At 39.8% G+C, this 72089-nt stretch overlaps 1 protein-coding gene and 1 long non-coding RNA gene across 2 annotated transcripts; one reads left to right on the top strand and one right to left on the bottom strand.

Annotated features, from left to right (window-relative positions):
* Nucleotides 1-33962: 33962 nt before the first annotated feature.
* On the bottom strand, nucleotides 33963-65267 carry LOC141364278 (uncharacterized). The gene is made up of 3 exons (XR_012369960.1): nucleotides 65126-65267; nucleotides 54607-55197; nucleotides 33963-35016 (listed from the first exon to the last, which is right to left on the bottom strand). It is a non-coding gene; the product is annotated as an uncharacterized lncRNA (long non-coding RNA).
* On the top strand, nucleotides 63978-66959 carry LOC129433751 (N-acetylneuraminate-9-phosphate synthase-like). Its single transcript, XM_055192382.2, has 6 exons — nucleotides 63978-64203; nucleotides 65240-65455; nucleotides 65589-65688; nucleotides 65840-65994; nucleotides 66108-66374; nucleotides 66488-66959. The coding sequence occupies exons 1-6, from the start codon at nucleotides 64072-64074 to the stop codon at nucleotides 66671-66673; spliced, it is 1056 nt and encodes a 351-aa protein (XP_055048357.2). The 5' UTR covers nucleotides 63978-64071; the 3' UTR covers nucleotides 66674-66959.
* Nucleotides 66960-72089: the final 5130 nt, after the last annotated feature.

The following is a 72089-nucleotide window of genomic DNA, read 5'->3' as shown; positions in this document are numbered from 1 at the left end:
AGTAGAGTTCGAGTTCATCCGAAACCACAATACTGTGAGAGCGACTCGAAATCATACTTATCCATATGATTTCTGGAATTGCTCTCACGGTACTTTGATGTAATCCACTTGTTGGTTCTTGCAGCGGTGCATGAACTCGAACAAACCTAATAACAGACATGAAAACTTATGGGTATGTATGAGAGACAGGTGCACTAACACCTGATTTTACATGCACGAGAGAGCCGCCAAGATTCAGCGGGTTATATTTTAAACAAAAGGTATAGTTTGCCTCAGCTCGCATGAAACTCATAAAACTGAACAAAAACGTAAGAATTATTACTTTAGTTTATGTTTAGACTTTGGACAGATGCGAGAGCGCGTGCACGTGAGACAGAGAGAAGCGCAGCTGCTTGACGCACCGGTTTTATTTCAGATAATAGGAGTCTAAGACAGGCACATTAAGTCTATCTGCGTGCAAGAAGGAATTCTCTCTCTACAAGCTCTCTCGCGTAAAGTAAAGCCCACAAACCCCCATACGAGGAAAAGCACGCAATGTGCATGTTAATGTGAAACTATAATAATAATAATAAAATAATAAAGGCATATAATTTTTTTCTTAAAAAAATTCATTTAAAAACCGAGAATCTAATTGAATCGTGACATCCGAATCAAAAATTTAATCGAATCGAGGATTTGGAGAATCGTGACACCCCTAATGTTTTGTCAGATAACAGCTGTCCTTGGATACAAACTAGACAATGCCGTCAATGTGATTATATACATTTTAGCTAAGCAATTATGCTCTTTTATTTACTTAAAACAACAGGAAACATGAATAAAAAAATGAATGAATAAAACCATGCAATAAATGAAACATATAGCAGTGAATACCATATGAAATGTCTCAGTTACATATGTAACCCACGTTCCCTGAAGGAAGGGAACGGAGACATCATGTCGTGACTGACAAATTTGGAATTCGCTTAGAGAGACCAATCTGCTTCGTTTACTACTAAAATGCCAATTAACTTGGCATTGCGATATTTGCAAAATGCTGGCGCCACCCCGCCAGGTGCGTATATAAGCAGCAGGTGCAAATAGGGAAATTAGCTTCATTTCGCTGAGAAAGCCAGAAAGTGTGACCGGCCGTAAACAGCAGGGAGCAGCCCTGTGGCGACGGGACGTGACGTCTCCGTTCCCTTCCTTCAGGGAACGTGGGTTGCATAAGTAACCGAGACGTTCCCTTTCAGTCGATCACTACAAGGTCACGTCGTGACCGACGAATTGGGAATCCCTACCAAAACGCCACTGGGGCTGACCTCTTCCAGTGTCTGCATAAAGCCCTCCGGTTCCACTTAAGGAGATGGAGAATAGGATTTAAGGCAGAAGGCTGGGCACTAGATGTTCCTTTAACCCCACAGTAGTGCCAGCGACTGGGAAGCCACCGCCCCGTTAAGGGCTGATGGTGGGCGAAAGTCAACCGTAGTTGAGGTAATAGACAGCTGTGGCTTTTTTAAGCAAAGCGGTGCTCTGCTGAGGGAAACATGGGCTAGTAGGATAAACTCCACGGAAAAATACTCACAAAGGAACCCGGTGGGACACAATGTGGATGCCCGAGCCAAACATATAGGTTTGCGAGGATGCAGCTAGTGAGAGGCTGACAGCGAATGCTCCACAACATCAGGCCACCAGGGCAGCGGAGGAGAGTCAATCAAACCATTATGCATTTTGACTGGATGGCCTTCCGTACTGACAGTTATTGTGTAGTGTCAGTCGGAGGCTGCAAGCCGACATGCGAGACGGTGCTCAGTGATCTCCCAGATGAGGAGAGAACATGAGAGGAGACCGGCTCGACACGAACACTGTAAAATCTAATGAACGTGTTAGGTGTCGCCCAACCAGCAGCTCTGCAGATGTCTGTTAGCGAGGAACCACGAGCGAGTGCCCAAGATGAGGTAACACTTCTAGTGGAGTGAGCTCTCAATTTAAATGGACATGGGGTGCCCTGCAGATTATAAGCAAGGGCAATAGTGTCTACAATCCAATGAGACATCCTCTGCTTAGTGACAGCTTTCCCTCTCTGCTGACCACCGTAACAAACAAAGAGCTGGTCTGAGGTCCTGAGGCTTTGTGTGCGATCCACGTAGAGGTGCAGTGTGCGTACGGGACATAATAAAGCCATGGTTGGGTCTGCCTCCTCTGGGGGCAGTGCTTGCAAGCTCACCACCTGATCCCTGAAGGGAGTGGTGGGAACTTTGGGCACGAAGCCTGGTCTGAGTCTGAGTGTTACGCTCGAGACAGCAGGACCGAACTGAAGGCACGAATCGTTGATGGACAATGCATGGAGGTCCCTTACTCGCCTAATGGAGGCCAATGCGAGAAGGGTCAGAGTTTTCATTGACAAAAACTTCAGACTCACATACTGCAAAGGCTCGAACGGGGGTCCCTGCAGGGCTTTCAGCACCATGGACAGGTCCCAAGGAGGAATAGAGGGAGGGCCGAAGGATGCTGGCCAACCGATCTGCCGTTTATTAAAGAGTGATGTGCAGATATAGCGGCAACATCAACTTTAATGGTGGAGGGTGACAGCCTACCATCTAACCGGTGTTGAAGGTATGTAAGCAAGACATTAATAGGGCATTCTCGGGGGTCTTCGCGTTGCAAAGAGCACCAATCAATGAACAGGTTCCATTTAGGCGCATACACGTGTCTAGTAGATGGCGCTCGCGCTGCGGTGATGATGTTAGATACCGCTTACGATAAATCACCCAAACCTTGCTCGCGCTCAATGACCATGCATGGAGATCCCACATGTCGGGGTGCGGGTGCCATAACGTGCCCCCTCCTTGAGAATGAAGGTCCTTCTTCAGGGGAATTCGCCAGGGAGGGGCTGTCATGAGGAGCATTTGCGCATCCCCGTGGCCAGCTGTGCGCCAGCGCATCCACGTCGAGGCTGCCCTCGGTTAGTGAATGAAACAGGAGACAGTGGGTATTGTCCGCCGAGGCAAACAGATCTATCTGCGCACAACCAAACTGTTTCCAAATTAGCTGAACCGTCTGGGGGTGGAGTCGCCATTCGCCGAGGCGTGCAGCTTGGGAAAGCGTGTCTGCCGCAGTGTTAAGCGAAACCGGAAAGTGAATGGCATGAAGGGACCTCAGATGCTTCTGTCTCCAAAGGAGGAGATGATGGGCGAGATGCGACAGGTGACGAGAGCACAAACCGCCTTGTCGGGGTGCGGGTGCCATAACGTGCCCCCTCCTTGAGAATGAAGGTCCTTCTTCAGGGGAATTCGCCAGGGAGGGGCTGTTGCGAGGAGCATTTGTGCATCCCCCGCGGCCAGGCTGCCCTCGTTTAGTGAATAAAACAGGCGACAATGGGTATTGTCCGCCGAGGCAAACAGATCTGTCTGCGCACGACCGAACTGTTTCCAAATTAGCTGAACCGTCTGGGGGTGGAGTTGCCATTTGCCGGGGCGGTATGGTATGACCATCATACTGCAGCCCTTAAAAAAGTAGCTAGAAAAATGGAAAGAAACTACCAAAGCACAAAGTTAGAGGTATTGCGTTCAGCATGGAAAGAGAGTGTTCAACACTACAGACAGGCTATTAAAACTGCCAGATCTACCTATCTCAGTACGCTTATTAAAGAAAATCATAACAACCCTCGTTTCCTCTTTAGCACAGTTGTGAAACTGACTAGAAACAAAGAACAAACAGAAACCAATAGTAAACTCCAACACAATAGTAATGACTTCATGAACTTCTTTACTAACAAAATTAGGTTTATTAGGGAAAACATAGAAACTACGCAAGCCGCCACCACTCTACCCAATAGTACATTTTCCACTAGATTACAATACGAACATTTTGAGTCATTTAAACCTACTACAATGGAAGAGCTCTCTAAATTAGTAACGTCATCCAAATCATCGTCCTGTATACTAGACCCCGTTCCCACAAAATTACTAAAAGAGGTATCTCATGTAGTGTCAGACACGGTACTAAATATCTTTAAATCATCTCTAGAATTAGGATACGTTCCAACAGCTTTCAAACTAGCAGTTATTAGACTGCTCATTAAAAAAACCAAACCTTGACCAGGGAGATCTTAATAACTTTAGACCAATCTCAAGTCTACCTTTTCTTTCTAAAATATTAGAAAAAGTAGTGGCACGTCAGCTACGCACATTCATAACGAATAATATTACATATGAAAAGTTCCAATCAGGATTCAGGCCCAACCATAGCACAGAGACAACGCTGCTTAGAGTTACAAATGACCTCCTATTAACATCCGATCGTGGTGAAATCTCAATCCTTATATTACTAGACCTTAGTGCAGCCTTTGACTCAATAGACTAGAAAACTATGTTGGCATCAGTGGTCAGGCGTTAGCCTGGTTTAGATCGTATCTAACCAATCGATGTCACTTTGTTTATGTAAATGAGGAAGAGTCATATCACTCCCCCGTTAAATACGGCGTACCTCAGGGATCAGTTCTAGGCCCTATCCTATTCTTGTTGTATATGTTACCTCTAGGAGACATTATCAGGAAACATAACATAAGTTTTCACTTCTATGCGGATGATACCCAGCTTTACATCTCGTCACATCCTAGCGGAACCCACCTGTTTGCTAAGCTAACAGACTGCATTAGTGATATTAGGGACTGGATGGCACATAACTTTCTTATGCTAAACTCCAATAAGACTGAGATACTTATTATTGAACCAAATCAGAGAACACAGAGGATGAGCAGGTGAATGCCCGCTCACAGCTCTCTCGAAACCTCTGGAGACCTGGAAAAGAGATAGGAATGCACTTTTTTGTGGTTTTGTGGGTGCCTGCTGAGAAGCCAGTGGAACAGAAACAAAATGAAACCAAAGATTCTCTGCCCGGCCCTCCTCCGGGGGAAGGAGCGTTGCGTTCACCGTCTCCCAAAGAGTGATCCCATCTAATTCCAGGCCGACTGTCTCAGGGCCGCTTAAATCCCCGTTTGCCACCACAGGAAGAGTGTCGAGCGGGAGGGGCGGGCTGTCAACGTCTGTTCCCCCTCCGTTTCCTGGATGATGTCCTGGGGGGGAAGCAGCCGCCGCAGGGCGCCCTCAGCGAGGAACAGACTGGGCAGCCGGTGCTGGTGGACGAGAGGCAGGCCTCTTGCGCCGGGGCATGATCTGAGTGATCGCTTCAGTCTGCTTCTGAGCAGGCCGGTCTGGGACACTGGAGCGTCCAGGAACTTGTTCTTGTCCGCTTCTGTCATGTCAGCCAGACACAGCCAAGGGTGGCGTTCTTGGACCACAAGTGTGGACATCGCATGACCAATCGCCTGCGCCGTCACTTTCGTAACACGGATAGCCAGATCAGTGGTAGCCCGGAGCTCAGAGAAGACGGGTGAGTCGTGTCCTCCCTTGTGCAGATCCTGCAAGGCCTTCGCTTAGTGGACCTGCAGCAACGCCATTGCGTGCAGAGCCGAAGCCGCCTCTCTGCAAGCCTGGTGGGCAGCGCTCGTTAAACCGGACGACTGTCTGCAAGCACGGGAGGGAAGGGTTGGGCGGTCCTTCCAGGAGGCAGCGGTGGCCGGACTCGCCCCACAGGAGGGATCCGGGTGTAACCCTTAGCCACTCCGTTGGTGAGAGAGGTGAGAGGGAGAGCTGAATCGGCTGTAACCTGGTAGAGTATGGCGACTTCCATGTCCGTGACAGCTCCTCGTGCACCTCAGGGAAGAAATGAACTGGAGGAGAGGGCTGTGAAGCCCGGGCAGCTCCGAAGAACCAGTCATCCAGGCAGGACGGTTCGGGCTGAGTAGGGTTAACCCACTCTAACCCTACGGTCTCCGCAGCTTAAGCGAGCATGGCCACCATCTCCGGGTCAAACTCTGGCATCGCGACCCGACCAGAGGGAGGAAGGACGTTCGAGTCAACTTCGGAGAGAGGGGGCCCACCCTCGGCTGTTGCGGTCAAAGCAAATCCTAAGGGAGGCGTAACGGATTCGTCAGCCAGCGTAGAACACGACGCTGCAGTCTCCATTGGTACCTCTCTCCGACGAATCCCCCAACCGGCTCAGCACAGTTAAGTGCAGATCATCCTTAGAGAGCTTCGCAGCCCACCGTGGCAGCGTTCAGCACTCACCGGACGAGGACGTTGTTCCCGGAGAAACGACAGCCGCCTGCGCAAATCCAAAAGGGACATCTCCTTGCAGTGAAAACATGCACCCCCAGCAAACGCAGCCTCCGCATGCTCGATGCCCAAGCATGAGAGACAGCGCTCATGACCGTCCTTCGGACCCATGTACTTGCCGCACCCAAGATCCCACGGGTGAAAAACCATCCTTAAAAGACGCTGATCTCCGGATATACGAGAGAGTGGCTGTCTTTAACAAGACACAGAGCTCTCTCGTATCACTTTTTTAGGAAATCACTCTTTGATGCTCAGTTGATAATGCGCACAGGGATCAGCAACACACTCACTAAAACTCAAAACAAAAAAAGATGAAGAGTAGTGGAAAAACTGCGGCGTCCGCTGTGGTACTGCTTGTCCAACCAGCTTCAGCAATCGTTTTCCCAAAGAGCAGAAAATAGCTTCTCAGTAGCAGATACTGCCTGCTTTTGAAGCGAAAAAGCTAATTTCCCTATTTGCACCTGCTGCTTATATACGCACCTGGCGGTGCTCAATGCCAAGCTCATTGGCGTTTTAGTAGTAAACGAAGCAGATTGGTCTCTCTAAGCGAGTTTCCAATTTATCGGTCACGACGTGACGTCGTAGTGGCCGACTGAAAGGAAACAAAACTTTATTCAAATGTATTTTTGTAACAAACTATCACATATTTACTGCCATCTCAACACAGCTGACAATTCTGCAGCTTTATTTTGATGAGTCAGCTGAGCACTTTGTGGTATATCCTGGGTCTGTGTGTGAAGTCAGGGTGCCGAGGAACAGCCCTGTGTGTATATCGAAATCATCCGATTGGCTGGTCTCCGGTCGATATGTCAATTGCTTTGCTTTCCCGTGGCATCACTTCACGTGTGAGCCATTTGGTTGCACACATCCATTTAAGTTTTTCTTTCTGGATACTTTCAGGACTCATAAGGATGAGGATGCGAAACTAGACGTTTCCAGCGTACCTCTAAGTTTGTGCCAGGCCTAGGCCTTGTCTTTTCATTTACAAAGGACCATCTGCATCAAGCTGTTTTTTTCTCTCATCAATCCTTTCAGCCAAGATCAACTGAGAAAATGATTATTGGCTGAACTATCCCTTTAAGAAGAATGTACAGGGGAATAAACATTCACACCTCTTCAGACTGGATATAGCCTTCTATTTATATTCTTTTGTTATTACAGCAATTACTGACAATTATCTATTCACAGTGTTTTAATCCCTTTTTGTTGATTAAATGTTTTCACCTTCTTTGACTTTGTTTCAAATGCCTTTGAGGTTTACCATTCAAAATCATTCCTAAAACCTATTTTCATATCTATAACACAATGCTACGTGAGCAGGTGCACATTAGTTTTAGCTAGAATGCTATCTTAGCACACTATTAAAACATGTTTTTGCTACAAACTCACTTTATAACAGAAGTCGAGTTTTTTAAATAACCATATGTGAGCTGATGTGGCTTCGGATCACAAAATTAAACTATAATATAACTTTTCATGGTATTCTTCATAAGGCTATTGAGCGTTGCATTCGACTATACTGCAGGGACGGACTGGGGCTAAAAAACAGCCCTGGACTTTCTCCCAAATAGGCTCATCATCCGGCCATTCGCCCCTAGCCGTGCACAACAGACACTAGAATGTCCTGATACTATGCCACAATACTGTCAGACTATCAGAGAAGGTTATTTAATATTTTGTCAGTGTCATATTACACTTTGACGTATAATAAGGCTGTGAAATAATGAAAATGGCTAGGCCCTATTAATTTTGTCTGTAAAGCTTTTACAAACAACCACCAGGTCTTTGCCAATTCCACAATACTAGACACAAAATATGAAAGACAAGGAAAAACTGGACTCTGATGGAAGACAGACAGAAAGTGCATTTTTTAGTTAAACTAATATTTGGTAAATTATTTAGCCCCCTTTCTTGTATATTAGCAGGGTTAGAGTGGTAGCAATGCATGCCTGATATTTTCCCGTTTAATTCAATACCTTAGTATTCATTGTAGCAGAAAATGAGAGCTCACTACAACCTCTCATATACAATAAAGTCAATGAAAGAAATGAAAATCAATGCAATACGATGAATGTCCACCCACAGACTGTTTTTAAACAGGGTTGGATAAATATTTTTTGCATTGGTGTGTGTGTGATTTTGGTTAGATGACAGTTGTAAGTTAAAGTTCGACAAGAGTTTACAGTTTGACAAAAGCACAATGTTTTGTTTTATTGCGACTGTACACAAATATAAGCAAACACTTTGCAGTTTAAATAATATCCCATATGAACAAAATGACGGAGTAGCCTATGTATTGTTTTTACGTTTCCACTGTTCAATCGCACCTGCGCCTCTCTCTCTCTCTTTCTCTCTCTCTCTTTCTCTCACACACACACACACACACACACACACACACACACACACACACACACACACACACACACACACACACACACACACACACGCACGTACACACACACACATACACACACACACACACACACACACATACACACACACACACACACACACGCAAACACACACGCAAGCGCACACACTCACACTCACATCACGAGTTTTATTTATTTTTATATTGTGTATATTATTTTATAATGTCACATGTCCTGCTACTACTGGCACTTACAGGACCTCTTGCTGATGTGAAGTTAACTCTGTCTGTCCCTCATCATGACCAGGCTATGGATGCTCAGGCTTGCGAATTCAGTCTCGCGATTTCCGGGAATCCGTGGACCAATCACGGCTAGTAGGCTGACACTTCTTCCTAGCTTTTTTTTACATGTAGCAGAATATAATTGATCGTATTAGTGCTAATGCTTTTGGCTGTTCATATTGAGTTATTAGACTTTTTTTGCCGATGGCCGGGGGACTTTTCCAAAACGCACAGATTGCCAATCTGTCTCTGATATACTGTATTGGTTATTAAAATAACGGAAATGACTGGAAAAACACAGATACACCACATACAGTATAATCCCAATCCAGTTTATTGTCTTCTTGTTTTTTTCGTCAAAACATCTTTATTTGCATGCTTTTACCAAAGGCTGTCTGTGCGCTTACAGTGTTGAAACGAATCAATGCTATGTTTGTTTCCCTTAATTGGGATGGTGGAGAATATTTTTAAAATATTAATAATTAATATAATTCATTATTAATTATCAAAAGCCCCTCCTTTAAAATCGCTACAAAGTTATAGAACTTATGGCAGCCTAGTAATTTGTCGTAATTCGGTTGTAAACATTTCAAAAGCTTTGTGTTTGATACGATTTCTCATTTTTGATGCAAAATCTGGGAGGACCCAACTGACTTGGGTTAATGGTCACTAAGGACCCATGTTTCCTGAGTCATTTCTTTGATCAGGTTGTTATGATTTCGGTCTTATTGGCTGCTTTGTCTTTGTTTCACTATGTGTTGTGTTTTTGTTTTGACAGCTCCACACGTGCGCGTCTTCCACCTGGTGATCTCATTACCTCTGACTTCTCTCACCTGCGACCCGCACCTGATTCTCATTATTGTCCAATCCGGTTTGATTTAAATTCCCCTCGTTTCCTTTGTTCTTTGCAAGTTCGTCTTTGTATGTTCCTGCCCGCTAGCTTGTCTAGTTCCAGTCTTGTTGTGTCTAGTATTCTGTTTCTCGTTTTGGATTATTCACCGAGCTCTCTGCTGCCTTGCTTCTAGATTTCCCCGTCAGTCTCTCCCGAGTGGTGTGTCAATCGTCATTCATCTAAAGACACTCTGACTGTGGTTTCTCCGAGCGCTGCTCTACACCTTGCGCTGTCCAGCCGCAGTGCGCTCTCGGGCGCGTAATTCTGCGCTTCACTCGGACCACTACAGTGCGCTGTCCAGCACGGATTCTGCTGATATATTGACCGCCTCTCTCTCTCTCCCATCGGGATTCCCTCTCTGTGCCCTGTGAGGATTTCAGCAAGTGATTGTCAAGTGGATGTCCTACAGTGTTTCCCACTTTGAGACTTTTGCATTTACACATACACATACACACTAATACATGAAGACATTGACTTTTTTGATTATACATACCCACTGATTTTCCTCATTAAAAACCCTCTGCATTGGGATCCTTGAGTTGTGTCGTTCCTAACAGGACGAACTTGCCAGTTATGGATCCCGCGGAGGTTGACGCCCTCCGATCTGCTCTCGCCCAGCAGGGCTCATGGTTAGGCCAACACTCGGCCCGTCTCACCACCACGACACAGGAGGTCGAGGATTTATCCACACGCATGTCAGACCTTTCCTCTCGCCTTGACCAAGTGCGGCAAAACACCTCGCAACCTAGTCAGCAGCATGAGACGGAGCCCCATGCCTCAGCCCCACCACCATATGATGGCGATCCTGCCTCCTGTCGAGCGTTTCTGTCACAATGTTCCTTAATCTTTGCCCTCCAGCCACGCCGTTATGCTTCCGAGCGCACCCGGGTTGCATATGTCATTACCCTGCTGACTGGCAAGGCTCGTGAGTGGGCTACAGCTGTGTGGGATGCCGGCGATCCTTGCTGCCGATCCTTTGATGATTTTCGCGAGGAGATGGAGAAACTTTTTGATCGCTCCGTTCGCGGGGACGCTGCTGCGGCTAGGTTGGCACATTTGGTCCAAGGAAAGCATTCTGTCACCGAGTACGCCATCAAGTTCAAAACCTTAGCGGCTGCCTGCCACTGGAACGAAGCTGCTCTTCGAGCGCAGTTTGTCGAGGGGTTGACAGACGGGCTTCAGGATGAGATCGCTGTTCACGATCTTCCCCCCACTCTGGATGCCATCATTGATCTTGCTCTTCGGATCGAAGCTCGGAGGATGCTTCGCAGTCAGCGCCGTTCTCTGCGACAACGTGTGTTTGTGGATGAGACTTCCATTTCTTCCTCGGCCCCTGTGTCACCCTCAGCCGAGTCGGAACCTATGCAACTGGGGCGCATGCGCCTGTCACAGAGAGAGAGAGAGAGGCGGTTACAGAAGGCCCTCTGTCTCTATTGTGGAAAGCCCGGACATTTTGCCTTGACTTGCCCGTTAAAAGCCGCCGCCCATCAGTGAATACGGGAGTCCTGGTGGGCGCCACTTCTTCTAAACTCTCCCCTGTTTCCAGTACCCAACTCCCCGTCATGTTATCCTTCGCCGGGCGGGATTATCCATCCACTGCCCTTCTCGACTCTGGCGCAGAGGGCAACTTCATTGATGAAGCACTGGTTCGCGCCTGTGGTATCCCGGTTGTCCCTCTCCAATCCCCTTTGGATGTCTGGTCGCTTAAGGGGCAGCAGATGGCGCGAATTACACACTGCACTTCTCCTGTGAGTCTCTCTGTGTCTGGTAATCATCGTGAGGAGATTGTGTTGCATATCCTTCATGCATCTCTATCTCCTATTATTTTAGGGCATGGATGGCTAGCGCAACACAATCCTCACGTTGATTGGCAGCATAGTATTATTTTGTCTTGGTCTCAGTCTTGTCATGTGTCATGTCTTGGTTCTGCTGTTTCTGGTTCTGTTCTTTCTCTTCCTCAGGTTCCGGCAGTCGATTTGACCGGAGTCCCGGCGGAGTATGCGGATATCGCTCAGGTGTTTAGTAAAGCCCGGGCCACCTCCCTTCCTCCTCACCGGCCATATGATTGCGCTATTGATCTCCTCCCCGGCACTTCTCCGCCTAAAGGTAGACTTTACTCTTTGTCGAGTCCTGAGAGAGAGGCTATGGACCAGTATATTAATGATGCCCTGCGTGCCGGTCTCATCCGTCCCTCCACCTCGCCCGCAGGGGCGGGGTTTTTCTTTGTTGAAAAGAAAGACGGCTCCCTGCGTCCTTGTATTGATTATAGAGGATTGAATGACATTACTGTTAAGAATAGGTACCCCCTTCCTTTAATGTCTACTGCGTTTGAGCTTTTGCAGGGAGCGCAGGTCTTTACTAAGCTAGATTTACGCAATGCCTATCATCTGGTGCGTATAAGAGAGGGAGATGAGTGGAAGACAGCATTTAATACCCCTACTGGACACTTTGAGTACTGCGTTTTGCCTTTCGGGCTTTGTAACGCTCCCTCAGTCTTCCAAACTTTGGTCAATGATGTGCTGAGAGACATGATTAACAAGTTTGTCTTTGTGTACATAGATGATATTCTCATCTTTTCCCCCTCTATGCAGGAACACACTCAGCATGTCCGCCGAGTCTTACGCCGGTTGTTAGAGAATAAGTTGTATGTTAAGGTGGAGAAGTGCGAATTCCATCGTAAGTCAGTTTCGTTCTTGGGTTTTGTTGTCGCCCCAGGTGAGATCCGTCCTGATCCAGCCAAGATCAAAGCGGTAGCCGAATGGCCAATCCCCGAGTCTCGTAAGGATTTATTAAGGTTTCTGGGTTTTGCCAATTTTTACCGGCGATTTATCAGAAATTATGGTCAGGTTGCTCAGCCTCTTACTGCTCTCACATCCACTAAGGAGAGGTTTGTCTGGAATTCTAGTGCTCAGGAGGCCTTTGATAATTTAAAGTCCCAGTTTATCTCTGCTCCTGTTCTCTCTATTCCAGATCCGGCTGCTCAATTTATTGTGGAGGTGGATGCTTCGGATGTCGGGGTAGGCGCCGTTTTGTCTCAGCGGTCTGTTAAGGATGGCAAGGTGCATCCCTGTGCCTTTTTCTCCCATCGGTTAAACCCAGCAGAGCGAAATTATGACATAGGTAATCGGGAGCTGCTGGCGGTCAGACTGGCTTTGGGTGAGTGGCGTCACTAGTTGGAAGGGACCTCGGAGCCCTTCCTGGTCTGGACGGATCATAAGAATCTCGAATATATCCGTTCAGCCAGGAGGTTGTCTTCTCGTCAGGCTCGTTGGGCACTCTTCTTTGACAGATTTAACTTCACCCTCTCGTACCGGCCCGGTTCTAAGAATACCAAGCCCGACGCTCTCTCTCGTTTGTTTGAAAGTCCCGGTTCTGATGGGGACGAAACCATCCTCCCTGAGGGGCGGGTGGTGGGTGCCCTGCGCTGGGGAATAGAACAACGGGTGAGACGGGCCGGCCGGGAGGGGGAAGTGCCAGAGGGGTGCCCAGCGGGTCGATTGTGGGTGCCTAATGCGCTTCGCTCCGAGGTCATTCGGTGGGGTCACGAGTCCAAGTTTGTTTGCCATCCGGGGGTTCGGAGAACGCTGGCTACCGTACGTCAGCGTTTTTGGTGGCCCTCTATGGGTCCCGATGTCAGACAGTTTGTGTTAGCCTGTCAGGTTTGTGCCCGCAATAAGGCCTCTCATCAAGCCCCTATTGGTCTGCTTAAACCGTTACCCATCCCCTCTCATCCTTGGTCACATATCGCCATTGATTTTGTAACCAATTTGCCTAGTTCTAAGGGAAACACTGTTGTTTTGACCATTGTGGACCGCTTCTCTAAGGCGGTTCATTTTGTCCCTTTGCCCAAATTACCCACTGCCAAGGAAACTGCCCAGGTAATGATCGAACACGTCTTTCGCTTACATGGTCTGCCCACAGACGTTGTTTCAGATAGGGGTCCTCAGTTTATTTCTCGTTTTTGGCAGGAATTTTGTAGACAAATAGGCTCCACAGCTAGCTTGTCTTCAGGGTATCATCCTCAGACCAACGGGCAATGTGAACGGGCTAACCAAGATTTAGGTAGAGCGCTCCGCTGTCTGACATCGCAATATCCGAGCTCCTGGTGCCAACAGTTACCCTGGGTTGAATACGCCCATAATTCTCTCCCTGTTTCTTCCCTTAACATGTCCCCTTTTGAGGCGTCCATGGGGTTTCAGCCCCCTTTATTCCCGTCACAAGAACCTGATGCGGTGGTTCCGTCTGCACTAGCCTTTGTCCGCCGTTGCAAACGCACCTGGAGAAAGGCTAGATTTACATTACGTCAGGTTTCCAGACGCACCAAAGCCGCGGCCGATCGTCACCGTAGAACCGCGCCCCGCTTTATTTGTGGGCAGAAAGTATGGCTTTCGTCCAAGGATTTACCTCTCCGTGAGCCTTCTTGCAAGCTGGCTCCACGGTTCCTTGGGCCATACAGCATTGTAAAGGTTATTAATCCCGTGACGGTCAAGCTCAGATTGCCCCCAGCACTCGGTCGGGTTCACCCAGTTTTTCATGTGTCTAAACTGAAGCCTGTGTATTTTTCCCACCTTAATCCTGTTCCCTCTGCCCCCACCCCTCCCACCCCTCAGCTTATAGATGGTGCCCCTGTGTATTCAGTTAAATCTTTACTGGATGTGCGTCGCCGGGGTAGGGGATTTCAATATCTCGTTGACTGGGAAGGATATGGTCCGGAGGAGAGGTGTTGGGTACCGGCCCGGGACATTCTGGACCCTGGGCTGATAGAGGATCTCCGCCGGCGACGGGGTGAGCCTCCTCATGGACCGCCCAGTGGCGGTCGTGGGGGGGGAGTCCTGTTATGATTTCGGTCTTATTGGCTGCTTTGTCTTTGTTTCACTATGTGTTGTGTTTTTGTTTTGACAGCTCCACACGTGCGCGTCTTCCACCTGGTGATCTCATTACCTCTGACTTCTCTCACCTGCGACCCGCACCTGATTCTCATTATTGTCCAATCCGGTTTGATTTAAATTCCCCTCGTTTCCTTTGTTCTTTGCAAGTTCGTCTTTGTATGTTCCTGCCCGCTAGCTTGTCTAGTTCCAGTCTTGTTGTGTCTAGTATTCTGTTTCTCGTTTTGGATTATTCACCGAGCTCTCTGCTGCCTTGCTTCTAGATTTCCCCGTCAGTCTCTCCCGAGTGGTGTGTCAATCGTCATTCATCTAAAGACACTCTGACTGTGGTTTCTCCGAGCGCTGCTCTACACCTTGCGCTGTCCAGCCGCAGTGCGCTCTCGGGCGCGTAATTCTGCGCGTAATTCTGCGCTTCACTCGGACCACTACAGTTCCTCATTAAAAACCCTCTGCATTGGGATCCTTGAGTTGTGTCGTTCCTAACACAGGTTAAATTATCAGAGTTTCGAGTGACTCGCTCACCACTAATGAACACCTCCTAGACATTATTTCACTAAATAAGAATCAGTATCTTTTATTATTTTTATTTTAGCTGGGTATGAACTGGATTTCACCTCTTATTGAACCAATATACAGTATACAGTTATCTATTATGACTATTGACATATTCATATTATGTATTGCACTTCCTTATATATACCTTAATAGTAGGGTAGGAAGGGGGGGTTCACCTGCACCCGAAAGGTATATTTTTTTAACCTAGTTTTTTGTAATCCTTAAGGTGTCTAGAAAAGGAATTTTGATGTTCCCCATGCAAATTATTGTCCCATGTGTGATTTTTTGTATCCTCTTTTGTGTCCGTGCTTGATTTTCGGCTGTGAAAAAGGAAAACTTTAAATCAACATAGAATCTGTACAATACATTTTACAGACACAATCCACCCCATTTCCTCTTCGTCTTTGCACAAGGAATTGATAGATATGAGGATTGTCATGATTAGATGATGTATAATGCATAAAAACTCAAAAAAACACAAAAAAATTTAAATAAAATTGTGACATTGGATCACTGGAACTCCTCCCCTATGGACCCTATTGATATATGTCTCCTAACTTTTGTATTTTTACAGTCTGTAAGATGTCTAATAAACAAACGTTGATGATCCACACCTGAAATATTGTCACGTGTATGTCTTTTCTGGCTATATTGGTTGCCTCCCTGGATTTCCAAAAAAAGCAAAAAAGAACATTTACATAATGTCTTTTTCAAACTGGTATTTGTAATGCTTCAGGTGTCTGATAAACATATTCCACATTAAAATATTGTGCCAAGTTTTTTATTTAGATTGAAATCAATTTGAAACTTAGAGCAATAAGTGTGGTCGAAAGTTAATAACTCTGAAGGCCTTCAGAAAGTCCAGACTTAGCAAGCACAAAATACAAAAAATGCTGTTTGGAGTAATCCAGTGCCACACTGTATCAGTGCCGGCCCATCTTCCCAGCTTCTCTTTTTTTGCAATTGATGCATGCTAATCATCCTCAAAAAAGAGAAGAGTGATATCGACGGTGAGTCTGAAAAATATACTCCTCTACCAAGTTTGAAGCTGCCTTGAAGACATTAAGGAAAAATAAAGTCAATACTGTTATACTATAATAGCTAATTGGCTAGTAGGTGATCATTGATAATCATGCCCAAGTCAAAGAAACACAAGGAAGAAAATGATAGTGAGTCTGAAGAGTTTAATCCTGCTACAAAGAAATCCAAGAGAGATGATGGTGTCAAATAATAGGAATAATAATAATTAGTTACATTTATGTAGCGCTTTCCGGCAGCACTCAAGGCAATTTACATATGAAAGGGGGATTCTCCTCAACCACCACCAATGTGCAGCATCCACCTGGATGATGCGATGGCAGCCATATTGCGCCAGAACACCCATCACACACCAGCTTATTATTGGAGAGGAGACAGAGTGATATAGCCAATTAGTATGGGGGGATGATTAGTAGGCCAACGGGCAAGTTTGGCCAGGATGCCGGGGCACACCCCTACTCTTTTTCGAAAGACATCCTGGGATTTTTAATGACCACAGAGAGTCAGGACCTTGGTTTAACGTCTCATCCGAAGGACCACACTGATGGCCATGTGAGAAGGACTATGTGAGATACCTCAGTTGGATTCAACCCAGGAAGAGACTGACAACCGGGTTGTTCTGTACTTGCTGTATGCCGCTCAACTGGGGCACAAGGTGGCTGTGGTGAGAACTGCAGACACAGACATTTTCTTCATCCTCCTACACCACGCCCAATCCGTCCCGCTGACCATCTACGTCGACATTGGGATCGGAAAGCACAGGCAGATCCTAAATGTCAGCCAACTGGCAGAATGTAAGGGGGCAGACTACTGCACAATACTCGGCATCTACATCTTCACAGGGAAAAAGCTTTACAAGTACCTTTAGAGGCAAAGGGAAGGTTGGGTCTCTGAAAAAGCTGCAGAGTAATCCAAGTACCATGCAGCCTTCAAGTAAGTTTTTTCAAGGCAGATATTCTGTAGCATGTAATGGCAATAACAGTTTTTTACAGATGCTAGAATACATTTCTCAATACATAGGTCACTTTTGCAAAACTCTTCAAACAGTTCTCCTAACCAACTTTCAGCTTGGCAAAGCAGTTCATTTCACATTCAAAATCATGCTGAAAAGAATGATTGGAGAGGATGAGACGCTTACCACCAGATCCAAGGTGGATCTGTCTGGGCTCCCGCCCTGCAGAGACAACCTGGTCCCACACATCAACTGTGTCAACCACTGTCTGGCCATCTACAAGAGAGCAGCCACACCGATATTCTGGTGTCCCAAGCCCCATGATCCTGCCCAAGGCTGGGAAAAGACTGAAGAGGGTACTCTGGAACCAGTGTGGTCTTGTGGACCTATCCTCCCCACTTCACTCACTGGCTTGCTGGAGGAAACAATCGAGGAGATGGATGGAGATGGTGAAGACGACGATTAGCAAGAGATCGATTATGAAGATCTGGGCTGTTTCTCAATTCCAAGAACGCAAAGAACGGACTTGCGTCCTTGTAGAGATCGAACTTGCCAGGTGACCTCGGAAGAACAAACTCAGAAGGTCGCGAGAACACAGAACGCACTTATGAGAATTAAGATGTGTGCGATCTTCCTGTTGGTCACCTGACCTCCGCCATTGTTTTGCCGCAATGACTTCTGGGACGTAAAGTGATTTCAGCGCGCAAGTCTGCACTCGATGCATCCTCGATATCAAGAACACATCCGGGTATTTTCATGCGTCCTCTGTACTTGCGTTCTTGAGAATTGGAATGAACTTCGACTGTTAATGATGACGTAGAGCGAGGACACAAGAACGCAAGATCGCTGAAGAACGCATATTGAGAAACAGCCCTGCTGTATGATGAATAGAGTTCATTGCCCTTGACCTTTTGACCTTTGATTAGAATCACTTTTTTCTATTTCAGTTTATTCTAATGGGGATTTGTTATACCCTATATATACACATATTTGACTATATGAGTGGTTTTCTCTTTTGTTTCTATAAATATAATACCAAAATAACGGTTTGAATAGTAACTCCTTATTATGGAAGATGTTCAGTTGGACCAACATGTGACAATATTTTAAGTAGGGATCATCAACATTTGCTTCTTAGACATCCTAAAGACTGTAAAAATACAAAAGTTAGAAAACATATATCAATAGGGTCCATAGGGGAGAAGTTCCACTGATCCAAGGTCACAGATTTTTTTTAAATTATTTGTGTTTATTTGAGTTTTAATGCACCATACATCATCTAATCATGACAATCCTCATATCTATCAATATCTTATGCAAAGATTAAGAGAAAATGGGGTGGATTGTGTCTGTAGGATGTATTGTTCAGATTCTATGTAGATTTAAAGCTTACATTTTTCACAGCCGAATATCAAGCACGGTCACAAAAGATGATACAAAAATATCACACATGGGACAATAATTTGCATGGGGAACATCAAAATTCCTTTTCTAGACACCTTAAGGATTACAAAAAACTAGGTTAAAAAATATACCTTTCGGGTGCAGGTGAACCCCCCCTTCCACTAGACTATAAAGGCCAGTTCACACTGGTCAGACAACTACCAACTCCAACAGACACCAACAGACCCAACAGACACCAACAGACAACCACATTCTAAAGTCTCATTGACTTTGATCCAACAACTGCCAACAGGGGTTTCACACTGGTCAGACAGAGTCCAACAGACGCGTCTGTTGGAGTCTGTTGGAGTCTGTCTGACCAGTGTGTAGTGGCCTTAAATATCATACAAATCAGCTGCCACTGGAAATTAAACAAATAAACTACCAAGCAAAATAATTAAATAGTTGAATAATTTTTCAAATAATATGCATAACAGTTTTCATGTTTTGTAATGAATTTTAGAGGACTTCAAAACATACAGTTTAGGTACTTTATTGACTCCAGATTTGTTTGCTGTTTGACTTTCAATATAAACATTTTTAACTTGACTATTCTGATAGTCTAGTCTAGTCTGCTATCGTGCACATGCATTCAACATATCTTTATAGAGTCAGCAGCACTCACGTTTGATCTGTCCTGAAATGACGTTTATACACAGAACAAGGCCAATTTTTTTTACAATAGTTTCAAAATTTGCATGTTGGTTTCGCTAAGCAGGTTTTGAATATAATTCAGCATAGAGGCTAGGCTTCTTCGGTTTCATGCAACGCAGGAAGGAACAAAAGGCAATTTAAATCATATGGTGTCTGCTTATCAATCATTTTTGCTCTTTTAATGTCATCCAACTGCGGTTCTTGATGTGACACGTGAAGTTGAACTCACCTTATAATTTTGTCTATAGCTGTCAGTAGTAATTGGTGGTGTAGCAGGATTAAGTGGTTATAGAGGCCCCGCCTCCACACTGTAAAAAATAAATTGTTGGCTCAATGAATTATTTTTTGTAACTAGTTCTGTCATGATTCTGCCATCTTGTCCTTTGTTTAATCTAGTCTTGTGGCAGAATTTTTTTAAATTTCATTTATTGTTTTATTTAACAGGGACAATGCATTAAACATTGCTACACTTCCAAGCAGCCGATGCTCTACATATAGGCTTCTAGCCAAAGGCTAATTTGCAGCCCCAGTCCCTGGTTAGGCTTTTTTTAAGAACAATAAAACAATTAATCACACAAAAAAACGAAGTGAAAGTAAAAAAAAAGCTGAGACTGTGCAAGACTATCAGTGTTCACAAATTTGTTTTTGTTTGAACCACTTTTTCAAATTTATTTGAAAAATGTTCAACTTTCTTTGCATTTTCAGTTCAGTTGGCAGGCTGTTCCAAAGCAGTGTACCTTAAACTGAAAATGTGGATTGTGCAAATTTTGTTTTTCTCCTTGGTACTATGCAATTCTGATTATTTATGGCTCTTGTAGTCATCCCCTTACTACTCTGTTTCAATATTAATTTGCATATAATGTCTGGAGCAAGATTATGTACGAGAAAAACTAATAAAATTTTCACAACTAAGCAGACTATGTTTTTGTATAATATTGCAATGATGCCATTTATTTGGTTTCTTGTCCAGAATTTTTAATGTTTGTTTATATAGAGATCTAACAGGTTTAATAGTCAGTTGAGAAACCTGACTCCAGACAGTCACACAATAAGATAAATGCGAAAATATAATTGCATGCATATACAACTTAGCTGTTTTTAGATATACATACTGTACGGTCTATACATGTAAAAACAATTCAAATTTGATCTGATTGTTTTACACAGCCTCTTTACATGCACATCCAATTTTAAAGGGGCCATGGCATGAAAATCTGACTTTTTCCATGTTTAAGTGCTTCTATCAACCTAGAAAATGTGGAAAAGATCAACCTTAGTTTTGGTAAACCATTCTCTTCAAGCACATAAGAAAATAGGTCGTTGAAATTTGGCTTTCCTTATGATGTCATAAGGAGCTCTTATTATAATAATACCGCCCCTTAATCTGCACTCTTCAACCACAGCACTGCCATTTAGTGCAGAGAAAAGCACAAGAATTGAGTTTTAATTGCAACAAACCACCATCATTGTGATCAGTGTTTGAATTTCATCAGCTCATTTTAATTTTAAAGGACACACCCAAAATGGCACATTTTTGCACACACCTACAAAGTGCCAATTTTAACATGCTATTATAAATTATTTATATGGTGTTTAGAGCTAAAACATCACATATGTGCTCTGGGGACACCAAAGATTTATTTGACATCTTAAAAAAGTATTGTGCCATGGCCCCTTTAAATGAGAATCTAAAATAACACCTAAATATTTAAAATTGTTAACTGTCTCTATTGCCTTTTGATTGATCTTAATTATAAATCCACCCATTTCCTTCCGTCTAATTGAAAAACACATTGAGACAGTTTTTGAGCAATTCAAAGTCAAACGGTTGTTTTTCAGCCACTGTGACACATCAGTCATTTCATGTGTTAATATATCTGCAGCTAAGCGTTGAGTCTGTGCCGATACATAAATGACTGTGTCATCTGCATATAACTGACATTTAGTTTGCTTACAACAATATGGTAAATCATTGACATATAAGGAAAACAACAATGGACCCTGAATTGACCTTTGAGGAAGACCCACCTCATTGTTTCGTAATACTGATCTTGAGTTATTTATTTTAACACACTGATCTCAAGATTCTTAATATGATCTAAACCAATTCATAGCCTGGTGAGAGAAGCCAAACAAAGTTAATTTATGTAGGAGAATCGCATGATTCACTGTATCAAATGCCTTTTTGAGATCTAAAAACACAGCGCCTACTTCATTGCCATTATCTAAAGCTCCCTTAATAAATTCTGTGAGATAGCAATTTGCAATTTCTATTGAGTACTTAGGCCTAAAGCCAAACTGTTTAGAGTGAAGTTGATCGTGTTTTTCTAAATGATAAGTTGTTCAGATACCAACTTTTCCAAGATTTTAGAGTTTACAGGAAGTATAGAAATTGGTCTATAATTTTGAACCTCATCAATTGATCCTGACTTAAAAATGGGGATTATAATAGAAGTTTTCCAGTTTGAGGGGAATTTACTTTCTCTAATAGATAAATTTATAAAATTTACCAAGGGCTTTAGCAAACAAGCACTGTATTTTACGAATGCGCTATCTTTCCCAAATATATCCTTAGTTCTTGAATTATTCAAGTGATTAATAATTTGAAGTATCTTACCTTCATCAACCTCCGAGATATAAAAGGATTAGGGTGTGTCAATTATTGCATTTTGAGGTAATTGTACCGGTTCAAAACCTATAGTAAGCTCTTCAGTGCTATCAGTACTAAGTGTTCCATTTATATGTGTCTCCAACAATGGTTTTCTTTGCATGCCTTCTCGTTTAGAAAGTTTGTTAATACACTTCCAAAGATTCTGTAATTAATTGCTCAAAATATACAGTTTTTGCCTTCCTCATTTCACTAACTACTTTATTTCTTAGCGATTTAAAATGTAGGATATATGTCTGTGTTTTTGTAAGCAAAGACTTTTTCAAAGCAAGATCTCTCTTTTTCATTAGTTGATGAATGTCTGAATTTAGCCATTTTAGGGATGCACTATTTTGTCTACATTTTAATGATTGTGTATACTTTTGAATAATTTTTTCAATAGTTTGCATAATAATTTCATAGTTTTTGTCCAGATCACCAGTTTGTAATGCATCATCCCAATTAATATTTTTTATATCATTTTCAAGTCTTATTTTACTTCTAGGGATGTGTACTCCTGGTTTAAAAGTTTGACGAAAATTACTCTGCAAACGTTTCTTTGTTAATTTTCTAACAAACAGGATCATGTTATGGTCGGACAAACCTGTCAGAAGATTATATATTTTTATTGTCCTTTCAGGTTTATTTGTAAATGCCAGATCAATAAGAGTTTTACTTGTTTTTGTTATCCTTGTTGGACATTTTATTAACTGATTAAATTAAAATTTTGATGTAATTGATTTCAGTTTTGCTTAATACGTTTGTCTGACCAATTTGTGTTAAAATCTCCAAGTAAAACAGTTTCAGTACGACAATTTAAAAACTTCAACATTTCCTCTAAATTATAATAAAAAGAAGAATCATGTGAGGGTGGATTATACAGAATCACAACATTGTGAATCATGACAGACCCATGTTTTGTGTGAGTTCACGTGGTCTCAGTATTGGTTTACTGGACCACGTGTTCATTGTGTCTTGTCTCTTTTACCCCGCTCCCTTGTTAGGCCTAGTCCACACGGACACGGGCATATTTGGGTGATTCTCACGAAAACTTGGTTTTAAAAATGTCAAGCATGAAAATGTAAAAATTGCTTAAATTTCCTTTTTTCCCACCAGACATTGAAAAACAAAGTCTGGAGTAAATGGGAACGTTAATTTAAAAACTTTTACTTATCATTTAACACTTTTTGTAACATAATTTGAAAAATAAGTCCTAAAAAATCTCATTACCGCAACAGTCAGAAAACATCAACACTGACATATTTTCAAAATGACATGACAAACCTGAAAGAACATAATTTGGAGATTTTGCACATGCATTTAAAATCAAAGTATTATGCTTCTATTAATTAAATTAACATTTAATAAGCATATGTTGCGGTAATGATAATCGAAATGCCGTGTAAGCATTCTGACAAGACAATATTTCAAATTAACTGTAAAAAAAAGATCTTACCTGGTAGCCATCTTGAAGTAACTGGTCCATGTGCTTGGTCACTCAAAATCAAACTTTATTAAAATTCTGTATGTGTGCTTAAACTGTTCTCAAAAAGTGTTGCGGAGGATGAGAACATCAGGCATGGACACATCATTTTCCTAATTTTTCTTCATTATTATTATACATGAATATTAAGTAAATATTTTTTCTGTCATCTAAAGTAGTCTAGCAAAACATTAATTTATTTTTTCTTAATATTTTTGTGTTATTTTGATTAAATTACAACATAACGCATGTTCAAACACAGCCGGACACATTGCGGTAATGAGAATTTCAGATAATTTCAGAATTTTGAGATAAAATTTCACATTATAAATTCTTATGTTGAAATCACACATTGTGCAAGGTAGAACACAGTATTGTGTTAATTCTGATGTTTTTTAATGTAACAATATTACACATTTTAAAGCTAAAATCATTAGTGCCGTGGTGTTTCAATGGTTTCGTGAGAATCACCCATTTATAACTGGAGTTTTCCCTAAAAAAAAAATCCTGTCCACACATGCTTGGTTTAAATTAAATATCCATCCACACGATAAAGCAAAAGCACGCTATCAAACGCTGTCAAGAGCATGCCACACCGGCAGGCAGGGATATAACCCATCGTGTTCTGCAATATAGTGAGATAACTGAGCATCCATCTGTATACATGTTAGAAGCCCTGTTAGCACAGTTATTATTAGCAAGATACGTCCGCCATTGCACAGAATCATCAACAAAGCCACACAATCTTAACGTCAAACAAAGTGGATAATGGCGCACACTCTGACGTCGCAAGCCAAAACCCCCGGTTTTACTCTCTACACAACACCACTGTAACCGGGGTTTCTTAAAAAGCTCCCCCTGGCCGGGGTTTTCAAATATGCTTGGTTTCAGTGCCCTGATACTGCGGTTTCGTGTGGACGAACGGCCGAACCACGTGAAAAAACTCACGGTTATAAAAATACCCGTGTCCGTGTGGACTAGGCCTTAGCCTCCTCATTATTGTTTGATTCTTATCACCTGCTCCCCTCTTGATTTGTTCCCCTATTTAATCCTCTTAGATTCATTGTCCTGTGCTTGTGCATTTTATCACTACCTGTGAGTATCCTGTGTCTTGTTAAGTGTTATCCAGTTCAGTGTTTTAGTGTAGTTTTGTACCTTATCCAGTTAAGTGTTCTACCCATTTGTTTAGAGTTATCCTGTTTATATTGTTTTGCCCCCTCATGGGTTTAGTTTCTGTTTTGTATAATATCATAGAAGTCTTTAGTTGGTAATTTAAAATTTACTCAGCGCGGTGTAACATCGGGATCCATATCTGGCTCGACCCCCCCGAGCTTGTTTAAGATCGCGAGCCATTGTTTGTTTAATGCAAAACATTCTTGCGAGATTGGCAATGAGGGAAAGCAGCCTGCGTGAGAAGAAAAACAGTACCCATGGCGTATTAACTTTTGCCTCGAGCCTTACAACATGGCTTGTTCGCTGTTGACTCATTGGTGCTGTTCCCCAAATTTTATCTGGAGTTTGTTTGTTTCATAACTTGGCTTTTCTGGCGGGGATCCTGGCCACGCGTAAAGGAGCTTGTAAACCTAGTCTACGGGGCTGACACAAGGAAAAAATGGCCAGAATTTGCAACTATATTAAGTTTGCAAATTTTGTCTGCACACTTGTGATACTTCGGAATAGTCTGAGCCCTGAGAATTGACTGGTCGATCTCGTAACTTTCGAACAGGGATCCTTGCCACGCACAAATGAGTTGCAAACCTTATCCACGGGGCAGACAGCGTGGGAAAATCTCTGCAGTCTGTGACTGTTTGTCCAACAGCTCGGAGTGCAGCACTTGTCTGCACACTTGTGGCACTCCGGAATCAGTTTGAGCCCTGAGGGCTGTTCAAGGGAGTTTTGGTACATGTTTTGAGTTGTTATATGATCTCATTCAGTGGTTTTGAACTACTCGCGAAAATGTGGCGTTTAACTGCTGGATGTATGCTCTTTTTGGGTTCCCTTTTTTGAACACCATTTCAGGGTAATAGCAACTGTGGGTACAGTCCTGGCGATTCACCATTGCCATGTAACTCAGAAGATTTAAAAAGTTGGACATTTATTGGACTTTTTATTAATATGTCTCTCATTGTCTCTCATGAACAATATTACTGGTTGCTTAATCCTCTAAATTTTACGTATCTTGATCTTACAAGTTGTTCTTTAACCAGGGAAGAGAATTATTGTATTGATATGTATAACTGTCGGCCTGTTTTTAAAACTAGAGTGAGTAATTCAGTCAAACAAAGGTGTTTAATAGTTTTAATGTTATTAATGCCTGGGAATGTACTGTCAAACCCAGGCCCTTGAAATGTTTCTAATTTTACCACTCCAACTGATTTAAGATCTAGGTCTGGATTGGGTTTTATTTATTTAAATGTCCGTAGTCTGTTGCCAAAATTAGACATGGTATATATTTGGGCAAGAAATACAAACGCAGATGTCATAGTTATATCCAAATCTTGGTTAAATAAACTATTTCAGACAAAGAAATTAGTATTTCTGGATACAAGGTTTTTAGAGCTGATAGACCAAAAAGAGGCGGGGGGGGGGGGGGTAGCAATCTATGTCAAAGAGCACTTTGAGGTAACAGTGCTACTCTCAACTTTAAAAGCCAAGCAGTTTGAATTATTAGCTCTGAATTTATTTGTTTCTAAGAACGTGCAGCTCACCATAGCTGGTTGTTATAGACCCACGTCAGCAACTAGTTGTTCCTCACATTCAATAATGAATTTGTTGGCTTCTCTGGATTATAAAGAACTGATCTTATTAGGTGATTTCAACTTGAATTGGATGCATTCAATATCCGATCATTTAAAAGTGCTTTGTGATAATTTAAATATTTTCCAATTAGTGGATTCACCCACCAGGCCTAATTCAAAATATGTGGAAAAATCTACTTTAATAGATCTTGTTATTACCAATGTCCCCCAAAAATACTCGCCAGTTTCTGTATTTTCTAATGATGTTAGTGACCACTGTGTTGTGGCAGTGGTTAGAAATATGAAGTTAATTCAGCAAAAGCCTAAAACTATTAAGAGGCGTTTTATGAAATATTTTTAAGAACAAGCATTTTTACAGGATATTTCTCAAATTGATTGGGAAAAATTGTTTTAATACCGGACGTTGACTGCGCATGGGATTATTTGTTAGCCTGACGTTGTCATACTCAATTCTAGTCAGAATTTGAGTCTGATACCGCTCCATTGAGCTAAAATTATGAGGCGTGTCTCAACCGAAAAATGCCTCTGCACTCAATCGGATAGACATACGACCAATCAGAGCAACGGAGTGTGTGACTTATGTTGAAATGGCGTCTTTAGCAGCCTGACCGAACTGCTAGTAATTTCGCTACAATGATACTAACATCATTGTAATTATACTAAGTCTGAGTTAGCGAAGGTACATCAACACCTACTATGTTTACAACATTGCATTTTTATCACAACATTAAGTATTTACTAAGTCATACAGTAAGACTATCTCTTACCATTTGTACGTTAGGTGAACTTCATCCACAACGATAGCTACCCATTACGTTGGCTTGAAAAATATCGGAGCCTAGCATGTCCCTCCACTTATTCAGCAGTCACGATTCCAGGCTTCCGAAAAGAAGCTGGCAACGACCGCTAATTATATCCATCTCGTCGTGCACGCCAAGTTGCATCGCCGTGATACCCATTTCAGTTGCTTCTTTAACTTTGTCCTCCATAGGAAGGACAGCGAAAACATAAACAAATGCCTTGATCGCGTTTCTCTGTTCCGCTTTTTAAATCAATGCTCTGTCAATATCTTTTAGAACAGACTCAATGTCAGAATCCACACATCTGAATTCACCAGCGGCAGCCATTTAATTGTAATCAGATTGAACACACGCGCTCTTTGGTGACGCGGTTGATACGTTACTGTTGATCATCTGTCCATCATCGTATAAAGCCCGCCCTCACAATTTGATTCGTCTGCCGTTTTGGTATTCGCATAGTAGCTCCTCAACGGTGAATCCCCAGACCGATCTTCCCCAATTTTCAAATAGTGGTGGGCGGGGCTAAGATCGGCTGGCACCCAGGCTAATTATTTGTATGAAAATGTTATGCTAATTATTAATAAGCATGCACCCATGAAAAAAATTAGAGTTTAAAACCGTGATAATCCGTGGTTTTCCACTGCCTTTGCTGCATGGGCTAAGGCTAGACAAACAAATTCAAGTTGTGATAGGCTGCACTTTCGACAGCTTCGAAATAAATGCACAGTGGCAATTAGAAAGGCAAAATCAGATCTTTTCCTCGATAAAACTACAAAACATGCAACAAACCCTAGGGAGTTTTTGAGAAATATACAATTTGTAACTGGCAACAAAACCACTGAATTTCCTTCCAGTATAACTAAAGATTCTGTTAAACTTGTAGATAAAAAGCAAATGGTTAATAGTTTTAATAAACATTTTATAGTATCAGGGTCTTCGTATCAAATCAATAGTTCACGCCCAAATTCAGATTTTATTGAAGCAGAACATAATCTATGGCATAGCGAGTTTGCTTTCTCACAAATTACTTGCTCTGACGTCTGTTCTGCTCTAAAAGATTTGGACGTAAGCAAATCGCCAGGTCCTGACTAAAATTGAATAAAATTCCACAGATCTGGAAGTCAGCATTCGTTGTTCCATTGTTCAAAGGGGGTGATCACTCTTCATTGGACAATTATAGACCTATATCTAAACTCTGTGTTATCTCGAAAGTATTGGAAAAATTGGTAAGCATGCAATTGACACAGTTCTTAAATACTCATAACATCATGTCTACTAACCAATTCGGATTCCGAAAAGGATACAGTACGTCTACAGCAATCTTAAAAGTTTTTAATTATATAGCGGAGTCAAAGTACTCCCAAAAGTGCTATTACGCCATAAAATATAGTTCCTCTTTTAAATCCGCTTAGAAAAGCGCTACGTTTTATTTTGTACCACCAAACTTGCTCGTATAACTACTCGTCTTAAATAGGAAAAACGTGGATGTGTTTGGTCACTTATAACTTTATCTCTAAATGGTACCATTGAATGAATGGGGCTAAGCTAAATGCTATCGAAGCGTCGCAGTGCGCTCCAGCGCTTACGTGCACGCACACAGATGATAGAGGGATGTATCAACAATTCTTAGTTAAGGTAATAACATATTTTAATATTGAAAATGAGTAGACTATTCCTTTAATGGAGTGTAAATGTTTTTAATGTTTTATTTCATATGTATGTAATTATGTTGGTTGTATGTTTGTTATTTGTAACTTCGTAAGTTGAAACTAAAACTATCTATGTAAACTGAGTTGCCTATCTTGGCCAGGACACTCCGGCAAAAGAGATTTTAATCTCAGTGAGTTTTTATTTCCTGGTTAAATAAAGGTTATACAACCCCAAAACAGAAAAAGTTGGGACACTGTAGAAATTGTGAGTAAAAAAGGAATGGAATAATTTACAAATCTCATAAACTTATATTTTATTCACAGTAGAATATAGATAACATATCAAATGTTGAAAGTAAGATATTTTGAAATGTCATGCCAAATATTGGCTCATTTTGGATTTCATGAGAGCTACACATTCCAAAAAAAGTTGGGACAGGTAGCAATAAGAGGCCAGAAAAATTAAATGTACATATAAGGAACAGCTGGAAGAGGGCCAATGTTTAGGAATAGGAATGTTGTCCCATTCTTGTCTAATACAGACTTCTAGTTGCTCAACTGTCTTAGGTCTTCTTTGTCGCATCTTCCTCTTTATGATGCGCCGAATGTTTTCTATGGGTGAAAGATCTGGACTGCAGGCTGGCCATTTCAGTACTCAGATCCTTCTTCTATGCAGTCTTGATGTTGTAATTTATGCAGTATGTGGTCTGGCATTGTCTTGTTGGAAAATGCAAGGTCTTCCCTGAAAGAGACGACGTCTGAATGGGATCATACATATCTAGAACTTGGATAAACCTTTCAGCATTGATGGTGCCTTTCCAGATGTGTAAGCTGCCCATGACACACGCATTCATACAGCCCCAAACCATCAGAGATGCAGGCTTCTGAAAAGAACGCTAATAACAACTTGGGTTGTCATTGTCCTCTTAAGTCCTGATGAAATGGCATCCCAGTTTTTCAAAAAGAACTTCAAATTTTGATTCGTTGGACCACAGAACAGTTTTCCACTTTGCCAAAGTCCATTTTAAATGAGCCTTGCACAGGGAAAACACCTGGGCTTCTGGATCATATTTAGATATGGCTTCTTTTTTGATCTATAGAGTTTAAGTTGGCAACAGCGAATGACACGGTGGATTGTGTTCACTGACCATGTTTTCTGGAAGTATTCCTGAGCCCATGTTATGATTTCCATTACAGTAGCATTCCTGTATGTGATGCAGTGCCGTCTAAGAGCCCGAAGATCACGGGCATCCAGTATGGTTTTCCAGCCTTGACCCTTACGCACAGAGATTGTTCCAGATTCTCTAAACCTTTAAATGATATTTTGCACTGTAGATGATGATAACTTCAATCTCATTGCAATTTTCTCTGAGAAACTCAGAAAACTATTTTTCGCCGCAGCATTTGGGGAATTGGTGATTCTCTGCCCATCTTGACTTCTGAGAGACACTGCCACTCTGAGAGGCTCTTTTTATACCCAATCATGTTGCAAATTGACCTAATAAGTTGCAAATTGGTCTTTCAACTGTTCCTTATATGTACATTCAAATCCTCTGGCCTCCCACTGCCACCTGTCCCAACCCCCCTCGGAATGTGCAGCTCCCATGAAATCCAAAATGAGCCAACACCTGGCATGACACCTCAAAATATCTTACTTTCAACATTTGATATGTTATCCATATTCCACTGTGAATAAAATACAAGTTTATGAGATTTGTAAATTATTCCATTCCTTTTTTACTCACAATTTCTACAGTGTCCCAACTTTTTCTGTTTTGGGGTTGTATATTAACCGGTCGCATATTTAAACTTTAAGCACATACATTCACGCCTGAACAACTCTTACAATTACATTTTGTGAAATAACAGTAATATGAGCATTTTGTTATCAGGGAACATAGCTGTCATTAGTCCACAAATTTACCAGATTTGTTCTAATAAGTTCAGTCAACACTAGCCATTCTGAATGTTGACTGAATTTGAAAATAAACATTCATTTAATGTTTTAAACACAGATTTATGTAGACTTTAAAAAATATGTCTTCTCAACTAAGCCCAAACAAGAAAATTTGTTTAACTTATACATTTTTGTCCGTCCAACATTTCATTAGTTGGATTTTTTACAGTGCAAGCCTGAGGCTCTAGGCATTTGCCTACTCTATAGAAAGCACCGTCCCTGGGGCCAATCAAGAGGCATTTCAAGAACAACAACATGACTCACTGCTGAACCACCATAGTGCAATGCATACTTTATCTCACAATCATCATTTGAACTATGTTGGTTCAACAACATAGTTGAAGATGTCACGTGGGAAGTGGAGTACTAATCTGTTCAAATCGATTTAATGTCAGATTACTGCTGTAAATAACGCACATTGCACCGGATGACTGATTTTGCTAACGTGATTTAGTTATCTGTTTTTTTAAAGATATTTAAATCATGCGCAAGTTCCTTCTTACGTCACTCCTCCCAGGGATTCCCCAGGGTCTTCAAGCTCGTAGGACTGCTCACATGTAGTTTTCAAATGCAGTGCTTTAATTCTGTTTACAAACTTAAAGACTCAAATATATTTTTTATATATTTAGAATGATGGATATAGAATGTACTACATGTTTTTTGCTCCTTTTGTTCAAAAGCATGATTAAGGTAAGTCTACATATTATAATTACAACGACAGTGAAGAGCTGTCGTTCAAACCACACAGGTTTGCGATGCAGCTTGTGAATGTTCGTTTGAACTATGGTTTCTGGAAACACCAAATCCTTGAACTTAATCAGTAACCACAAAACTTAGGACAGTATTTGGCTAACGATGCTTTTGGGAAACGCACCCCAGAGTGGGACCATAACTGAAACTGTGGACATATTCATCTAGGCCCATATTTAAAGCCAATTTGGCACACATTGGCCCCACCTTACAATGTTGGCTGGGGTGTTGGGGTATGATGTTTAATTCATGTATTTATGTTAACATTTATTTACATTTCATTTACGAATTTTACATTTATTCAACTGCATTTAGTTGCTTATTATTTATTTATATTGTCCAGAATCTGATGATCTGATGCAAAGGGCAAACAAAGTAGGGGTACTCTGTGCATAAATGTCACTGTATTGTACACTTGATATAAATTGAAAAAAAACCCTCTGCAATTTTTTGTATCTTGAAATAAATGTTTCTATGTTATGTGTGAATCTGTGATGTGTTGTTATCCTTTTTCTGTTTAGAAAACAACCAAGCCTTTAAATATCTCTTGTAAAAACTTTACAGGGCATAAATAGCTCTCACTTTAGATGAGCTCACAAAATACCAACAACTTAATGTTTTATCTGAATTAATCACAAATTACAATCGGAATACAGTTAACAATGCATTTATTAACACACTGAGCACATATTACTATATGTCTACATAATAAGATGTGTAAATGTAAATTTATTAATAAATAGTTTATGAATCACTTTACTTTATAAATAATATTATAAACCACTGACAACTTCAAAATAACTGGTTTGTGAATAATGTCATATTTGTGAATAATCTCATATTTATCTATGTAAACATTAAACAATGATAAATTGATCAGTTATAAATTTTTAGACATGCTTATAAATCAAGAGCAAAGTATTTTAGCTGTATTTATAAACTCCTTACTAATGTCTATTAATGTAGAAACAATGCTTTATAAATGATTAATTAATTGTTAACTAATGCTTAACTAATGATTCATAGTGTGCAGTTATTATAAAGTGTTACCAGAGAGTCCGATTGCTCTGCTTCCAAGAGTGCTAGATAGAGTTTGTCTAGAAGGGATCAATTTGATTTCGGCCGGTCGAGTCTGGTTATCGAATATTCTACCCCTTGTGGCAGGCCCGTCTTGGGAGAGTCCCCTCTGGAGGGATCCTCTAACTCAGGCCAGGGGTTCGATATTTGAAGAGTTTCGATGCAAAACGAGATAACCACCGTTTTTTTTATTGTTCAGAAATCTCGTTTTTTGGTTGTGCATTCCAATTAATTTCATTGCAACTGCAGTTGATTTGTTTTGACTTAAATCTCCATAACTTAAAAAATACAGCTAAGTAGCACCATAAAACAAAATAATAAACATGTTTTGACAAAAATGTTAAAAAATGGATTTATCTCGTTTTGCAACGAAACTCTTCACTTACAATTCATCTGAACAGAAATGTGGAAACTGGTTTTGGCCCCTGAAGGGCATGATTATAGACCAGGATCTCTCTACTAAGGTTGTAAATGTCAGGGTATGGAGGTGGATAGAACCCAGGCGCAGATAGCTTGTAACTTAAAAGTTTATTAACAACATAAATACCCTCGATGGGGCAAACAATGACAATAACTCAAAATGATAAACATGATATGACAGACAGATCACATGTGACGGTATTTTATGATACACAAAGAACCAGCACAAGACATCAAACACAATGGCATTAAATAGGGAAGAACTTAACTAGGGAACAATGACAAACAGGTGTGGGGAATAAACTAATCATGAATAATTAACAAGGGAGGAGCTCTTTTCCAAAATGCTGCAATTCCATTTCAATAGTTTTCAGAAAAAGTAATTTTTTACCTAGACCCACACATTTTGTGAATATTCAGTTTATTCTGTTAATTTTTTTTTTTTTTTGCTCAGTCTGAATATGTTCAATAATGATTATTAAATCAGACAACAATATTGTTGATTATAAATTCAAAGTTCATTTTATAAATTTTTTTCAAAACGCTATAAATCTATACATTTTTCCGTAAATTGATGGTTTGTCTTAAAACAAAAGTGAACATGCAACATATAATCAGGAACTCTTCACAGGCCCGTTGCGATTTTGTTTAACAATATGCTGAGGCTCGAATATTCAGTCCCATCCTATAGAGACAGAGCGCAGTTATGCAAATTTGAAAACCACGCCCACCGGGGGGGAAAGCAATCCAACCGTCTCCATTGACTTTGTATTGCGAGATGCCGCCTCCTTGTCATTTCTGGCTTATAACAAAAAACTGAATAATGCCTAAAAGCTGCTGTGTGACAATATGTACAGCTAACAAGCGAAAGAACCCAGAAATACATTTTTATAAGCTGTTGAGCCGTAAAACCCAGTCTTTAAGGAGAATAAAGTGGATCGCCGACTACATTTCCCCCTGGTGGACGCAGTTCTACTAATAGAAGTACTATGAAAAGTTGCCTCTATCCATTTTTGTGTCTTTAAACGCTCGTTTTTGGGGTCGACAGCTTATAAAAACTTATTTACAGATTAAATTTAAAAACAGAATAATGCCTAAAAGCTGGTATTTGACAAGTTGTACATCTAACAAGACAAAAAAACAAATACGTTTTTATAAGCTGTCGACTTTAAAAAACGAGCGTTATAAATACCAGGTGTAAACGTGATGTTTCTCTCTCGTCCACTCATGATCCGATCAATGAAAACACATCTTAATACCAAGTGTAAACAGCCCTTTAGCACTCTTCTCTCCTTCTCGTCACACGCATGCCTCACGACACCACGTAAAAAGAAATAACTTAAAACCATTATTTAAAAATGAAAACTATATGTACATTGATAGAACACATCTGCAATGAAAGAGTAAGTAACTAAAATGTACAATATAACATCATAACAAATTATAATTAAAACCGTATTTCCCGTTGCCATGATAGTCTATAATCTGAATAGACTCACAGTGTTACACCAACACATCTATTTGATTCAAAACTCATCAATTTAGGAAAAAGTATAGTTTCATATGAATATCCAAGCAAAATGTCCCTTTGGGCCTCGGGTGGGCCACTGCGGGAAAAAATTTGGGCCACAGCGGGCTGCCCCTGTGGGCTCCACTACCAGAGTGAAAGGGGCCCCAGGGCTGGGTATGGACTTGCCCAAAAAAATCAGAGTGGGCCTCTAGTGGGGTCAATTATGGGCTCACCATAATTGGGGGAAAATGTGGGCTTACTGTGGGCACATTGGCCAAAGTGGGGGCTAGATGTGGGCAAAGTGTGGGCTAACTGGTCAAAGTGTGGGCTGAGTGTGGGTACACTGGGCAAAGTGTGGGCTTACTGTGGACACATTGGGCAAACTGTCGGCAAAGTGTGGGCTTACTGTGGGCACATTGGGCAAAGTGTGGGCTAACTATGGGTACACTGGGCAAAGTGTGGGCTAACTGTGGGCACATTGGGCAATCAATAGGCACCCTGGCTATATACATGGAAGTATAATATAGAAAAAGTATGTGCAAAACATGTGAATTGAATACTGAATTTATTTTATTTAACAAAACCACATAAAACCACTTATTACTAACCAAAATAAACAAAACAAATTGAATCTTCTTGGGGCACCAGTTGATATTATCATTTGGACCTTCTGATTCTTCCCCCATCCTGTCACTGCAGATGTGGTGCCCTGGTTGCTTTTTTATCACAGCATCTAAGTGGAAACATAAAAAATATAAACATCATTAAAAGACATTTTTTAACAAGAAGTCAATCATGATTAATCCAAGTAGGTAACTAATTTTAAAACGGGTTTTCTGCATTTTAACATTGTTATTTAGCTCCAATTATTAAAGTACTTTTATTATAGTCTAAGCTATAGACCGTTTCATCGGGCGCACGGGCGCTGACGCGATATACGTCTGGATCCGAACTTTACTTCCGGTTTCGTTTTTTTATGTTCTGACTAGTTGCTAAACTGATCTCTTGAACAAATGTCTCGTCGAAAATAACAAAGGTTTTGGTTTCCTAGGTAATCTATGTGTTGTTTTATTTGCTTGTTATATAAATAAACTATGTTTTAAGAACTTTGTTGTTATTGATTCTTAGCGGAGTTTAAAGGAAATTAGGTGCGGACCACGGGAGCCGTTTGTTTATGTTGTTACTGCTGAAAAAGTCTATATATAAGATATATTTTAGTGCAAGATAACATTGGAGCTTTAAGGTGGCAATAAGTGCTAAGATACTATATTTTATACAGTGTATACTGCACTAGGTTTTCTTATCAAGTATATTATGTAGCTATGTTTTATTAACTGGATGTTTTGCTGGCTTCAAAAGGATTATCTTATAATTGTCTTTGTTTAAGAGTACCAGAAAGCTGACGTCTATTAGCCGGTGTGTCACTATTTGATTTGTGTGAATAAGCTGTGTTCTGACCTTAAGCACAATAAAATCCAAAATGATGACAGAATTTTTTTTCATTAAAACTATATGCATAATACATTATATGAGACTGAGGTGTACGGGACGGGACGAACGCGCAGGCTACGACTGCGCAGGACGGGTTAGCGATGCGCGGACGATGAAGGGTTAAATTAAAAACTTTAATTACAAACACAAGACAAAACAATAACCCACATGGAAGCAAAACACATCAACAGGATATATACACAAAGACTTAACACTAAACTTTACAAACAGCTTGACAGATAAACTGGACTAGACTTCTTGACAAGAACACACAACGGTTCAAAATGATCCTGCACAGGGCTACGGAAACAATGACATTAAATAAGAAAACCAAACAAGATAACGAGGAGGGAACAGGTGATGGGAATGAACTAATGATTTCCAATAAGCAGGACAACGAGAGGGCGGGGACAAGTGACAAGACACCGGAGACACATGACCCAATAAGCAAGGCCATGAGCCTCCACATAGAGCCTGGGGCTGCCAGAACCCTGCCATCACGACTAGATACAAATACAAAACAAGACTCCTTGGCAGGATCCTGACAGTATTGCGATGCGCATCGTACCGTGGCCTTGTATCGGGATACATATCGTATCGGGGAATTGTTGGCGATACACAGCCCTACTTATTTGTGTTTTATTTTATGAAATCCTGCTATGCATATGAAGTAACTGTTTTATAAAAGCAATAAGCCCCGCGAAGCAGTGGTGTTACAGTGCATTTTATAATAGCTAAGGGGTTGGAATGGAAATGACTTACACATTTAGTAGTGTAGTAGAAAAAACTCATGACGATAGTATGTCTGCCCTAACCGCTGCGCACAGCACTACCTACTAGACCGGCGCAATGAATGAATGTACTAAAGCAACTAACAAGATTAAACACTGCTACTCCTTTAAAAGAGGGAGGAGACCACAATAATGTCACGGTCCTGTCAGACATCTGTGCTAGATGTAGGTCTGAGTGCATCTGGCAGGACCGTGATAGTATTATGTTCTGTGTGGGGACATGTGGAATCACATTGTGTGCGTGGTTTCCACATGTTCCCGGTGTCTTGTTGCTGTCATGATCTTGCCAGACCTTAGTATAGGTTCAGGTCTGTGTTAGAGAGCAAGATCATGGCAGCATTGTGTCTACGTGGGAACACGTGTGTTTCACATCATGTCTGTGTAACACGTGTTCCCAGTGTTTTGTGGCTGTCATGGTCTTGCCTGACTTTGGTTATAGTCCAGGCCGGATGTTGGCAAGATTATGGCAGCATTGTGTTTATGTGGGAATACGTGTGTTTTCACATCATGTATGTGTAACACGTGTTCCCAGTGTCTTGTCACTTTTACCCTACTCCCTTATGTACTCGTGTCTTTAGTGATTAATTATGTTCACCTGTTCCCCATTGATGTGCTGTCTATTTAATGCCCTCGTGTTCTCTGTGTGGTGTGCATGCGTTGTTGTAGTTACAGTGTTGATGTTCCCCAGTTACCTGTCCGAGTTATTCTCGTGTTCTGCTTTATTTGTGTTTCATCACAGTGTTTTTGTTCCTTTCTGTTTGACCCCCTCGTGGGTATTTTATGTTCCCTTTGTAAATAAAACTATAGTTTATTTTTGTAGTCCTCTGCGTTTGGGTTCTCCTTTTGTTTTCACTTCCCGGTGTTTAACCGGTCGTGACAAATAAACTCTGAGTTTACAGGATAAAACCTTCACAGAGTAAGTTACTTCGGAAACAGACTCCGAGTATAAGTTACCTGTCCTTCTGAAACAGGCTTGACTTACCCGGCTGTCTCAGGTTTAACTAAAACTCAGAGTTTCCCTCATTTCAGGGCCCTTGCTTAAAATAGCAACAAATATCCAAAACATGTGGAAGAAAACAAACAACAGGATGGCAAAGATTCAGCCTTTCGTCACCTCTAGAAAGATTAAAGATGATCTAAGATGATTTGTACATACTGTCACAAGACGTCTGAATGAAGCATTGTTAAAAGGCATGTGCAGAATTACATCAACTGGCCCAAAGAAACATGGTGCAAAATGTTGTTAATACTTGAAATGTGAAATTGATTGTGAAATGTTTTCAATACATTTGAAATAAGGAAATTAAATCTATTTATAATATTTCTGCACTTTTTCACTTTTATTAGTATACTGCTATTTTTTGACACGTCCTCGTCCGCCTCATTTTTAAGATGCTGGCAACCCGCCTGCTTTTCTGTGTCGAGTTTGCCACTTCTACCTGTGTCTGCGTGAGTCTACTTTGGCTCCTCCGGTTACTCTGGTTTCCTCGCAAAGTTCAATACATCAGATTGGCTGAATTGGAGATTTACCTGTTCTTGCCACATTGTAAAATCTTTGCTGCCTTATTGTTGCATTATTATTATTATTAAATCAACTCTGATTGACAAGTCATTTCAACTTACTAATTTATCTTGACTAGAGATGAGTTGCTACATCTTATTAGTGTTGTCACGATACCAAAAATATTGTTTCGGTGCCGATACCAGGTGAAGAATCGCGGTTCCGATACTTTTCATGAAAAGGGAGAAACACTCTCAAATTCACTTAATAATATAATATTACCATAACTAATATGAAATAATGAGCCTAAATAATAACCATGTTATTTAAGCTGTGATATATGGATTAATATATAGGCTAATGTTTCCTGTACTTAAATGTCTGTTTTATCTGTGGTTAAATTTATATTTGAGTCCATAATTTCTCACAAATGAAATGCACCTCCTTTGCGTAGGTCTGTGATCTTTAAATGCTTAAAAAAATAACCTAATATAAATAAATCACTGACAAACGTGCACATGCTCTATTTAATTGAAATTAAGTTAAAGGATACTCTAATACTTTGAAAATATGAAAAATATGCTGTTGCAAATTATTAGGGCCCGAGCACAGAGGAGCAGGCCACGGAAAGGTGCGAAGCCGTATTGTTTTTGCTCGGATTTATTTATTTTTTATATTTGGGGGCAATTTGGTGGCTTTAACATACTCGAAAACTCTTGAAATTTGGCGGAGACACCAAATGTGGTGATCATGATGTTGAGACATTGGACTTGTTAAATTGTCAAGGGATTTTTTATATGTCGAACGGTTTTACCATGGCGAGGCGACAACTTTATGGCGAAATCAGAGAAACAGGAAGTGTCTAATATCTGAGGCAAAACATGTCTTATTGTGATGACACGTGGGGTATTTTTTCATCTGAAGATTCTAATCGCATCGATGTGCCTATTGTGAGTCTTGGGTATAGCACCATGACCAAACGCTAGAAAGTGTGCCAGTCAAAAAGGTGGATTTTTTGACAGTTCCATGCAATATTCTTTTAAATACTCCTCCATGCGATTGACACCAAAAGTAGCCAACATGATGCTGAGACATTGTAGATGATAAATTGCGAAAAGATTTTTGATATCTCAAACACTATTCCCATGGCAAAGCGTCAAACTTTAATTACATTTTCAGGCATATTTAAAGGCGGAGTCCATGATGTTTGAAAGCCAATGTTGATATTTGAAATCACCTAAACAAACACGCCCCTACCCCAATAGAATCTGGACCTTCTGTTGATAGACCCGCCCCACACATACGCAACCCGGCAAAGATGTCAGTTAGTAGACACGCTCCTTACTGCTGATTGGCTATAAGTGTGTTTTGGTAGTCGGCCTGTCTCCTTTTCCAAAGCGTTTTTCAAACATTGTGGACTCCGCCTTTAAGCCCTTGGCACGCACTTTGGGTGCCTAAACATGCTTCAAACCTCATGAAATTTAACAGAGATTTCAGAGTAATCCGTCATTAGAGCCTGGCAAAGGCTGGAACACGGCATGGCAGGGGGGCTTTTTAATGCCCCATGTAAGGCAAAAACAAACATTGGTGCACAGATCGGAAAGACCCAAACAACTTTCCCAATCCAACCTATTAGCTCCGCCCAACAGGAAGTCAGCCATTTTGGATGGTTTCAAAAGTGCATGCTGTGAACTTTTAAATACTCATCTTAGGGAATTCATGGGATTGACATCAAATGTGGTGAAAACAAGCGTGCCGCACAAGCCCTGAAAAGTAAAGCCAAAACGTCTCGATCGCCTCCCAGTGACTGGTCCCAGTATAGGTCATAAACCCGCCTCCCTATGTTATTCAATGGGACTTGAGACCAACTAAAAAATTGTATTACACTTCAATGATCTTTTTTCCGAAGCTGGTTTATGTCATTTACTGTAGTTTTTATCATGCTGATGTACATTTAAATGTTTGTTTTTAAAATAAGTTTGTTTTTAGTTAGTTATTTAATGACATAAAAACGGTTGTGTCACGTCATGATTGACAGCTGTGATATCGTGTGATATGCGCATTCTGTGAGGGCGGGGCCTTGCTTTCGCAGCTTTACTTCCTGCTCTCTACTGCGCAGAACTGGTCCCAAAATCGCTACTGCGCAGACTAAAGACCCAAGATGTCAGCCCCATATCGGGACACTGACGGCTTCACTTCGAAGAGAGCGAACAGGTGTCGTCCATCTTTTTATACAGTCTATGGGTGAACATGATGCTTAGACATTGGACTTGCTAAATAGCGAAGGAATTTTTGATATCTCGAACAGTGCTGTCATGGCAAGGTGACAACTTTATGCCGAAATCAGAGAAACAGGAAGTGTCTAATATCTGAAGTAAAAATTGTCTTATTGTGATGACACGCGGGGTGTATGTTCGGCCAAATATTCTGATTGCGTGGATGTGCCTTTTGTGACTCCCAGGTATAGCGCCACCAACAGGCACCAGGAAGTGTGTCAGTCATGAAGGTGGATATTTTGACAGTCGCATGCGGTTAACTTTTAAATACTCCTCCTAGGAGATTCATGCGATTGAGACCAGACTTGGCCAACATGATGCCGAGACATTGGAGATGCTAAATTGTGAACAGATTTTTGATATCTCGAACGCTGTTCGTAATGGGAGTGTGTCAAAGCATCATAAGAAAGAATAACAATTTTGACTTCACTAGCAGAACAATTTCTCACTCCAATTCTCTCTCCACCCTCCTCTCTCTCTATTTTAATGTAGGAGATTGAGAATTCACATTTTATAGCTGTCCATCAATGTATTTCTGAGGTGAAATCATTGCGAATTTCAGAAAAATGCATATGGACGAAACATAAGCTGCCTAAGTAAATATTCTCACCTTCTGATGTCTTAAAAAAATAAATCGTACATCCATCTATAAAAAAGAGATGTGTGCAATGAGCAAGTTTTTTTAAGTTTTAATTCACTGTAATTAAAGGTAGGGTAACAGATTTGACCCTAAAACATTTTTAGTTATGCTGGTTAAAAGTCTCCTCACATCCTGATAGCAATCACTGTGTTAAGTTGTTTAAATGTATTTGTAGAAATTTATGTCATCTGTGAAAGGCTTAGGACCAAAAAATGTTCAACCAATCATAGATTTCGGTCCGAACGGACGTTTCCTTTTTTGTCCCTCATACGTAAGCGTAATTAGAATGCCCGCACAGCAAGTCCACGCAGACACCAAGCGTTATCAGCGCTTTCACGTGCGCTCATCTCCTGTCTGTAAACAGCGAGAATGGCAAACTTTTCTGCTGAATTGACAACCTACACAGGAGCCACAAAAAGAAACACATGTTTTATAATAAAAACAGCAAAACTGCCTGGATCAGCAAAGAGCAAAAACCCAAATGAACATCGGTAACTTTACTGCTTTACCACGAGATGCAAACAGCTGCAGGAGGCAAAGAGTCTGAAAGGGTCATTGCACTGTTTTTTGGTAAGGTAGGTACAATATATGTTTGTATTGAGATGTATTCAGATTCTAATTTGATGAAACATTGTGTTGCCTTATGAAGTTTACAGATTAGCGTAACGATATAGTTACTAAGTCTACGCAACCTAAAGTGTGCCTAAACTAATTCTGATGTAAACACGTTGTTTATGTTGGTTATTTTGGAAATGTTATTCACTTTGTACAGCAAATTTTTCTCACCGGTGAATGAGACATGAGATGTGACCATGTGATCTGTGCGTGTTCATGTGTTTTGAAAGAGGCGTGACTTTGGATGGCAATTTGACTTGAGGATGGGGTCGTTATTTCATTGCTAGGCGGGTTTACTGTGGGGAGATTCAGAATATTAATTTGCCTTCAACTCGCATCTCTCATTAGTTTTCACTGGAGTGGGTGAACGGAGAGTTTAAAGCTGAATGCAATCACCTAGTGTACTGGATGATTTCATTTTACAGATCTGAAAAGATTTGGGGCTTTTGACTAAACATTCAGGGCTTGAGCCCCAGAAGCCACCCCTCGCTCCGCCCATGCTTCAAACTATAGCTGTCACATTAATAATCTGATTTCTATTAAATAGTATTAAGTCTGACTGCACGTTTATACATATATTCATAGATATAGAATAATTAAATGAGAGACAAATATAATATTAATAAAACTGTTTTGAAAAAACATAAGTTAAATACTAACTTAAAGGCGGAGTCCACGATGTTTGAAAAACGCGTTGGAAAAGGAGACGGGCCGACTACAAAAAAACACTTTTATGGCCAATCAAATCAAATGCCTGGTTGCGTATGTGTGGGGCGGGTCTATCAACAGAAGGTCCAGATTCTATTGGGGTAGGGGCGTGTTTGTTAAGGTGATTTCAAATATCAACATTGGCTTTCAAACATCATGGACTCCGCCTTTAATTTTAAGCATTTCTGTGAGTTACCACAAAAGCTAATAAATGAATGGCAAAAACACAACAGTAGCAACACTGCTTATTCAATGTACAATAAACAGATAATAATAATTATGTTACTAAATTCTAAACAAAAATGTAATTCAAAATAGTCTTGTATCGTGATGTGTATCGTGTAAGGGTGTCACGATTTCGATTTTAAATCGAAATCGATCGAAATTAAGTCACAGCTTCGAACTTCGAATTAAAAAATGGGATCGTCGATGCTGCCACGCCCCCATTTCACGTCTGGTCGGCTTGCCAAGTGAGGAAAAAAAACTCTCAGAGATGCCTTTAAAAACATCTGTCCAGCAGAAAGCGATCATATTTTAAACACGAGGGATGTAAGTTATTGCTACAACTCCTTGAAATGCATATCATAAACAGGATTACGTGATCTGACTTTGGACGAGCGCACGTGCGCGATAGTGAGGGAGGCGCAAAGATGCAGCGGGTTATATTTTAAACAAAAGGATAGTTTGCCTCAGCTTGCATGAAACGCATAAAACTGAACAAATACATAAGGATTACTACTTTAGTTTATGTTCAGACTTCGGACAGATGCGAGAGCGCATGCACTGAGACAGAGAGAAGCGCAGCTGCTTATGATGCTGGATTTATTTCAGAGTCCAAGACACGGATTAAATCCATGTGCATTAAGTCCATGTTAGAGATGCGCGGATGGACTATTATTTCATCCGCAACCGCATAACAAAACTCATCATCCGTCCACCATCCATTCGCACCAACGTTTCTGACCAGTTTTCAAAACCGCACCCGCCCGCCATCCGCTGACTGGGCGATGCAAGACGCTGCTGATGACAGCCGCGAGACTAGAAAGCTCTAGAATATCAGCAGTGAACTCCGTCTCCGATTTACGCACAGGGACAAAAATAAATAAATAAATAGCCTAAATTAAACGCACAAATTACATGGCCTGCACTGGTGTCATCCTGATTTACCACTTTGTAAAACTTATTCCAGGCAACCCTTTTCTGACATTCTATTTCCTTTGTTTTTAATTCTCATTTTTTGAGTTTGTGACGTACCCTTCGCCGGCGTTGATAAGAGCTGTGTCAAAATGCATCCTCATTTCTCCGCGCTGTTAATGATAGAACGAATGGATCCTTAACAGTCGAGGCTATCCCAAACAACTAAAACCTTTATTAAATAATAGTGTGTATTTATTAGAAAACTTTTTCTTGTCACTGTTTTAGTATTATAAGTTACGTTTTGTGTTAATATTATTCTGTTTATGTTGCGTATATTTCTAGGTTGATTATTTGATATGCTGTTGAATAGATTAATCTACATCAATGTGTCATATGTTCTAAAATAAATTAATATTTTTCTGATTACGTTACATATTTATATTAATATGTCAGAAATGTCTCCGCTGTTTTCTGCTGACAGGCGCGGTGGGCGCTACTGGGGGCGTGTGCAGCAGGTGACGCAAATTGTGGGTCCTCAGAAGGCTAGACCGTCTCATTTTAGTTCTCTTCTTGAACTTCTGTGGCTGCCACTATGAAAGGCAGAGAGGTCGCATGCTTAGAAGGACACAGCTAATAACAAGCAGTCGACCGAATTTAATTAAAATATTATTTTTCGTCACGTCATCCGCCCGATCCATGTAACTGCCAACCGCGCATAGTCCATGTGTGTGCAAGAAGCAATCCTCTCTCTACAAGCTCTCGCGTTAAGTGAAGACCACAAACCCCCATGCGAGTTGTGCAATGTGCATGTTAATGTTAAAGTATAATAATAATAATAATAAATAATGGCTTATCATTTTTGTCTAAATTATATGCCATATAAAAAATATGTAAAAATCGAGAATCGGATCGAATCGTGACCTTAGAATCAAAAATGTAATCGAATCGAGGATTTGGAGAATCGTGACACCCCTAGTATCGTGGCCTTGTATCAGAATATGTATCATATCGGGAAATGGTTGGCGATACACAGCTCTACTTATTTGTGTTTTATTTTATGAAATCCTGCTATGTATATGAAGAAACCATTTTATAAAAGCAATAAGCCTTGCGCAGCAGTGGTGTTATGGTGCATTCCCACCAGCCCCGGTAGAGGCGGCAAAAACGCGCTATTCGCACGTAGTTGGATGCTTGAACATTTGAGTTCACATGCTTCATTCGCGTGTGAAAGCCGGGCATGAAATTCTAGTCATTCGAGACATTCATGCGGAAATTCGTGTCATGGGAGGGGCTTCTGCGACTCCACTGCGACTCTGGCACTTCGTTCACTTCCTGTAATCACTTCACTCTTTAGCAAATCCGCCGAAGTTCAGATTTTTCAACTCGTGCGTTTCCCATGGCAACGATCAATTTACGCGGAACGTGCCATCCATGCCGCGCTTACCGCGCCGCAGAATTCCTTATCACGTCTCTGCCTTGACTTAACATGTAAATCACTTGAGCTTGCCCAGTCTACCGCGTCTGGTGTAAACACTGCATTACAGTGCATTTCATAACAGCTAAGGCGGTTGGAAAGGGAATGACTTACACATTTAGTAGTGTAATAGAAAAAACAATAAACCCATTGGTAATGATATCCACACCACTTGTTCTGACTTATAGACTCATTTAGGCTACTGAAAGTGGCATGAAAAAATAATAGCAGTGTCAGGTTTAATTAGATTATTTTTGTGTTTATTCTGTGATAAAACAGCTCCCTTTTGCCCTTTATTAAGGAAAAGGGGAGCAAATGTTTCACCCATTGTAAAAAACTGCTTTCTGCTGAATTTCTTAGTAAAATGGACCGTTTTGTTGATTTGAGAGGGAGAAGAAATGTAAAGAAATACAGCAAAGTTTAGGATGCTCAGCTTAAATGATCAGGGGCCCGTTTCAGTAAGGAGGTTCAACCAACTCTGAGTTAAAACTTGAACTCTGAGTTGACTTACTCTGAGATAGGAAACTCTGAGTTTTCAGTTACAGAACAGCTGATCTGAGTTAGTTCAACGGACTCTGAGGCTTTTCAAGCAGAGCCACAATGAAAAGCCATCATCAATGGAGCTCCAATATTACAGTTCACCATGGTAACAGCACATGACAAAGAGGTCTAAATTCTTTTTACTACTAAAACTGAAAGTGTACAGCAACTATGAGCATATATTTTAAAGAAACGAGTTGTTATTGGAAATTGCTACTCTAGTAAATGCGTACATTTAATTTTTCATCACTTTATTAATCAATTTATTATTTATTTCATTTTATTATTCAAGCTCTCAACGGAAGAATGTACGTGTGAGCATATCAGTGAACACCCCTGACCACTCAGTGAGTTTCACGTCTTTGTAAACGAAAGTGTAATGCATTTTAGGAAGGATTGTTCCAGTGCACCTATGCAGCCATTGTAGAGGTAGTGGGTGATACAACAGAAACCGAAAATTCTCGGGCCAGCATCATATGTCCAAATTTCAGTCAAAACCGTTCTATTTTATCATAAACAATCTGAAAACAGGGCTTTAAGTGTACAATACCGAACTTGTCTTTAACAATAGGGAGGAGACCACAAGAAACTTTGAGTTTACAGGATAAAACCTGCTCCCGACCAGGTTCACAGAGTAAGTTACTCCGGAAACAGACTCCGAGTGTAAGTTACCTCTCCTTCTGAAACAGGCTTGACTTAACCGGCTGTCTCAGGTTTAACCTACCTCTCATTTTGAAATGAAAAACTCAGAGTTTGCCTCATTTCAGGGTTAACATACACAGAGTTTGCACTTAACCACCATTCTGAAATGGGCCCTTGCTTAAAATAGCAACAAATATCCAAAACATGTGGAAGAAAACAAGCAACAGGATCGCAAAGATCCAGCCTTTCATCACCTCTAGAAAGATTAAAGATGATCTAAGATTATTTGTACATACTGTCACAAGACGTCAGAATGAAGCATTGTTTAAAAAGGCATGTGCAGAATTACATCAACACATCAACTGGCCCAAAGAAACATGGCACCTGCTTTTCTGTGTCAAGTTTGCCTCTTCTACCTGTGTCTGCATGAGTCTACTCCGGCTCCTCCGGTTACTCTGGTTTCCTTGCAAAGTTCAACACGTCAGATTGGCTGAATTGGAGATGTACCTGTTCTTGCCACATTTTAACACAATAGCCTTATTGTTGCATTATTATTATTATTATTATTATTAAATCAACTCCGATTTACAAGTCATTTCAACTTACTAATTTATCTTGACTATAGATGAGTTGCTACATCTTATACACTGCGTTCCAAATTATATGCACATGCCATTTTTGTTTATTTTTTCCCATTTATTTTACCCTCAACACGTATGTGACAGTGTGGATGTTATTCTATTTAATTGAAATTAAAATGTTAAAAGATACTTTAATACTCTGAAAAATATGCTGTTGCAAATTGTTAGGGCCCGAGCACCGAGAAACAGGCCACGGAAAGGTGCGAAGCCCTATTGTTTTTGGCTCGGATTTATTGTTTTTTTTTCACATTTGGGGGCAATTTGGTGGCTTCAACATACACGAAAACTCTTGAAATTTGTCAGAGACACCAAATGTGGTGATCATGATGTTGAGACATTGGACTTGTTAAATTGTCAAGGGATTCTTGATATCTCGAACGGTTCTGCCATGGCGAGGCGACAACTTTATGGCGAAATCAGTGAAACAGGAAGTGTCTAATATCCAAGGAAAAAAAATTCTTATTGTGATGACACGCAGGGTGTTTGTTCGTCTGAAGATTCCGATCGCATCGATGTGCCTATTGTGAGTCTTGGGTATAGCGCCACCACCAGCCGCTAGAAATCTGTCAGTCAAAAAGTTGCATTTTGTTGACAGTTCCATGCAATGTTCTTTTAAATACTCCTCCATGTGATTGACACCAAAAGTGGCCAACATAATGCTGAGACATTGTAGATGATAAATTGCGAAGGGATTTTTGATATCTTAAAACGCTGTTCCCATGGCAACGTGTCAAACTTTACTTTCATTTTAAAGGCATATTTAAGCCTTACAGTTGCATGCAGTGAACTTTTAAATACTCCTCCTAGAGGATTCATGTGATTGACACCAAACGTGGTCAACATGATGTCGAGACATTGGAGATGATAAATTTCGACATCTCGAACGCTGTTGCCATAGCAAAGCATCAAAGTTGACTATAATTTCAGGCATATTTAAGGCTCTTGGTGTGCTTAGATTAACTTCAAATTTGGCACACACATCAGAGCTGTCGACTGTTAAGTGTGGACAAACAGGTCAGACATAGGTGTGTCTCTTAAGTTGCTCAAAAACTCTTGCAATTTGGCACTGACATCAGAGTCGTCCGTCATTGGGACCGGGCAAAAGCTGAAATATTGGCGTGGCAGAAGGGCCTCTGTAGCGCCCCCTGTAATGCAAAAACAAACAGTAGATTGGGCAAACATGTACACACATGTACGAAAGTTGGTATGTATATAGATCTCATCAGCCCGAACAACTTTTGCCCTCAAACTTACTAGCTCCGCCCAACAGGAAGTCGGCCATTTTGGATTGTTTACAAAATGCATGCGGTGAACTTTTAAATACTCCTCCTAGGGGATTCATGCGATTGACATCAAACGTGGTGATCATGATGTCGAGACATTGGACTTGTCTAATTGTGAAGGGGTTTTTGATATCTCAAACGGTTTTGCCATGGCGAGGCGACAAATTAATGCGAAATCAGAGAAACAGGAAGTGTCTAATTTCTAAGGCAAAAAAAAAATTCTTATTGTGATGACACGCAGGGTGTTTGTTCGTCTAAAAATTCTGATAGCATCGATGTGCCTATTGTGACTCTCAGGTATAGTGCCACCACCAGGCGCCAGGAAGTGTGTCAGACACAAAGGTGTTTTTTTGACAGTTCGATGTTCTTTTAAATACTCCTCGTAGAGGATTCATGTGATTGACACCAAACGTGGTCAACAAGATGCCGAGACATTCGAAATTATAAATTGCGAAGGGATTTTTGACATCTCGAACGCTGTTGCCATGGCAACGCATCAAAGTTTACTATAATTTCAGGCATATTTAAGGCTCTTGTCTTGCTTAGATTAACTTCAAATTTGGCACACACATCACAGTTGTCGACTGTTAAATTTGGACAAACAGGTCAGGCATAGGTATGTCTCTTAAGTCGCTCACTAGCACCCTCGTTTGTCTAAGATGTGGGGTTGTTTTACCTACAGTACCCAAATGGTTCCGTAACAACATTAAATAGTCCACCGTTATTTACCCACTTAATACACTTGCCCACCGTGCATCGTTTTCTCAGAGGCACCATATAGTGATAAAAAAAACGTGCGAGGGCCCGACATCACTGCTTGCAGCTATATTTTATAGGTTGTAGTTCTCCTACAATATGGGTATGAAAAAAAGATCTTTCTAAAGACAAAACGTGTGCATTATCTCAAAAAAGCAAATTATTTCCTATAAAAATTTATATTTGGTGGATCAAAACAGAAATTATTGAACTGTTATAAAATGTATGAGTGATTTACAGAAATATTTGACTATATAAAGGCTTTTTAAAATATTTTTATGAAAATATTAGGAAAATGCAACAACAAAAAGGCACCATTAAGAAGCAAACATGTATTTAAACCTGCTGGTGACTCTTGAATCCCAATAACCCCTTTAATATGATCCTTCAGTGCATGAAGCTGCATTTCTACCCCTCCCCCAAAGCAAAACTTGCAAAAATTAAACATTTACTGTGAGCTCAGAATACAAGAAGAGTATTTTCACACAGCTTTTTTCATTGACATGCCATAAAACACTGAATAATGAATGCCATTTTCATTTTTCCCAAACAGCGGGCCGCCACAAACAAATCAATGAATGGGAAATACTGATCGCCTTTAACAGTCATTGCACTTCTCAAGGGTACCTGTAAATAAACAGTACAGACTAGCTCGCCGTTTTATTAATAATCATTCTTACGTTGTCCTATTCTTCTCTGTGGGTGCATCGTCAATAACTCCTGAGTGTTTTCGTTTGTGATGCTCGCACCAGCAGGGCGCGCACAGCACACAGACGGGTGTGGAGGTGAATTACAGGAAGCCATTTGAGATGGGAGATGGTAAATTACAGTGAGCCGTTTGAGACAGGAGAAAAATAAATATGCCGAAAAATTGCCGTTGACAAATTTTCATGATCGATTAAGTGTACTACGTCGACTATTCGCTGCAGGACTACAGATTATATGACCCATTTAATAATTAACTATGGGTAAGAAAATAATTAATTGCTATATGAATTAATAGTATGACTATATTAGCAAATATTTACTAAATAAACTTAATAAAACTTATTACAATTATGTGTAGTGAGTAAAGTAGTGATGTCCCGATCTGGTTTTTTTTGCCCTCCAGTCCGAGTCATTTAATTTTAAGTATCTACCGATACCGAGTCCCGATCCGATACTTCTATAATACATAAAAAAGAATAAAGAAGAGCGAAAAACAGATCCAGGATGTTCCTTATTTTTTATTTAATTAACATTATTTTAACATTCAACAACTCTGTGAACAAACAGAGCACTTCTGTAGCATATCTGCAACAAAGTGATGTCATGCCGCATGCCTCTGTGCCAGCGCATAACTATAAATGTGTTAAAAAATAATGAGAATATATATATATAGTATGTACAGGGGTTAAATTGGGATTTGTTTTGTGGGGGGGGGCTCTGTTGGGACGGGGATTCGAGGGGTAACATGTTTAATCCTGATGACAGCAAAGCCACCCCTACTGAAAAATCCAGCTAAGACCAGCATAAGCTGGTGTGCTGGTTTTAGCTGGTCCCCAGCTTGGTTTTAGCTGGTTTTGCTGGTGTAGGAAGCTGGCTTTGCTGGTGTAGCAAGCTGGTCTAGCTGTGTTTTGGTCACATTTTAAGCTGGTCTAGCTGGACTTAGCTGGTCATGCTGGAATACCAGCTGGCCCACCAGCATGACAAGCTTTGTCAGGCTGGGAGGACTAGCGTAAACCACCTTAAACCAGCTAAAACCAGCTACCAGCTTATGCTGGTTTTAGCTGGATTTTTCAGTAGGGACTGGTGTGTTTCAATAACATTTTGGACATCTGAAAGGATTTTATAAGTTTCAGCTTTAAAGCTGTGCCACAGTTTGACCCAAGCTTTAAAACCTGAACTTTAAATTATGCAAATCTATGAGTCTGACACCCTGTATGCATTTGTTACACATGTCACATTGTTATGCACAATTAATCAAACTTTGAAGGAAGTTATAGGAATCAACCTCCTTGACTAATTCTAGGCTACCCAATAAGACTCAATTAACAAGAAAAACAACATACTGATTCAGCAATGTGCAGTTGCGGAGCTAGAACATTTTACTTGGGGGGGGCAAGGGGTGGACAGAGGTCTTAATAATAATAATAAATTTTATTCTTAGAAAAGCGCCTACCCAAGAAAACTGTACAAATTAATAGAACATAGAAACACAAGAAAATACACAATTAATAACAGCATACATTCCTAATTCACATACAGTACAGAAGGTTAGGGGACTGACAAAAAAGCGAAGCCAAAGAGATGTGTTTTTAATTTGGTTTTACAAGTGGATACACTTGTGCTTTGGTGCAACTCAAGTGGCAAGGCATTCCACAGTTTTGGGCCTGCCACACTAAATGGAGTGAAGCCAAGATGTGGGGACTGTTAAGAGGCATGTATCACTAGAGCGAAGGGTGCGAGAAGTCAAATATGGGGTGAGAAGATCTGATAGGTAGGATGGGGCTAGATTATGTAAGGATTTATAAACCAATAAAAGTTGTTTTTGTAGTGGATGCGATAGTGGACAGGAAGCCAATGTAACAGTTGAAGAATAGTAGTGATATGATCCCAGGGCCTTGCACTAGTGAGTACCCTTGCAGCAGAGTTTTGGACATACTGCAGCCTATTTAAGGTTTTTCCTGGATTCCATAGAGTAGAGCATTGCAGTAGTGAAGCCTTGATGTAATGAATGCACAAATAAGTGTTTCTGCTGCAGATGAGTTGTGGATGGGCGGATTTTGGAGATGCTTTTGAGATAAAAGAAAGATATTTTGGTGAAATTTTTAATGTGTGTCTCAAATGTAAGAGTAGGATCAAAGATGACTCCTACATTTCTAATTTCAGCAGAAGTTGTAGTACAATAGCCAGGAATAGACAGCTGCAGATGTTCAAGGTTTTTTTAAATGCTAAGAGTGGAAAAACAATAGCCTCTGTTGTCTTGTCCTGATTAAGTTTGAGAAAATTTTGAGTCATCCAGTTGTTGATGGCATTTAAGTAGCAAACCAGATTGGATAATGGTAATATGTTAGTGGGCTTGGTGTGAATATAAATCTGCGTATCATCTGCATAGCAATGGAAATTGGGACCATAATGTTAAATTATGTGGCCAAGGGGAAGGATGTAGATTATGAATAGCAGGGGACCTAGGACAGAGCCCCGAGGGACACCATGTGAGAGGGGTGAATTTAGAGATCTGAAATCCCCAATCGAAACACCAGTGATACCAAGTACCGTCTCCAATCGAAAAAGTAGGATGTCGTGGCAAACAGTGTCAAAGGCAGCTGTAAGGTCTAGGAGAATGAAAATACTGATATGTCCTAAGTCAGCAGCCAATAGCAGGGCGTTGACTACCTTAACTAAGGCAGTGTCAGTACTATGAATGTCCCTGAATCCCGACTGAAACTTTTCCCAGAAGCAATGACAATTGAAGTGTTCTTGGAGCAGTGTTGCAACTATACGTTCAATGAGTTTTGCCAGAAACGGAAGGTTAGAGATGGGCCGATAGTTACTATAATCCTCTGTGGCTGCACCAAGCTTTTTGAAAATAGGAGTGATACCCGCTATTTTGAGAGACTGAGGAATAGAGCCCACGGAAAGAGAGGAGATTATTATTCGTACCAAGAGGGGGCAAATGACAGGAAGGCAGACCTTAATCAGTGCGGTGGGTATTGGGTCAAGGGGGCAGGTGGTAGGCCTAGACTTATTGACAAGGTCAATGACATCCTGTTCATTAACAGGTGTAAAGGCAGAGAATGGTCTGTTTAGTGTTGCACAGGGGAACATCATTTTGAGGGGTATGAGTTGTTTGGAGCTGTTTGTAGATCAAGCTGATTTTACTCTTGAAGAATTCCAGGAATTCACAACAAAGTTCAGTCATCTAGGTGAGTGGAAAGGGTTTATTTCAGGGGTGGGCAACTCCTAGTCCTGAGGGCAAGTGTCCCTGCAGAGTTTAGCTCCAACCCTAATCAAACACAGCTGAAAATCTAATTAAAGTGTTCAGGACTGTTTGGAAATGACATTCAGGTGTGTTTGATTAAGGTTGAAGCTAAACTCTGCAGGACTGTGGCCCTCGATGCCCACCCCTGGTTTATTTGGTTGGGTTAACTTATTAATAGTGGAAAACAGTTCTCTCGGATTGTTAGAACCTCTGTTAATGATGGTAGTGTAGTACATGGTTTTAGCATGGTTTTGAGACTTTTGTATGTAGTGACATGATCACTGTATGCCAGGGCATGAACCGTAAGGCCAGTCTATTGACTAAGTCGCTCCAGTTGACGTCTGGTCGCCTTCATTTTGCGAAGTTCCGTGTGAATCATGGGGCAGAGTGAGTGAAGGAGACTAGGCGTGTCTTCAGAGGTGCCAGAAGATTGAGAGAGTCAGCAAGATGTATATTGTACATCAGGACTAAGTCATCAGTACAAACGTCCATGACTCTATGTTGAGTTTCGAGTGTCCAATAGAGCAGCTGAATCAATGTTCTTTGTGTTCCTATATGTGATGGAGCGAGAGGCACGTTGACAATGGAGAGGCTCAGGAACAGCAAGATTGAACATAATGGCTCTATGATCAGACACAAAAAGATCTTTTGGACACACATTAGTTGGCATGGTGCCAGTAGTGTAGACAAGATCTAATACATGGCTTTTTGAATGGGTAGGGAAATTAACATACTGAGTGAGGTCAAAACAATCCAACAAATTTAAAAAAGGTTCAGCAAAATTACAGTTTCCAGAATCTACATGAATATTGAAATCACCAAGCACCAGGATGGATGATTACATAGGACTAACAGTTGAAAGTAACTCAGAAAAGTCATTAATAAAAACAGAATACGTTTTTGGAGGTTGATAAACAAGTAATAGCAGATGTGTACCCCACCAGTAAATTTTAAATCTAGACATTCAAACGATGAATAATCCTGCACAGGCACTGTGCAGATACAACCCTATAGCTTGATCTGAAAATCACAGCAAGTTCACCTCCCCAGCCAGTTAAACATGGCTTAGCAATAAACTCATAAGCTGGAGGGGTAGCTTCATTCAATGTAATACAATCATTTGGTATCTGCCAAGTTTCAGTTAAGCAGAATAGATCAATACTAGCATTACTAATGACATCACTAATAAAAGTTGCTTTTCTGTTAAGGGACGTACATTACGCAAACCAAACTGCGAATTTGTTAACACAGGATAGTCTGGGGAGGCTTTTATCAGCTTTATGGAGTGTAAGTTATCAGCGTCGGGAGATTGCCACGCAGCAGGCCATATCTCTCTACGAGACAAACTCCATATTGAGTCAATGTTGTAGGAGTGGTGAAAGCGAGCAAACTTCCGACCAGAGCCTCTATGTAAAATTTGTGACGACGCAGAAGACCATGATGTTTTTGTGCACAGAGATCATCAGGAATCTTGCAAACTGTGTTACTGAGGCAATGGAGATAGGATGACGAGTATCTTAATGCCATGCTAGAGTCAAAAAAGAGCCCATTCAAGTAATTAGGCTTTCCGTAGCAAAAACATTGTGGCCCATAGACAAGAGACCAGAATAGCATCACGATTTTTACATGCATTAGAAAGTGATATGAATAGAACACCATCTAGCTTAGTCCAGACGAGTGTGCCAAACACAACAGTAAAGTTAGCACTCAACCCTAGTCTCAGTAAACTCAACACGTTAGCCAACATGGCAATCACTTTGCACTCCAAGGGACAAGCAACAAAAGTAGCAAAACCCTCGAGTAGCAACAACAGCTCAAATAAGCAAAACTCAAGCAAACTCAAAACAAGCAAGCTGAGACTTACCAATGAACAGTGGTAGTGGATCACTCCTGAGAGGGCTCACATAAAGCAAAACTGAGAAAAGGGGGGAGAGACACAGCAGCTGCCCGTTGGTTTGGCAAATACTTAGCAGTCTTAAATGGGCAAAACACTGCAGTTACCCGTAGGTTTGGCAAACACGGCCAAGCAATCCGAGAGGAGTGAAAGAAAAATATTCCACGTTTAGGTACCAGCCAAAATGCGTGACAGTGCCAAGTAACAGTAATAATCCTGTAGAAAATATCCAGTATGAAATAAACCTTCCTCCAGAAAAATGGGACTTAGTCCAGCGCCTGCCGTTTGGTGTACTTGAGGTAGCACACAAAACACAGATCCAATATTCCAATGTGACAGTGACAGTGCAAAGTAACAATAATAATCCAGTAGAAAGTATCCAGTATGAAATAAACTCCCTCCAGGAAAACGGGGCTTAGTCCAGCGCCTGCTGTTTGGTGTACTTGAGGTAGCACACAAAACACAGATCCAATAAGCACTATCCAGCACAGAATAAGCCTAGAGGAAAACAGGGCTCAGTCCAGTGCCTGCCTTTTGAAGTACTCGAAATAACACATAACCCTTCTTAAAAAAACAATAAAACAATTACAGAAAATTCTAATGGTTTTCATTAAAATACCAATAGGAACCATTAGCTTTTACCATTAAAACCACTACACTGTAGTGTGTTTTGGGCTATATTCCTTTAGAACCAATACATAGAACCAATAGAACCAATACATACCATTAGAAACCAACAAAGACCAATACACTGTAGTGTGTTTAAATAACCGGGGAGTAGCGGCATCCAAGCGCGCCAGCGTTCACTTTGACCGGGAAGAACATGGCAACACATGGCAGTATAAGAACACTTGTACAATATTATACAGTATGTATGTGTAAAATTGCAACATACAAAACAATACGGATTAAAGACTTTAGACAAACACATAATAGACAAGTATTCCTATTTCTAGTTCTCAAGACTTCTCTGTGTTATTCCTCTGTATACTTCTCTTGGGCATTGCATTTTACAGACAGAATCCTGCAACTTCCCTGCCAGGAACCAGGAACATCAACAAATCACCTTGAGGTACACTTGGGAATACAATAGTTGTTTGCTGAAGTATTATGACAATAAAGTTACTAATTTAAACTAAACATAAATCTTTACAGAATGATGATGATATTCCAACTCCTGTCTACAAAAGTGCTTAAGTCTACATGTAAGTAATGGAAGTAATGCACACTTTGCTTCGCAAGCAACCTAAAACATTTAATATTTTGTTGGTTAACTAGCAAGTAGACATGTTTACAAGTAGGAATAGAGTTAAATTGTCTTTCACTCGCACATTCAAAACATTAACTTTATTGACAAACGTTAATGTCCATCTCTGTATTTGTTACATAATATATATGCTAATAAAATGTTGGCTAAATTAAAGGCAGAGTAGGCAGGTTAAAGTCTAAAAAAATCCAAAACACTTTTTCCAAATTTGTTTAAACTGTCTTTTTATATCAATACATAAGTAAAATGAAAGTACTCTGAAAAAGAGAGGGTAAAAATCGAGGGTCTGTAGACCTTTCACGACTTATTATTTCCATTCACTCCACCCCTCCCTTCTGGGCTTCTTCAAAAGCCACGCCCCCAAAACAGATTAACGCATGAAGCAGCATTTACCTCAGACGAGCGGAGAGGAAGGAGTGCGGTGCATGTAGTAACATCATGTCACACCTAACTTTATCACTATGAATATAAACAAATAGGATGGCTTTTAGTACTCATTATTAAGCTAGCATATCGATACTGGTAAAGTTTAAAATATATTTAGTTTGATTCGGTAACAAACAAGCTAGTCATATTAGACAAACTTGAAAACAGATTGCATTGATACAAGTTTTTTCATTACCATCAGTTACACTGTGATGAAAGTGAATTTCGTGGAAGATTCATAACATATACAGTGTTTTGCATGGAAGAGTTTCCGTGATGAAAGCATTGTTGACTCAGATGAGGATTACACTCCGGAGACAATACAGCTACCACATCGTTGACACGGGGAAAAGCCACGCGATATTTACTCTCGTTCGATTTCTTAGTTTATTCCTTTTTTGCCTTGTTTGCCTTCGCTGACTGCATATGCAGGTACTGTGAGTTCTGAATGCTCTTTCTCTGCCGTACTTTTGCTCTTCCTAGAGTGATTTGTGCACGTTCTAATCAATCGGGTGTTCGCATGTGTGGGCAGATCCCGTAGCAACAGGGGTGGTGCCATTGTCGCGAGAGAGAGTGATAGTCGCGCAAGCCAATCATTTGTTTCGTCCCGAATGAAAATAATGAGCTGTGTTTAAAACAGTCGTGAAAGGTCTACAGACATTCGAGTTTTATACTCTCTTTTTCAGAGTACTTGGGTGATTCTCACGAAACCATTGAAACACCACGCCACTAATGATTTTAGCTTTAAAATGTGTAATATAATTAAAAATCATCAGAATTAACACAATACTGTGTTCTACCTTGCACAATGTGTGATTTCAACATAAGAATTTATAAATTTAAATTTTATCATTTTCTGCTGAAATTCTCATTACCGCAATGTGTCCGGCTGTGTTTGAACATGCGTTATGTTGTAATTTAATCAAATTAACACAAAAATATTAAGAAAAAAAATAAATGGATGTTTTGCTAGACTACTTTAGATGACAGAAAAAATATTTACTGAATATTCATGTATAATAATAACGAAGAAAAATTAGGAAAATGATGTGTCCATGCCTGATGTTCTCATCCTCCGCAACACTTTTTGAGAACAGTTTAAGCACACATACAGAATTTTAATAAAGTTTGATTTTGAGTGACCAAGCACATGGACCAGTTACTTCAAGATGGCTACCAGGTAAGATCATTTTTTACAGTTAATTTGAAATATTGTCCTGTCAGAATGCTTACACAACATTTTGATTATCATTACCGCAACAGATGCTTATTAAATGTTAATTTAATTTATAGAAGCATCAGAGCCGCACAGTAACGGAGTACATTTACTTGAGTACAGTACTTAAGTACAATTTTGAGGGATCTGTACTTTACTCGAGTATTATTTTTGGGGAGTACTCATGACTTTACTCAAGTACATTTGAGAGGCAAATATTGTACTCTTTACTCCACTACATTTCTATCCATAACCGTGAGTACCCGTTACTTCTTCTAAAAAAAGGAAAAAAGAAAAATCTCAGAAACCCTCGATTTGTTGTTTCCCTTTTCTCAAACGTGATTGGATTGTACAGGCGCCACTGATTGGGACAGCCTATTAGCTATCACCTTCAGCTTTCCGCCAAAGTCCCAAAAGTCAGATTTAGATAAGAGAAGAAACCATGGATGAAACAATGGATGAAGACACAGCAGGTCCATCGTGGGAATGTGACAACCCGTGGCTCCAACTCGCCAGACTTTTTTAATTTTCTAAACAAGTTAATGATAGTTTTTGCTTTAAGTGTTTGCTGTGTTTACCAAAACAGAGCTTCATCACCGCTTACAAAAATTCATCCCCTTGAGAGCGGCAGGGATCACTGGTGATCCCGGATTATTGTTGTTCAAAATTCATTACTCTTCAAAACATCGCAATCTTACTTGATCTGGACAAACTCAGCATCACAAGACAGGTTTAAGACTCCAGCTTCGACATTTGACCACTGTTGGTTATTAAACTGGTTTGCAGTGACATTAATTTCTTAATTTATGCCAGGAGTGCAAAATAATTCATCTGTAACGTTCGTTATTTTGAATAGAAATCATCACTCATAAAACATTCATTCTCGTCTTCTCCGGTTTGTTTGTATTCAAATACATAAAATATACAGAATCTGCCAGGGCTATTAGTACAATGGTGCGCATATTTGGAGAAATAATGATTAATTATCACATGTTAGTAAAATAATTAGCCTTACAGAATAAGATTTCTATTCATTTTCCACTGAATTATGCGATCTGAAGAGCTCAAAGAGCGAACGGAGTGAGATGTGTGTCTCCTCTTCCTGATTCGTGTCAGCTTTGACCTCAGAGCTCTATCATTTGCTGTACAGCTGTCAATCATCTTGTAACATAGTGTTCCCTGTGTCCCTGTGTTTTGTGATACTTGTGTTTTGGTTTACTTATGTCTCTGTGTATTATTTGGTTTACTTGTGTACCCTTGTTCCCAGTTGTATCTCCCTGTGTTAATAAGTGTCTCCGCCCCCTTGTTTGTAATCATGGATATTCATTGTGATCATGCTTCTCCCCTTGTGTGATGTCCTAGTTACTGATTGTTTCTGCTTTGTCATTGGTCTTTGTCATGCATATATACCTTGCTTGTTCAGTCCTTGTTTGTGGTTTGTTGTAAATGATGTCGCCTGTCCCCCTAGTTTTTTGCCTTGTTTTCACTTTTATTTTGGAATAAACTGCCCTTGGATCCGTACCTTTTGCCTCATCCTGTCTCACCCGTTGTTCATCCGTGACACACCTCATGTGGTTCAATGTGCACTGTGGCAGTAGTAATGCAACATTTAAAATTGTAGCCTACTCTTGTACTCTTGATACTCAAGTACTTTCAAAAACAAGTACTTTTTACTTTTACTTGAGTAGACATCTGACTGCAGTACTTGTACTTGAGTAAAATTTAGCAAGGGGTAACTGTACTCAAGTAATGAAGCTGTGTACTCTGTCTGCCTCTTTAAATGCATGTGCAGAATCTCCAAATTATGTTCTTTCAGGTTTGTCATGTCATTTTGAAAATATGTCAGTGTTGACGTTTTCTGACTGTTGCGGTAATGAGATTTTTTAGGACAATTTTTTTAAATTGTTACAAAAAGTGTTAAATGATAAGTAAAAGTTTTTAAATTAATGTTCCCATTTACTCCAGACTTTGTTTTTCAATGTCTGGTGGGAAAAAAGTAAATTTAATCAATTTTTACATTTTCATGCTTGACATTTTTAAAAACCAAGTTTTCGTGAGAATCACCCTCTTACATTTTACTTATGTATTGGTATATAAAGACAGTTTAAACAAATTTGTAAAATAGTTTTTTAGATAATTCCTGCCATTAAATAATAAGGGCAAGTATGCAGGTTGTTGCGAAATCTGAAAATTGAGGTTACTGCCAGGTAAAGTGACGTGGCAGAATCTGAAATTACTGTGAATCAGAGTTATTGGTATGAACAAAGTGTATATTGCAAGGTTATTGAAATAAAACAGATTTTTTTTTATTTCATGATAATTAAACTAGATGGTACATTTGTGTGTATGAAATATAAATTGTTTGGTTTTGTATAATAATGCTGCATCATGCATTTAGAGTCTTTGTATGCATTCTAACAAGTATTTTGTCTGATTCAACCGGTTGGGACCAACATGGTTGAATTCTTTTGAAAGGCTGAGGTGACAAAACCATTCGCTTTTGTCCTTGTCTTGGAAGATGGCAGTCTGTGCCATCAAGCCTTCATTGTTTTTGACAGACAGTCACTCAAGCAACACACCCTCCTTGGTACTGTTGACATGTTTTACAATACTTTTTACAATACTTTTTAGTTGCCCGAACTTCTCTCACGCTTGGCAGTCCTTTAAGTTGAGCCCTGTTATCCGAGGCCTGTTATGATTGTTTTTGTAGGGCTACTTACTCTTTTATTGTTCATGGCCATGGGCAATAAATATCCTTTTTAATTAAATCTATGCTTTGTTATTTATGGCAGCCCAGTCACACGAAGTTGCGTACCTATAGTCACGGAAATATTTGGTTCTTTTTCGTGATACTGTCACGAATTTCCACGTTTTTTTCGGGACCGTATCACGGATTTCTGTTTGCGTGTCATTGTCAAGTATTGGTTACTCAACTGTTTTGTCCTAATTTCTTACCATTTTCGCTTCGGTTTAGGGTTAGATTTACATAAAATGACATCCGTACCCAAACCCAACTCTGACCCTAACGCCAGGCAACAATGGTTTAAAAATCAGAAAATATAAAAAATAAATCTGAAACAAACAGTATAAACCAATATTTAAAGTCAAATTCTAATGCAAACACCAAATCTAACCCTAAACCGAAGCGAAAATGGTTTGAAAATAGGAAAAAGCAGTTGAGTAACCAATACGTGACAATGACACATAAACAGAAATTCGTGATGCGATCACGAAAATACGTGGAAATTTGTGACAGTATCACGAAAAAGAATCAAACAATTATGTGACTATAGGTACGTAATTTCACGAGACTGGGTAGTTTATAGAACCACAATGAAGGGTATGAAAGCAATTTAAACCACCAAAATTTCACACAAAAAAAGAAGATACCTTTACACATTTTTTACAGCTTTAAACACATTAAACAAACATTGGGTTGTTTCAACCCAATAAAAAGTTATTTCTACCCAACGAGTTTGAATCTGAAATTTGACTAATATAGCATTATACACTCTAAAAAACATTGGGTTAAAATAACCGAGCATTGGGTTGGTCCATATTCAACCCAGCATTGGGTTAAAAAAGAACCCAAGTTGTCTTATTTGTTTAATTGTTTATTAAAATATTAAAATGCCAATGCATTACCAATGTCTTCTAATAAAGAAAATTAAACCCCCTGTTCTGAAGTAAATCTTTTACGTTCAATTATTGATGGAAAATTATGTTTATTGATCATTATTAAGCCAACAATATGTAAGTTTTGTATTGATTTTCTATTGCTTTTACAACAAATTCCAGAAAAGTGAAGAATTTATTATAGTTCGCCCTAACAGATGAAAATATGCTTAGTTGGGTTTGAAGTTAAATGCAAAATCCGTTTCAAAGGGGATGACATCTCTAGGAATGTGCTGTGCCCTTTAAATTCATTTCTGTCATTGTGGACGGATCTGTAACTCTTGTTAAACATGAAACCGAAGCCATATGTCATTGCGGACAAGGCTGTAAATCCTGTTAAACGTGAAACTAAAATGCAAATTTCTGAAATAATGGAGTACGGGGTGGAGCACCCTTTAAATGATCATGCTTCCCTTTATTTTGCCCCTTTGCTGTATTGTCTGCTTACTGTGCCATCGTTTTTGACAGACAGTCACTCCAACAACACACCCTCCTTGGTACAATTGACATGTTTTACAATACTTTTTACTTGCCCGACGTCTCTCAAGCTTGCCAAGCGCAGTTTTTTTGTGTTGAGCCCTGTTATCCGACATTCAATTTACAAATGATTAAATCAATGTGTTTGTGACATTTGTCCTGAAGAAACTGTCGGGGCTTTTATCTGTGATAACCTGCTGCCAATACATTATCCCTTACTTGTACAACTTTTTACTTAATCTAATTGTAATGCAGAGGCGGACACTACTTGAGTACTTTGAATACATTTTCCAAGCATATTTCCTTTATCAAAGTGTTTGTCTTGGGAAAAAAATGTATGTTAGACTGTGAAACCTAACAGTAAACTTAACTCAAACCATTTAGGGAAACTGGTTGCCTTAAACCATTTAAGTTTTAAAACACATACATTTAAGTAATGTGAACTTGAGTCATGTGCAATTATGCACTTATATTTAAGTAGTGTGAATTTGTTTAGGTTTACAGTACTCAAATGTATGTGTTTTAAACTTAAATGGTTTAAGTTTGAGTTACTTTTAGGTTTTACGGTGTACTTTACCAAAAAATGTTCAATACATTCTAAAGCATAGAATCATACTGTGTATTCCTTTTATATTGCATATTAAAATTGATTTAATACCTACTTACATAAAATTGTGTACTTTTACTTTCTTGAGTAAAAGTACAAAAGTACTTTTTACTTAAGTAAAAGTAAAAAACTAGATAATGTACTTAAATATTAAATATAAACCAAAAACTTGAAATTATGAAATGTAGTGGAGTAAAAATGATGATAATATGCTTTGGAATGTAAGTTTTACTTTATACTTTATTGTCTCATTTCTGAGAAATTTTGTTGGACATCATAATACATAATTACAGCCAGTGCAAACATGTATAACCATACAAAAACATACAATGGATAGATAGGGTTAAGTACTCAATTACAATATACACAATAATCCACAGAATAAACACTAGTTACCTCATACACAATCTCTAAAACATGACTCAAAAATTTGTTTTGTCCCCATTCAATATTTAAATTGCAGAGGGGACAAATGACGTTTTAACACCTACACAATGGTTAGACTTACACAATGGGACTCTATAACATTTTCCAGAGGGCAGTAAGTGAAAGTTTATCAAAGAAAAACACTTATAAAATACGAATACTTAAACATTTACTTTTATGTAAAAAGTAAAAAGTGTTCGCCTCTGTTGTAATGTTAACTGGGCATCTGTCATTTTAGATTATGAGAAATGAAATATACTAATTTTTTTTTATCAGAAATGTGATTTTTTGTGTAGGGCTATGTACTCTTTTATTGTTCATGGCCATGGGCAATAAATATCCTTTTCAATTAAATATATGCTTTGTTATTTATAGACACCACAATGAAAGGTATGAAAGCAATTTAAACCACCAAAATTTCACACAAAAAAAGAAGATACTTTTAAACTTTTTATACAGCTTTAAACACATTAACCAAACATTGGGTTGTTTCAACCCAACAAAAAGTTATTTCTACCCAACAGATTGGTTAAAAAAATCAACCCAACGAGTTTGAATCTCAAATTTGACTAATATAGCATTATACACTCTAAAAAACGTTGGGTAGAAATAACTTTTTGTTGGGTTGGTCCATATTTAACCCAGCGTTGAGTTACAAAACAATCCAAGTTGGGTTCATTTTAACCCAACATTTTTTAACCCAACGTGTATAATGCTGTATTAGTTAAATTTGAGATTCAAATTAATATTGCGCAATTCAAAGCAATTATTAAAATATTAAAACGCCAATGCATTACCAATGTCTTCTAATAAAGAAAATTAAACCCCATGTTCTAAAGTTAATCTTTTACGTTCAATTATTGATGGAAATTATGTTTATTGATAATTATTATTAAGCCAACAATATGTAAGTTTTGTATTGGTTTTGTATTGATTTTACAACACTGGAAATTCCAGAAAAGCGAAGAATTGATCATAGTTCGCCCTAACAGATGAAAATATGCTTAGTTGGTTTAGAAGTTAAATGCAAAATCCGTTTAAATGGGCATGACACATCTAGGAATGCTGTGCCCTTTAAATTAATTTCTATCATTGTGGACAAATCTGTAACTCTTGTTAAACATGAAACTGAAGCCATATGTCATTGCTGACAAGGCTGTAAATCCTGTTAAACGTGAAACTACAATGCAAATTTCTGAAATAATGGAGTACGGGGTGGAGCACCCTGCATCCTTTAAAAGATCACGCTTCCGTTTATTTGGCCCCTTTGCTGTATTGTCTGCACACTGTCCACACCAGCAATTTTATTTTTAATTTTAATACTGTAGTTTTATCTGCAAAATGTCTTCCGAGTTTGAACTTTGTCCTGGAAGAAGAATCGGGGGCTCCAATCCCTGTTTTATCATCGCTGAGATCGGACAAAACCACCAAGGAGACATCGAGATTGCAAAAAAAATGATCCAAATGGCTAAGGTAAAGTATTGCTTGACCAATAAGTCTGATCATGTTAACGTTAAAATATTTTTTTTTTTTTTGTGATGAACACTCAACAAGAGCAACGGTAAGCAGTGTGGATGACATGGTGTCAAACTGTTTTTTTTTAATACAAAACCAGAGAGAAGGTTTGCAGTAGATTTGCATCAATGGTGTTAAGTGTTTTTATTTTTGCAAATTTAGTGTAAATTTAACTTAAGCTTAAATACCTACACTAACAAACTACTGAAATAAATTCTTAAAAATAGGGTTAACTTAGCTACAATAGGATAGTATTTTTGGTTAATAGTAAAAGACCATCATATAAGTGGCTACAACATCTTATTGTGTTTGTTTTTGTTAGATAAGTGTCCGCCAAGAAGACACCAGAAAAATCAATTGAACGTGAAAATTAATCAATGAATAAATTATTTTTTTAATACAAAATTGCATTACAATGCATAATGTCAATGTATGTGTGTGTGTGTATGTTTTTTAAGCTCATATGTTGAACATTATTCTATTAAAACATTTGAACTTTAATTATGGATTTTAGTCATTATGTGTTTGTGATCATTAAGTTATCTTAAAATTTATTCTACTAAAATATTAAATCACAATAGATGAAAGTCTTTACACTTGTAGTTATCATCTTTTGTTTTGTTTTTCACATACACACACACATATACACTCACACAGAGATAAATATGTAAACTACAATATAGTGAGATAGGAAAGTGGCCTTTTTTATCTACCACCCTGAGAATAAATTGACCACCACATCAGTTTAGTTTGTTTCATATAAACTCAACATTTTAAACAATTAAACAACACCAATACATTTATCCCTAAAATGACCTTAACTAACTGTTTTAAATAAATGAATGTAAATGTCTGATATAATAGACAAGTGTCTGCTCACCTTCTTAAACAAATCCAGTCTTCAATTTTTATCTCCAAATCATGATCAATGGTGTCTCCTGTAAGCCCAAAGTACCACTTTGCTTTAGTTTGTTTCTTCTCCTCTGTTGTTCAGGATTGTGGAGCCGACTGTGCTAAGTTTCAGAAGAGCGAGATCGAGCACAGATTCACCAAACAGGCTCTGGAGCGCCCTTATACGTCTCCTCACGCTTGGGGCCCAACCTATGGAGCTCACAAGCAACACCTAGAGTTCAGTCATGAGCAGTACAGGGAACTACAGAAGTATGCAAATGACATTGGCATTTTCTTTACAGCATCAGGAATGGACGAGGTAATTGATTTAAAATTACAGATAGCATGTTTCAGGATAAATGTATTTGAATTAAATATGGTTAAATGTGCAAATAAACCTTACATGTGATTAATAAATAATTCTGTATGTTTCTTGGCCCTCCTTTTATCAGATGGCTGTAGAATTTCTTCACGAGATAAATGTACCGTTTTTTAAAGTGGCTTCAGCCGACACAAACAACCTACAGTACCTGGAGAAAACTGCAAAGAAAGGTAAAACTCACAGCAGTCATTGGTCTTGCTATTATCTTAACAAATAGTACATTTTGACTAGTTAAATTGTGGCTAGTGAAGGCAATACTCCAAAAAAATTGCAAAAATGTTGACCCCTGATAAATGTTTTGATACTTGTGTATTTTTTCAGGTCGTCCCATGGTGATCTCAAGTGGTATGCAGTCTATGGACACCATGCGCTGTGTTTACCAAACAGTGAAGAAGCACAATCCTAATTTCACCTTTCTGCAGTGCACCAGCGCTTATCCACTGCCGACAGAGCACATCAATCTCAGTCTGATCACTGTAAGAGCTTACAGCTTGATTTTTTATTAAATGTGTGCTGTAGTTTCGTAGTTTGTGAATTAATAGTTTAGCATCTTTAAAAATAATGTTACACTTGGCTTTTGTAAATCTAGGAGTTTCAGAAGGAGTTTCCAGACATTCCCATAGGCTACTCTGGACATGAGACGGGCATTCATGTGTCTGTGGCTGCCGTGGCAATGGGAGCAAAGGTGTTGGAGCGTCATGTGACCCTGGACAAGACATGGAAAGGCAGTGACCATTCAGCTTCATTGGAGCCAGCTGAGCTTAAGGAACTGGTGACAGCCATCAGGACTGTTGAGACGGCCATGGGTTCACCAATCAAACAGATGCTGTCCTGTGAATCATCCTGCCATAGCAAGGTCAGATATTAAATTCATCATGAAGGATTCTTAAAAGGCTTGAATGTTTATGGTGATCCTTAATGCGTCTGATCTGAAAAGTATAAATAATATCTGATTTGTTTTTTGTACAGTTGGGTAAGTCAGTGGTGGCCCGGATGGCACTGAAGAAGGGTGTGACGTTAACTATCGACATGTTGACAGTAAAAGTGGCTGAACCGCACGGTATGGCACCCGAGAACATCTTCAAACTGGTGGGCAAGCAAATCACTGTGGACGTGGGGGAAGATGACACCATAACTGAAGATATGATCCAATAATAATGAGCAGAGTATTTTCTTAGACATTGTTTATTTTTATTGAAAAGATCTTCATAATCAAGAATGAATCTAAATCTGGGTGTTAATGAATGCAGAATTCGAATTCAAAAAAATCTTAATGACTTGCATGTATACATATATATCATTTGATATACAGAAATAGAGTGCCACTGAAACCCTGTTATACTACCCTGACAATTTGTGAAGTTAAATGTATTATTCACTTGTAACTTTAAAGCATAAAAGCTATATATATAAATTAAATATCTATATATAAATTAAAAAAGATTTTTGTCTTTTATTTCTTTACAAATCTTAATAAAAATGCCATCAGACAGTTCACACAGAGCTGCTCGTGGAGTCTCAAAGGAAAGGGACGGCCGATCAGGGCAAAGTTGTGGGAAAGCCGGAAATACTCGTCATTGTCAGGAGAGTGTATTCACTTAATTGATGAGTTAACTCGTCAATGGCAGGGGAAGAGTTAAAAATAAAGGTTTAAAAATGTCTTATTAAGGCTGTATGGTTCAATTAAGAACCATTTACATTCACTGAATCTTCTGTTGCACAAAAGCCTCTTTGTAGTGAAAAAATGTTTATTAAAAGTAATAAAGAAATTTTTATTTTAGAGGTACATGGTACACTGTAAAAAATAATATGCTGGATTTCCTTTAAAAAAAGGTGCAAAAATGATGCACTATAACCCAGCCTGCTTACAGGGAAGTAACAGTAATCTAATTATTGTAATTGTAATCCCTTACTTTACTCGTTACTTGAAAAAAGTAATCAGATTACAGTTACGCATTACTTCTAATGCGTTACTGCCCATCACTGAAGTTGACCAAGGCTAAAGCAAACAAATGGGTTTTCAACAAAGATTTAAAAATACCTAAAGAAGCAGCCCTAATGTGCATTGGTAAGCTGTTCCACAACCTCGGGCCTGTGACAGAAAAGGCTCTATCACCTCTGGGACAACATGATCTCACAAAGTTCTGTGGTATAGTCACATAATATTTTGCTCATTTATCTGTGTCATCGTCACGGAGCATTTTTCCGTGTCCGTACCACAGACTTTCTTTTCCGTGTCAGTTTCAAGTATTGGTTACTCTATTGTTTTTCCTATTTTAAACCATTGTCGCTTGGGCTTGGGGCTAGATTTGGGGTTTGGGTTACGATGCCACTTTAAATATTTGTTTATACAATTTTTTTCCAGATTTTTAAACAATTGTCGCCTGACATTAGGGTTAGAGTTGGGTTTGGGTTAGGATGTCATTTTATGTAACAGAAAGTTGTTCTAACCCCAAACCCAAGTGACAAATGTAAAAGAGATCATTTTGGACTAGTTGTAACCAAGCTAGTTGGGTTTTTGAAATGCCACTATACAAAGAATTGCAGTAGTCCAACCGTGAGACAATAAAAGTGTGGAATACTAACTCAAAGAGATTTTTCAGGCAGCACATGTTTAATTTTAGATAACCAAAAAAGCTGGAAGAAGCTTGACGAGACATGTTTTTCTAAAGTAAGCTGACAGTCTAACAAAACACCAAGATTTTTGATACACTTTGTTTGATGGACAGGCAGGTTCTCCAGAATAGAGTTATCAAATTTAGAAACATTAGAAGACTTAAACACAATAACCTCTGTCTTTGAGTTGTTTAAAAATAAGAAATTATTAGCCAACCAATTTTTTTACCTCATCAAGGCAAGTAAACAGTGAAGATTGTAGATTAAGTATTGCCTCTTTTTATTGGCAGATAGATCTGGGTATTGTCAGTATAAAGATGGTATAGAACCCCATGCTTTCTCAGAATCAAGCATAGCGGCAGCATGTAGCATAAAAGATCGGGAGAGATAGGATCGAACCCTGAGGGAGGCCAAACTCGAATGCGCAGCAAAGGAGGTAAAGTTTACAATTTTAACTAAAAAATAACAGTCAATTAAGTAAGATTTAAACCACTCCAGAGCATAACCATTTAGGCCAACTAGGAACTTTAATCTCAATTAAAGCACCTAATGATCAATGGTGTCAAAGTAGGGCAGAAATTCATTCCAGTTCCTCCGGACACATCCCGACCATGTTTTCGGGTGCGTTCTCCGGAAGTCGCGTTGCTCGACCGCATACGTCATCAAGGTTTAATATTTCGGGTTCAATTTCAGAAAAGCAACCATCAACCATCGAGCAACGCACCAGAAAACATGTTTGGGACGTGTCCGGCGGAACTGGGACGAATTGCCACCCTATGTCAAAGGCAGCTGTTAAGTCTAGGAGTCCCCTGAATCAGTGGTAAACAAAATATAATTGAACACTCTTAAAAGGGCTGACTCAGTACTATGGAGAGGCTTAAAACAAGACTGACAGCATTCAGAGATGTGGTTAATGCAGAGAAAAGACTGATGTAAAACCAGTTTTTCTATTACCTTAGAGATAAATGGAAGCACAGAAATTGATTGAAAATTATACACAAACGTCTCTAGGGAAGGGGTGACAGATGCCCATTTCAGAGCAGCAGGGATTATACCAGTAGCTAAACACTTATTTATAAAAATCAGAAAATGTAGGGCAAACTGACTTGGTGATCAGTTTGATACATCGAGGGTGTATTTCTTCATAAGGACACAATGAAGAGTTAAGAGAATTAATAACTTGAGAAAGTTGTTGTAATGGAACAGGATCGAAAGTGTCCCATACACGTGAAGACTGAATGGTATCTGCCAACATCGGCACAGAATTGTGAGTTGCTATTTGTTGTCAGGAATTGGGAGGACAGAACTCAGACGCAGACAACAGATGACCGTAAAAGGGTTTATTAAATAAAACGTAAAACAAAACCCACGAGGGGGTAAACAGTAATGATGGGTCATTCGCGAACGCCGGCTCTAAGAGCTGATTCTTTGTAGCGAACGAGCAGAGCAGAATCTTCAGACGCAGGCAGGGGAGCCAAGCCAGAAGAGCCGAATCTATGAAAAGAGCCGGACTGCCATCACTAAAATGTAGAGCTGGAGCTTGAGCCGAAAGAGCCGAATCAATGGATTGCCCATCTCTAGGAAACAGGGCAATAAACAGGCAGACTCACAAGGTTACACTAAACTAGACAACAGACTTGAAATAACTCACTAGCCAGGATATGACTTGACCCAACATGGTCTTACAAACTCACGTGGAACAAACACACCATATGAACAGACGATTGAGCACAGGACAGCAAACACAAGGGCATTAAGTAGGGGACAACGAATGAGGGCAACAGGTGACATGAGTTAAAAAATAAAGATGAGGATGACAAGGGAACGGGGTAAAAGTGACACGACACTGGGAACACACGAGCCGTTTCTCAATGTCAAGGAAGGATCCTCGGAAGCCAGAATTTGGAGGATGCTACGTCATCGACGTCCGTCGAAGGACTGTTCCAATGTCCAGGATCCTCGAAATTTCAGCCAAGGACTGAGTCCTTCGTTCGAGAAATATCCCATATACAGGAAAGGATGCATATTTGTATCCTTCGCGCTCTTCACGCGCTGAAATCACCCACAATCCTATGCGCGCAGCACCGAAGGCACACCTTTCAATCACGCAATGACGTAATGACGTGCACTTGTTAGCCTGTTCCATTTAACGTGTTCTCCGAATGCTTAAAAGGAGCCTCGCCTAGCATCTGAAGGAAGTGACTTGTAAGGACTAGTCCTGCCAAGGAAGTATCCTTGACATTGAGAAACGGCTACGGTCTAATAAACAATACTAGGACCACACGTTCCCACACAGAACATGGGTCTGTCATGATTAGGGTGACCAGATGAGATTGGCTGAAATTCGGGACGGGGGTCTGACATTTAATAATAAAAGATAATGAATTTCAAACAGAATTATAAGTTAATTAAGTACTTATGCATAAATAAATTGATATAGTATGTATAGAACTATTTTATACTTCATAGTTTTCTTTATTTTACTTAATAATAAAAGATAATGAATTTTAAACTGAAGTTACTGAACCAATCATATTTTTATTAATATAAGTACATACATTTATATAATACGTATAGAGGTATTTTTTAACACAGTGAGTGCCTCGCCACTCCTGCACGCGACTGACTGTCACTGCCAGCACTTTCAACTGTCCTCGCGGTTGCAGCAACTTTCAATCTACTCTATAAAACAAAAAGGCGACAAAAAGGTCCTATTGTCTTTATGATTAAGAGGGGCTGGACACACCAAACTTTTAAACGCGGCTGAAAAAGCCTTGAGGACGCCGAATGCCAGCTGTTTTTCAGCCGAGCGCTTTGGTAACTGTGATACTTCAGCTGTGAGCCGGTTGGTTGCTGTGGTAATGTCCCGCCCCTCCTCCACTGTAATTGGACGGCCCTGTGAGAACTGACATTGACGAGCGGAGTCGGAGCGTTTCACTCAAAGTTTAATATTTTTGAACCCCGAGCGCCGGGTTTCAGCGCGGAAAAACCCAGCTAGCTGCTTGCTTATTTGAAAAATGCAGAGTTTCTATTGGAATCAATTGAAAACATGCGCCGACCGCAGGCATAAAAGCTTTGAAGTGTCCAGCCCCAGCTTCAGGATAATTTTCGGGACAATTAGAGCAGGATTCGGGATAGCAGCTTAGATTTCGGGACTGTCACGAATTTTTCGGGACTTCTGGTCCTATGGAATTATATTTGTGTCAAATGAAACGCACGCAACTTTTGCAAAAACAAACAAAAATATACATTGATAAAAGAAAAAAAACACTTTGAAAATAAAAACAATCAACTAACTAGCAAAAAAAATTAACATCATCTTTAAATATACTGCATTCTTTGTTTATGGTTTTCTAAGTTTCACTTTCACTAAACATAGTTTTGAATGTGCTGCAAGTGTTTTCGTTTTCGCTTTCCAAGTTTTCGTTTGCGCTTCGCAAATTTACGTTCTCTATTTTGACACAAACCTCTCGTGAGGGGCGGGCTTAACAGCGGTTCGCTCTTATTGGCTTGTGAGATTTTGATTGACAGCTCATTGAACCAGAACCCCGGAACAGAAGGTGGCGGTAGTGCACAAATAAGCTGGATGCCAACCGCTGTTAAAAATAACAAGAAGACGATCGGACTCTGGAGCTGCAAGAAGTCTAAACAAACGGTAATAAGAGTATATTAAAGAACATTAATGACAAAACACGGATATTTTACACATCAGCAGAAGAATAACAATAGTTCAAGGTGAGTTATCGGGAGGCTCACGGTCCGGAGCATCAGCACCATCCTCCTCGGCCGGACAATTGAGGCAGCATGAGGTAAGTTTGTAATAACTATAAAAATAAATAGAATAATTCCACTGCAAGTTTTATTCATGTGAAGACTGCAACAGTTGTGTTTCTCAAAGCAGAGCAAAGATCGTTACGTAACAGACCATTTGTTCCATAGTCTACTTTGGCACATA

Source organism: Misgurnus anguillicaudatus, chromosome 6, assembly GCF_027580225.2.
Source record: "Misgurnus anguillicaudatus chromosome 6, ASM2758022v2, whole genome shotgun sequence".
NCBI lineage: Eukaryota > Metazoa > Chordata > Actinopteri > Cypriniformes > Cobitidae > Misgurnus > Misgurnus anguillicaudatus.
This window is presented reverse-complemented; position numbering and strand designations above follow the sequence as displayed.

Coding starts and splice junctions, on each gene's coding strand:
- LOC129433751 (XM_055192382.2), top strand. CDS start 64,072: ATGTCTTCCGAGTTTGAACTTTGTCCTGGAAGAAGAATCGGGGGCTCC. Junction 65,456..65,588: donor CAGCATCAGGAATGGACGAG/GTAATTGATTTA, acceptor TCCTTTTATCAG/ATGGCTGTAGAATTTCTTCA. Junction 66,375..66,487: donor AATCATCCTGCCATAGCAAG/GTCAGATATTAA, acceptor TTTTTTGTACAG/TTGGGTAAGTCAGTGGTGGC.